Source organism: Nycticebus coucang, chromosome 23 (genome assembly GCF_027406575.1).
Source record: "Nycticebus coucang isolate mNycCou1 chromosome 23, mNycCou1.pri, whole genome shotgun sequence".
NCBI classification, from domain to species: Eukaryota; Metazoa; Chordata; class Mammalia; order Primates; family Lorisidae; genus Nycticebus; species Nycticebus coucang.
The window spans coordinates 38,331,244-38,400,335 of NC_069802.1; the positions used below are offsets into that span (position 1 = coordinate 38,331,244).

The 69,092-nt window shown below is 54.2% G+C and overlaps 2 protein-coding genes and 1 pseudogene across 8 annotated transcripts in view; 2 read left to right on the top strand and 1 right to left on the bottom strand.

Moving 5' to 3' along the window:
• The first annotated feature begins 10,435 nt into the window (after positions 1–10,435).
• On the top strand, positions 10,436–37,275 carry CTBP1 (C-terminal binding protein 1). Of its 6 annotated transcripts, none has more exons than XM_053577657.1 (12): positions 11,866–16,605; positions 16,739–16,933; positions 18,224–18,344; positions 18,794–19,032; positions 19,206–19,360; positions 23,033–23,177; positions 24,823–25,029; positions 33,598–33,812; positions 34,820–34,950; positions 35,413–35,540; positions 35,903–36,020; positions 36,333–37,275. In XM_053577657.1, the coding sequence occupies exons 2-12, from the start codon at positions 16,927–16,929 to the stop codon at positions 36,514–36,516; spliced, it is 1,650 nt and encodes a 549-aa protein (XP_053433632.1). In that variant the 5' UTR covers positions 11,866–16,605; positions 16,739–16,926; the 3' UTR covers positions 36,517–37,275. The 6 variants fall into 6 exon arrangements, with proteins under 6 accessions (XP_053433635.1, XP_053433634.1, XP_053433632.1 ...); XM_053577656.1 differs by having other exon boundaries at positions 11,870–16,605; positions 36,330–37,275; XM_053577658.1 differs by having other exon boundaries at positions 11,876–16,605; positions 18,909–19,032; positions 36,330–37,275.
• Positions 30,000–33,583, bottom strand: LOC128575892 (RNA-binding protein 7-like; annotated as a pseudogene).
• Positions 37,276–62,629: 25,354 nt separating the features above from the next.
• LOC128575903 (spondin-2) overlaps positions 62,630–69,092 on the top strand; it is a 6,845-nt gene continuing 382 nt past the window's right edge. The window contains exons 1-7 of one of the 2 annotated variants that reach the window (XM_053577699.1): positions 62,630–62,846; positions 63,182–63,313; positions 63,877–64,102; positions 64,541–64,764; positions 64,838–65,029; positions 65,412–65,586; positions 68,913–69,092. The exon at positions 68,913–69,092 is cut by the window's right edge and continues 382 nt beyond it. In XM_053577699.1, coding sequence (XP_053433674.1) covers positions 63,880–64,102; positions 64,541–64,764; positions 64,838–65,029; positions 65,412–65,586; positions 68,913–69,092 — 994 coding nt within the window. In that variant the 5' untranslated portion in view covers positions 62,630–62,846; positions 63,182–63,313; positions 63,877–63,879. Of the gene's footprint in view, positions 62,847–63,062; positions 63,314–63,876; positions 64,103–64,540; positions 64,765–64,837; positions 65,030–65,411; positions 65,587–68,912 lie in introns of those variants that run through there. The other variant, XM_053577698.1, reaches the window with a different exon arrangement.

A 69,092-nucleotide genomic window follows, 5' to 3' on the forward strand; every position in this document is an offset into this window, starting at 1 on the left:
TCATGGCACTCTACCAAGGGTGATAAAGTGAGACTCTGTCTCTAAAAAAAAAAAAAAAGAATCTTATCAAGAGTGTAATTTTATTTCATTCCCTCCTACCCTTGGGACTCCTGTTGCCTATATTTTTTGCCTTTACATGAACACAACAGGATGTCATTATTTTTGCTTTAAGCAGCTGATAGTCTCAGAAGAATATCTTTCCACACAGACAGGTACTAAGCTCTCTTTTCTCTCTCTGAAATAGAGGTGTCTCATCCCCTCTTACAAATCTTGCCTTTCCAACACTCAGTTCCCTTCGGCCTTTAGCCAGTGTTTCTCAACCTTCCTAATACTGTGACCCTTTAATATGACACGGGTGCCAGCAGCCTCATCACCCCCATAAGATGGATGCCAGTGGCCTCATGATGGCCTCACACCACCCCCTGGGTAGGAGGAAGGAGAAAAAGAGGTAAATGAAATGATGCCAAGTACCATTACTCTTAGATCAGTCTGGATTGGGAACAGGAAAAAACAAGAAGGAATGGGTCAAGTACTGTCATGGTAAGAGTTAACAAGCTAAGTGCTGCGACAAATCGTTTTACTTATCCATTAGTTGCTAGATCTGCATTATGCTACTTAATTGTTATCTAACTGCCTTTTATGTTACCTATTGGCTAAACCACTAAATTGCACAGTTCACTTCTGCAAAAGAGGTCATCCTGACCCCGTGCTCACTTTTTGCTTCTTTTGCCAACTTTCGGCCCACCTGTTTGGCCCTTTGCCAACTTTCAGACTAGAAAAACCCCAACTTCAGACCCCTCAATGCTTTCTCACTTAGTCTGCATCAGACTTTGCTGAGACAGCGCCACAGTTAATAAAAGGCTCCTTTTTGAACTTCTAATTTGAGTCGGACGTCCTTATCTTGCATCATAACAAATACAGTTCCTGTGGGTCACAACCACAGGTTGAGAATCCCTACTTAGACCTTTCAGTGTCCCCTGCAGTTTGCCTGCCATAAATGGATTCTTTTAGCTGAATTATCTTTATTTGCCTTTTTTTTTTTTCAAGACAGAGCCTCAAGCTGTCGCCCTGGGTAGAGTGCTGTGGCTTCACAGCTCACAGCAACCTCCAACTCCTGGGCTCAAGTGATTCTCTTGCCTCAGCCTCCCAAGTAGCTGGGACTACAGGTGCCCGCCACAACACCGGGCTATTTTTTGGTTGTAGTTTTCATTGTTGTTTGGTGGGCCCAGGCTGGATTCGAACCCGCCAGCTCAGGTGTATGTGGCTGGTGCTTTAGCCGCTTGAGCCACAGGCGCCGAGCCTCGCCTGTGTTTTGAAGGATGTTTTTGGTGGATTCTGAGGGTACATTCTTACTCAGCACTTTAACAGTGCTGTTCTTTTTCTTTCTTTCTTTCTTTTTTTTTTGTAGAGACAGAGTCTCACTTTATGGCCCTCCGTAGAGTGCCATGCCATCACACAGCTCACAGCAAACTCCAACTCCTGGGCTTATGTGATTCTCTTGCCTCAGCCTCCTGAGTAGCTGGGACCACAGGCACCCGCCACAACGCCCAGCTATTTTTTTGTTGCAGTTCGGCCGGGGCCGGGTTTGAACCTGCCACCATCGGTATATGGGGCTGGCGCCCTACTCACTGAGCCACAGGTGCCGCCCAACAGTGCTGGTTTTTTTTTTTTTTTTTTTTTTTGCCGGGGCTAGGTTTGAACCTGCCACCTCTGGCATATGGGACCGGCGCCCTACTCCTTGAGCCATAGGCGCCGCCCCCAACAGTGCTGTTTTATTGTCCTCTGGCCTCCGTTGTTTCTGTTTTTTAATTTGATGCCTATATAGATAAATATTAATGCACATTATCATACCAGTTGCAAAATATTTTGAATATCATTTTTCCTATATGAGTATCTAAAAGGAGATTTGGGAAGGTCTGAGACAAGTGTCATACCTTCACTGTGCTGAGGTGCCGTCACACTGAGCGTGACAGCCAGGGCCATGCCTCCTGATCTCCACTGCTTCTCATCAGAATTCTTTTTCTTGCTCTCCATTTTCACACAGCTTCTCTTATGCTTTCACTTTTATCTTTACTTTCCTGCAGTTTGACTCTTATGTGCTCAGGTGTGATTCCTTTGTGTTTCTCCTTCTTGGGGTTCAATGAGCTTCTCTGCTTTAAGTGTTGGAGTCTTTCATCAATTTTGGAAAATTTATTGACCACTCATCTTTCTAAATGCTATTTCATCCCTTTTATCCCTGTCCTACAGTTCTGGGAGTTGAGTTATACTTTTCTTAGATCATTTGACACAGTTCTCACATGTCTTTTTTAAAAAATGATTTTTCTCTTTGTGTTTCAGTTTGGATCATTACTATTTTCTTGTCTTTAAGTTTACTGATTCCGTCCTCTGATGTTAAGCTCATCCAATTACTTCTTCATTTCTGACATATTTTTTATCTCTAGAATTTCTATTTGGTTCTGCTCATCTGAAATTTCTCATCTGTTCACATGTGTCCCTTTTTCTGCTACATCCTTTCACGTATTAATCATGGTTAAAATTCCCTTCTGATAAGTACAAGTTCTGCACCAGTATCCTAAAGCTCTGTTTCTAGCAGCTGTTGTTTTCTGTTGGCTGTGGGTCACATATTCTTGCTTTTTCTTTCTTTCTTTTTTTCACTTTGTCTCCCTCTGTAGAGTGCTTTGCCATCACAGCTCACAGCAAAATCAAACTCTTGGGCTCAAGCAATTCTCTTGCCTCAGCCTCCCAACATATTCTTGCTTTTTCATTTGTCTTGTAATTTTTTATTTGATGCTGCTCATCCTGGATAGAGACTAGTAGAGACAGGAGTTTGAAGTTGCTATGAGCTAGGCTGTCCACAGCACTCCATCCTGGGTGACGGAGGATGACTCTGTCCCAGAAATGTTCCACCTGTTTCCTCCTGCCCCTGACTATGGTACACCCTTCTTCCTTTGTTCTGCAGAAGTACAAGCCAACATGGCCTCTCCTCTTCCAGGAAGCCTGCTCTTGTCTGAGACATAGTATCCAGGCCTCCTTACATTTGCTGGGGTTTGGATGTTTGCCTTCTTCAAACCTCACGTCAGCTGTGGGGCCGGCTGGGAGGTGTTTGGGTTATGATTGGGCAACCCTCACAAATAGATGAACAGTCTCTCTGGGCCGGTGAGTTCTTGCTCCATTAGCCTGCATGGGAGCTGGTTGTTCACACAGCCCGGCAACCCCCCTCCCCCACATGGTCTCTGCACACACTGGCTCCCCTTCCTTCACCTTCTGCCATAAGTGGAAAACCCCTGAGGTGCTCACCAGATGATGTCCTTGATCCTGAGCTTTCTAGAACCATTTCCCAAATAGATCCTTTTCCTATGTAAATCGTACAGCTGCAGGTATTCCTTTATAGCAACAAAAAAAACTGAAGTGACACCCTTATCTCCTGGATAAAGTTTAAAAATAAAAAACTATGAAGTGGCTAATCCAGCTAATGTTCAGTTAGAGTATGCATGAGGCCAATTGGTGAGCAGGCATGGGGTTCACTGGTGAGTAGGCCCGGGGTCCTCTCTTGAGCAGGCTTGGGGTCCACTGGTGAGTAGGCACGGGGTCCTCTCATGAGCAGGCCCAGTGTCCACTGGTGAGCAGACCCACTCATGAGCATTCACAGAGTGCACAAGTTTGGGGCCATGCAACCTCCACCCAGATCCCAAAAGATGTCACCAACAGCCCCAGAACTACAAAACCTCAGTGCCCCCCATTCCCCTGCCCCCTGCAATACCTCCCCTGAGCAGTGCCAGAGGTATGACTTGGGGTCAGGGAAGATGACCCTCCAGCCCTAGGATGCAGCCAGTTGCCCCTTCCTTCCTGCACTGTTCTCCCTTTCTGAATGGGAGTGTCAGCCTAGCCTGTACATCACTGCATCCCAAAAGTGCGTGGCTAGAAGGGGCCTCCCCTGGAGGCAGAGGCTGCCCTATCTTAGCCCATCTGATCCAGATGACACTGGACTTTAGACTTCAGAGGAGGTGCTGGGCTGAGGGGAGACCTTGGGGCTGCGGAGTGGACAGATGTATTTTGTGAATGAGACAGGCGTGGCCAGGTGCAGTGGCTCATGGCTGTAATCCCAGCACTCTGGAAGGTCCAGGTGGGTGGACTGCTTGAGCTCACAAGTTTGAGACCAGCTTGAGCAAGAGCAAGACCCCCCTCTCTACTAAAAATAGAAAAATTGAGGTAAAGGGGCGGCGCCTGTGGCTCATTTGGTAAGGCGCCGGCCCCATATACCGAGGGTGGCAGGTTCAAACCTGGCCCCGGCTGAACTGCAACCAAAAAATAGCTGGGCGTTGTGGCGGGCGCCTGTAGTTCCAGCTGCTTGGGAGGCTGAGGCAAGAGAATCGCTTAAGCCCAGGAGTTGGAGGTTGCTGTGAGCTATGTGATGCCACGACACTCTACCGAGGGTGATTAAAGTGAGACTCTGTCTCTACAAAAAAGAAAAAAAGAAAAATTGAGGTAAGAGGATTGCTTGAGATTGTTGTGAGCTATGATGCTATAGCACTCTACCCAGGGTGAAAGCTTGAGACTCTGCCCACCCACCCCCCGCAAAAAAGAGGGAGCGACTGCATTCAGGGGCTGGGTGCAATGCTGTGGTTTGAATGCTCCTGTCCCCACCTAGACTCACGCAGAAATGCAGTCTGCAAAGCATTTGGGAGGTGGGGCTGTGAGAGGCCAGGTGGTGGACAGACTAATGCCATCCTCATGAGAGTGCTCTCACTGTAATGGGGGTCTGCTCCCTTTCTCCCTCTCTCCCTTCCATCCTGTCTTCTTCCTCTTTCTCCTCAAACCCTCTCTTGCCCTTCTGCCACATGAGGACACAGCAAGAGGCTCTCAGCACATCTGGCCCTAGATCTCAGACTCCTAGCCTTCAGAACTGTGGGCCACGCATATTTCTGTTCACTATAAGTATCTGTCTGTGGTTCTCTGCTACAGCAGCAGCAAACCGACTATTACTCACACTGCATAACTTTGCAATCCTGCAAGAAGGTGTCTTTGTCTTCATTTTATCACCAAGGAAACTAGGCCTTGGAGGGTAGAGACAGCAGTAGGTCCTGCATGCACACCTGCCCAGCTGCTGCACATTCCAGTTTGCAGCCACCCTGCAAGGTGGCTGTTATTTCTTTCCTATCTTATGGCTGAAAACCTGAAGTTTTATACAAGTTATACAAGTTGTGTGGCAGTTTTCAGTGTTTGTATTAAAAAGATTTTAGGTAGAAAATGTGGTGTATATACACAAAATGGAATTCTACTCACTCTTAGAAAAAAAAAGAAAATCCTGCTGTTTGTGACAATAAAGATGATCCGGAAGGACATTATGTCATGTGAAAGGAGCCCGGCACAGAAAGTCAGCCCACGTGATCTCGCTTAAATTTAGAAAAGTTGAACTCACAAGAGGGGAGAGAACAAGAGTGGTTACTGGGACCCAGAGGTGTGTGGGGGGAGATTTTGGTCAAAGAATGCAAAATTTCAGTTAGATAAAATTATTCCCCTGGGCGGCACCTGTGGCTCAAAGGAATAGGGCGCCAGCCCCATATGCCAGAGGTGACGGGTTCAAGCCCAGCCCTGGGCCAAAAAAAACTGCAAAAAAAACCCTACCAATAACAAAAAAATTATTCCCCTAATTTCAGTTAGAAGGGTAAGTTCAAGATATTTGTTGTACAACCTGGTGACTATAGTTCATATAAAAACAATGTATTTTATCCTTGAAAATTGCTAAGAGAGGAGCGGCACCTATGGCTCAGTGGGTAGGGCGCCAGCCCCATATACCGAGGATGGCGGGTTCAAATCTGGCCCTTGCCAAATTGCAACAAAAAATAGCTGGGCATTGTGGTGGGTGCCTGCAGTCCCAGCTACTCAAGAGGCTGAGGCAAGAGTATCACCTGAGCTCAGCAGTTGAGGTTGCTATGAGCTGTGACGGCACAGCACTCTACTGAGGGTGATAAAGTGAGACTTTGTCTCTAAAAAAAAAAAGAAAATTGCTAAGAAAGATGTTAAATGTTCTTGCCAGACCAAAAAAAGATGAGAGGTAATGCATATGTTAATTAACTCAATTTAGCCATTTTACATGTATACATAGTTTTAAACATGTTTTGTATAATAAATATATACAATTAGTATTTGTCAATTAAATCCATTAATTAAGACTATTTTAGATGTTTGTCTATTTTTGTTTCCAGCTTACCTGGTGGCCATTTTGATATTCCTCTGTTTTTCCCTGTGTGTACATGGCTGACAACCCATGGTTTCCTCACTACCTTGCCCACACTTCCAGGCCTCTTCACAATGTATTTGAAGAATGTGAAGCAACAAGACTGCTTCATCTTGGGCATGACCTCAGACTGAGGTCCTTGCTTGCATCTCAGAACCCTAGGCAGGACAGGCAAGGGAGGGGCACAGCCTTCCTCCCAGTTTGTCCCAGTGTCACTCAGAGTGGCTCTGTCACCTGGGGCTAGAGTGCTGTGGCCTCAGTTTAGCTCACAGCAACCTCAGACTCTTGGGTTCAAGCAATCTTCCTGCCTCAGCCTCCTGAGAGCTGGAACCACTGGTGTGCACCACCACTATGCCTGGCTAATTTTTCTATTTTTAGTAGAGATGGGGTCTCACTCTTGCCCAGGCTGGTCTTGAACTACTGAGTTCAAACAATCTTCCCACTTCGGCCTACAGTGCTGGGATTACAGGCATGAGCAGCGTGCCCAGCTACATCCTTTCTTCATAGACGTTCATGCTGGAACAGAGGAGACTCTCATATGTGTTTTAAGTTAAGTCAAAGTCCACTGACAAGGACTCACGTGAAGCCACACTTATCCAAAATGCTAACGTTTCTCTGTGAACGTGGTCTCGCCTAGTACTAAGTTGTCCCGAGTGCCCTGCAGAAGACTTCATGGGGAGCTGAGGCTGTGGCTGGGGGCCTGGCAGTTAGCTCTAAGTCCTCCCCTGCTGGGGAGGTCATCTGCAGCAGCTCCCAGGAACAGTCCCCCTCAGCAGGACAAGTGGGCACTGAACACCTTCTGCATGCAGTTGCACGGCAGCCCAGGCACAGGGCACGGGGACGAACATTCTGACTCTGGAGGGGTGGGGGCTGTAGAGATGGTGTCATGGAGAGCTGGGAGAGCTGTATTGAGAGCTCTGTCTCCTTCGTGGGCATGTCTGGGTGTGGAAATCCCAGCTCCAGTCCCTACTCGTAGAGCTGGGGACAGGGGCTGGGGCTGAACAGGACCTGAGAAAGCACCGGCTGGGTGTGGATGCAGGTTGCAGGCTTCAAGGGTGGCCCCAGGCCACCTGCCTCTTCTTGCTTTGGCCAGCTGATTCTCTGGAGTTCTCTGCACAAGAACATTATGAAAGAAAAACCAAGGTGAAATGGATCCTCCAGAGAAACTGCATTTCTGGGCCATGAAACTGCATTTGTGGGCATTTCTGTGGGGCCCAGAGTCTTGCTGAGTTTGCTGCATACTTGGTTACCCAGTAGGTCCAGGCCCAGGTTGTGGATCTCTCTTGGGAAACCATCTGCTTTACACCCCTCCCCCATGGTAAGTCACAGCCAGGCTTCCACTGCAGATATTTCAGTGCTGGGACCCCTGTGTCCTGCTCCCCACAGACCCCCTTACCCTGTGCGGGCTGTGAGAGTTCCTAGCCATTTAAGCCCCTTCCAGCTTAAGCCCAGAGAGCTGGGCTTCCTGCTCCTGTCACCCCAAGAAAGTGACAGCTGTGCTGAGCCCCAGGGAAGTGAAGGTACCACTGGGCACTATCCACCCCGCCCACACAGCCCTCTGCACAGTGACCACATTGTCTCTCTTCAGCTGCTGGTGTATAGCCCAATGTCACATGGACAACCCTGGCTGTGGCTCTGTGTTCCCTTGCACTTCTGCCTGGTCTTTGAATTTGCTGTTCACTTTTCTGGAATGTTCTCCCAGATCCCGGCAGGGATGCCCTTTGCTCAATCAGGGTCCCACACATGTCCCCTCTTCCTTGACTTCCACTGGGCCTCACTGGCAAAGCCCCACCATCCCCAAAGAGGCCAAAGCTCCCTGCTGCAACCCACAGCAGCCTCGGCATTCAGCAAGCAGGTGCCACTGTCATGCTGTGGAGTGTGAGGGCTGACAGACCCACTCTTATTCCAACACTACCTGAGCCTTAAGTCCCAGTTCCTGCAGGGGAGAAAGCTTCTCAAGTCTGTCCATGAGGCTCCCTCAAGAACCATCCAGCAAATTGTAGAGTGAGTTTCTTACAGCTTTTTAAGCATTATTCAATTTCACACTATTGTTTTATATAGATTGTGCAATTATCTAGACATTCCAGAGATTTGAAGTAACTAAAAGCAAAGGTTCAGACACAGGGAATAAAGAACAATATCAACTGTTGACGCTAGAAATATTGTCAAGTTCCTGGGCGGCGCCTGTGGCTCAGTGAGTAGGGCGCCGGCCCCATATGCCGAGGGTGGCGGGTTCAAACCCAGCCCCGGCCAAACTGCAGCAACAACAACAACAAAAAATAGCCGGGCGTTGTGGCGGGCGCCTGTAGTCCCAGCTGCTCGGGAGGCTGAGGCAAGAGAATCGCGTAAGCCCAAGAGTTAGAGGTTGCTGTGAGCTGTGTGACGCCACGGCACTCTACCTGAGGGCGGTACAGTGAGACTCTGTCTCTACAAAAAAAAAAAAAAAGAAAGAAATATTGTCAAGTTCCTTAGAAGTTTAGGTCCAGTGGGAAAGGCTCCAGCAAACAGGCCAGGAGGGTCCGATTTCTTCTGAAAGGAGCTTTCTTGGCCCAGGGGCATCTCCCGGAGTCTGCAGCCTTTCAGTTTACTCAAACAGAGGCAGATTGCTGAAAAGGGAGCCAGAAGGCTCTCCAACCTCTTCCTCTCAGGCATTGTGTTTTCTGCAAGGGACTGGATAGGGATAACTTCACCGGGAGGGGATGGCTGTGCTGAACCTACAGGGGCCTGGGCTGAGGGTTGGCATGGGGACAGTGGGCAGAGATGAACTTCTCCCTGGACTGTCTCATCTACTGGCCAGTCCTCTGAGGGTAACTTCAGGATCTCTTGAGCAAAGGCTCAAGGGGAGGGGAGGGTGCTGGTGTGAGGGTGTCTGACGGACAGCAGACTCTCTCCCAGAGGCAGAAGCCTGTGACCTTGGTGCCTCTAGCCAGGCCTGGAGGATTAGGGAAGCACTCAAGAATCTTTACAGCCATACACCAACTCTCACATCTCTACCTTAACAGATGAGGGTGGGGAGCTGAGAGTATGACAAAGACAAAGCACAGACAGAAGGGTAAGGAGGCATTGTGGGAAGAGGAGGGGAGGCATGTGCAAAGGCCCCATGGCAGGTGGGGAGAAGGCCCCTGTGGCTGTAGCCTGGCAAGAAGGAAAGGAAGATGGAGGCAGCCCTGGGCTCTCTGCTGTGGTCAGAAGTGTTTCTGCTGCAGTGCTATGAGAAGACTAACAGGTTCTGAACAGCAAATGATAGGCCCTCACAGGGACAGAATGACATGGTCATCCCAGGTCCCAGGGCACTGGGCTGTGGGAAACAAGTGGTGCCCTAGGTCCCTGCACAGGACAAGCAGTGAAGGGACCAGAGAAGCCGGCACACAAGGCAACGTAGCACGGAGCAGCCCAGACCTGAGACAATGTCATGCTGGTAGACAGGCCAGGCCTGGAGAGGGACTCCGGGAGCCCCTCCCCTGCACGGCTTGCATCTAGAGCAGCCCTCCTCTCCCTGCGGAAGGTGTTTTCGAGGGGGAGGGGGCACTAAGAAGGGCTTGAAGGCGTTTTTTTGGAACAGATCCCAGATCCCGGTAATCTTTCACTTAATTTGCCCGCTTTTCTCAATGACTCATGATGTTTTAAAACGTCAAGGTGACTAAGATGGACTTGAGACTCCTACAGCCTTGGCTGTTTTTAAGCAAAGGAGGCCGCTATTTTGCCCGTATAGAAATCAGTTTCCTCGCTCCGGGGACCCTGGGCTGGGCGCCGGCCCTTCTCGGTCTCTCGGTCACCAGGGCCTTAGGGGAGCCCTCAGAGCGCCAGATTCCTCCCTGCCGGGACCCACCCGCCCAGGGACGCCCACGCTCTGATCTCCTGGCTCGGGACCTCCGAGGCCCCCCCAGTTGATGCCCGCGGCCACTCGAGCTGCAGCTGGTCCTGGGGGTCCCGGAGGCTGCACTGCACCTGCTGCGGGGAACATCGACCCACGCGCGCCCGGCAGCATCTCAGGAGCAGGGGGATACGCGAGGCGGCGGGGCACTGGGGCAAGCCTGGCGTGGTCGGGCACGGGGACAGAGGGAGGGGACCAGGGGCGTAGGGGCGCGGCAGCCCGGGCGGGGCGCCTTCCGCGGTCCTCAGCCGCCCGCGTGCGTCCGGCACGGCGCTCCCGCCTGGAAACAGGAGACTAATCGGCGCAAGCCCCGCCCGCCGCCGCGCGCCGCCGCGTGTCCCCGCCCGCGCTGTCGGTCGGAGCGCGGATCAGCGGCGCGGCGGCGGCTCGGCACGGCGGCGGCCGGTCGCAGGCGGCCGGGCGGAGTAGCGGACGGCGCCCAGGCCGCCCCACGCGCCGGGCTCGCGGCGGCGGAGCGCGCCGTAGTCGTCGGGGCTCGCGGCCGCCCGCGCCTTTCAATGGGCAGCTCGCACTTGCTCAACAAGGGCCTGCCTCTCGGTAAGGCCGCGCGCGCGCATTTCCGGCCCGGCGGGGGCGGGGCGGGCGGGAGCAGGGGCGGTCCGAGCGCGCGCCCGTGGGGCCACCGCCTTTGTGTGCGTGCGCGCGTGCGCGGTCGGGGTCGTGCGCATGCGCGAGCTGCTGCGGGCGAGTGCGCGTGCTCCGCGCCCCCTGCGGCCGGCGCAGGTGACACAAAGGGGCTCGCGGGCCTGGGGCGACCCCGGTGGGCCCCGGCCCCACCTAGTGGGACCCCCGGTCCCCTCGGACCCTCATCCCGACGGGCTTCCTGGCCCCACAGGATTCCTGGCCCTACCCCAAGCACCCCCCAACCCAACCGGACCCTCGGCGCCCGGGAAAGAAACCCCTGGCCTCAGGTCCTATTAAGTCTCGTCGCCACCCGGCCCCAATCTCTGGCCGCGGTCCCGATTCCAGCGCCGTCCACCTGCTGGAGCCAGAGCAGCCGGCGTGCTCGGTCAGCTTGACCTCTTGGCCTTATTTAAGGCTCCTCCCTGTTGCGGCACCAGCACTTGCCGCGTTTCACCTGCTTCCGCAGCTGGCCCCCAAAACTAGCCGCCAAGGACTAGCTTTAAGAGGCTGGGGGCGGAGGACCAGAGGGAAGGACTGGGGATTGTCCCTGAGGAGCCATCCGGCTGTTTTCAGTGGTGGTTAGCTTTGGTAGCCGGGCTCCCACCATTTGAATTGCTTTCCCGTTTTTAAAAATAAGTGGAATCCTAAGGGTTCTGCCAGCGTGGAGGGCTGCCATCCTCTTGAGGCTCTCCGCTGAAGTAGGCGTTGTGGGGGGTTGGACTCAGTTCTTTTTGGCACTTTCTCTTGTCACGTTTGCTGGCGGGACCTGCGGGCCTGAGCCCTAGGGCTGAGGGTAGGGCGGGAGGGAGCAGGCGAGGTCGGGCCGTCCTGGGCTGGTGCCGCGGCATCAATGGTGACGCTAGGCCTGGAAGCACCTTAGCAGGCCCCTCGGTCTGCCAGTGGCCATTTTGCAGAGCCTTCCTGCTGGGAGGGGCGGTTCCGGGTGCGGCCGGGGAGGGGCTGGGCGAGGCGCCTGGGGGGCCAGAGGCCTCTCAGGCTCCCTCCTCTTCTAGGGCCACCGCACCCGCCCCGAGGTTGCACCTGAGCGGCAGAGTTTCAGGACAGAACTTTGCCAGCCCAGTCCTCTGCCTTTGGGTATGCTACAGAGGGCCAGTAGGCCAGGGCCAGACCTTCTCTTGGCCATGGTTTTCTAGTGATCACTCAGGGCACAATGCCGTTCTAGCTGGGGAAGAGGGCAGGAGGTTGGTCTTTCTATCTGCACAGTCAGGAATGTGAGTCAGAGCCAGGACAGCGGGCCGGTGAGGGGCATGATGGTCTGGTCCATCTGGCTAAGTCTTTCCTTCTTTGGGCCCCATGTCTGTGCCCCTCCATGTCCCCTAGGTTACCCTTCACCTTGTGTACAGATACACCAGACCATGCATCCACGCATTTACTTTTGGTACACATGAGCAATCGTGCAGAGATGTGCTCCCTGCCCACCGTGTTGGCATCTGGGCCCAGTGAATTGTGTGCAGGCTGCTCCCATGCAAGTGATGTCCTCACCAAGTGCCTGGAAAAGTGACCACAGAGGCTGAGAGTGCAGATTCCAGATGGGCCCTGGCCAGTATGTGACCTCTCTGTGTCACCATCTGCAACCACGGGGTAACCGTGGTGATGTGCCAGTCTAAGCAGTGGGCACCTGCAGCATTCAGGGCCAGGCTGGGGGCAGTGTCACGCTCAGGGGCTGTGTGTTTACTGTTGTTGCTGAGGACAGTGGTCTGGCAGCTGCTAATTGTCTGTCCTGGAAGTTTGTCAGCATAGCTTTGCTGATCTGCAAAGCTATAGGTGAGATCCTTCTCTCCTCCTGCTGCTTGGCCTCCTTGTGCACATGGCTGCCACCTTGACTGGGTCTGAGCATGGCCTTGCCTGTTCCGCCAGTGCTGCAGACGCCTCTTCCTCTCTTTCTGTGGCCATGAGGACACAAATGTGGCTGCAGCTGGCCGCCTAGTGGTGCTCCCTCACCCCACCCTCTCAAGACCACTCAATATTCTTTCTGTTGCCCAGCCTTTTGTGGGGCCTCTGTCTTGTTTCCAACATTCAGTTTTATCCTGTTCAGCCTTAACTAGGCCAGCTCATGGGTTCCCTGGAAATCCACAAGATGGGTTCATGGCTGGGGACGTCTCTTCTGGACATGTCAACCTGAGGATACCTTAGGTGGGGGTCGTGACTGGGCTGCATGGTCTGGGGGGGCTGGTCCTGCCTGGTGAGGTCCTGGTGAGTATCCTAAGACAAGCCCCAGTCCTGTGTCCTGGCTCACTGTGTTCTGGGAGACTGGAAGGTGCCAGTAGCCCTGTGTGTCCTGCCTGGAGCTGGGGGCACCACCCTCTGGAGACTGATAATCTGGCAAACTGCCAGTTGGTATGTGCTCAGTAAATGTTTACAGGGGGAGCCCCTCTGGCAGAAGCGACCACATCTGTAGGAAGAGACCCCAGGCTCTGTAGCCAGGAGCTCTTTCAGGCCTGGGTGGGATCCTGCATGTTTCAGGATTTCCTGTGCTGGCCATCACCTGCGCTGTGAGCCTCGTGTGGCCAGTGCCCCAGGGCCACCTGGTCTGAGTTGTGGGCAGCGTGGTATCACTGTGCTGGGAAGTGTTCAACTGGCACTTCTCAGGATCACTAAGCTGTGTCTGCAGGTAGATCTGTGTGCCATCTGCCATCTGTAACCCCATGAGTGCCCGAGTCAAAGGAACATGTGTCTTGAGGCTTTGCAATCCTGTGGGCACTCCCTGCTAGAAAGACTTGCTGTTTTTATTCAACTCATCATGGGAGGGAGCATGTCTGGCTCGTGTCACCAGGGCTGAGGCCTGGCTCGGGATGTGAGGGACATAGCCACTTGAGTCACCCTGGCCCTGCCTTTTTAACTGTGTTCCTGATGGAAGGCTTGCTAGCAGCACATCTCTCAGAGTCCCCTTGTAGTCAGCAGTTTGTCTGCAGCTGTGGTCACGTACCAGCATTTGCCCAGCACCTGGAGCGCCACTGGCCTGGGGCAGGATGGTCCCTGAGGTACAGCCATGTCAGGGGCTACACACTCGCATGGCTCTGCCTTTAGGAAATGTGTTTTCCCCACAAAGCCAGAAATCATTTGGGCAGCCAGCCACCAGCTGAACGTTAGCCTTGTACCCCTCTGGGTGATCCCCCACATGCCCCTGGCCAGCTCCAGAGGGTGCCAGCGCGTAAAGCAGCATGTGGACTGCTGGTCTGGGGGTGGGGGCCTGTGCCAGCTGGGATGGCTGGACCTATAGCAGGGCCCTTTCCCAGCCTTCAGGGTAGCCCGGACCTCCCAGGCCTGTCTGGCACCGCAGTCTGAGGTGGGGAGTGTGGTCTCCGCGGAGAGACACCAGGATTGTGACTCTGCCTCCTGGGACAGTTTGGGACGCCCCATGTACAAGGGTAGGGAGAGGGTGGGAATCCAGTGACCTGTACTCTCTTTTAGTGAGGATGGAGTTCACGTTTCCACAGCAGCTCACCGTGTGTCTGTGTGGACGTGACCTCCACGTGTGAGATGTGTGCGCCCACTGCCATCCCTGAACATAGGTCTTGGAAGCACACCCTGCCTTTTATTTTGGGCTTCACTCTGCGTCTTCCCAGGCTGCAGGGAGTCCCTGGTTCTTGTGGATGCTGTCTCCAGAAGTACCGTGTCTTCTCTGGACTGTGCCCAGTGGGGCCACATATTGGCCTAGAGGGTTCTGGGGCAGCTCCTGCCCTGGGCAGCACAGCCAGGCCCTAGTCCTTAGGTTCCCAGGCCTGTGGGGCCAAAGCAGCCACCCCACGATTGCCAGGTGGCTGCCCTGTAGGGCCCAGTTGTGGGCACAGTGGCATCCTGGGGTTGGAGCTGCCAGGCCCTTGAGCTGTAGGGCACCCTGCTGGGCATTGGCTTTGAGGAGGTGTGGCAGGTGGCCAGAGGAGCTGGCCCAAGTTTATGGGATCGGGCAATGTTTGATTTTATTTTCAGGACTGGAGACACAGTTTGTCTTGAGAGGGGGTGTGGCATGCTCTGTCTTCAGTGGGGATGGGTAGAGGATGGTGGGCCCGTGGGGCTGGAGGGATGTGGAGGCAGTGTCAGTGGCTGCTGAGTCTAGGCTGGAGAAGGTGGGGAGGGTGGAAAGGGACTGCTGGGGGATGGTCTGGGATGCCTGATGGGTGTGAGGGAGCAGGTCTATGCTCTTCAGTCAACTGGGTTGTCGGGGAAGGGTCCTTGTGCTGTGCTATGCGTAGGCCTTAGTCTTTCCCAGGAGGGGCTGTCCATTGGGAGGACCCACGCCTGGCACACTGTGGCCCAGGCTACGTGGGCAGGTGCAGCCAACAGGAGGGAGGGCCTAGCAGGCAGCGGGTGATGTGGGCAGTCAGCACGGCACCAGGAGGCCCTGGATCATCTGGCTGTCCCCTTTTAGCAGCCCCCCCAACCTGTCTCCAGGGAGATTGGTGGGAGGCTGTCTGCTGTCTTTTACCTTATTTTGAAATAAATTTTTATTTTAAAAGTTTTAGATTTACATAAAAACCATGGAGAGGGCACAGAGTTTGCACATACTGCACCCCACTGCTCCTTGTGATGTGTTGGCAAGGGGGGACACCATGTCCCCCAATCTGTGTTTCTTCAGACCCTGCATTGTTGTGCTGGGAGGTGTGAGCAGCTATGCGTTTCTGAGAAGCACTGTGCATCCCGGGCCTTGTGCCCTCGTTCCAGAGTGTGGGGCAGATGCGGGGTCCATGCCCTATGGCATGAGGCGTGGATGACAATGGGGGACACGGGGGGCTGGGTCCCTGTGTGAGGCGAAGTACCCAAGGATCTTTGGGCCTCGTGCAGAGTTGGGGCCATAGGACTAGATGGCAGCTGTCGGTGAGGCTGTGCCCAGCATGGGGCAGCTTTGTGGGCTAGCTATGGCCAGAAGATGGTGTCCCCCCTAGGCCCTTGCGGTGCAAGTGCAGCCACTCAGCCCAGAGCACTACATGGAGCAGGGCAGCAGCCATGGGTCCTTCCCAGGTGTGTCTGGGTGCTAGGACCTGCTCCCTCAGAGCAGCTAGTCTGGCAAGTATCTGCTAGTTTCACAAGTGCTGACCAGTCCCGGGTAGAGTGAAGCAAGTTGGCAAGTGCTGACCAGTCAGCCATGTTGATGGGTCTAGACAGGTGGAGATTTGTGGTCTGTGTCCCAGCAGGACCGCCTGTGAGGTGCGTGCACTCACACAGTTCTCTTGTCCTTTAGTGTCTGTTTTGTGGAGGATACAAGTGTTGGGTCAGCCCTTGTCCCCTGGTGCTGGTATGTGGGCAGCAGGGGTGTGGGAGGCTCCAGAACACTCTGAGGGCTGGGTGGTCAGCACCCACACCCATTTGCAGCCTCCCAGGCTGCATTCTTGATGGGTCTATGCTGCCTTCACCCCATGGCAAGGCCCTATTGCTCCCTGTCCATGCATCTGGTTGTCCACACACTCTGCTCTCTGTGCTGAGCAGTGTTTTTGGCAGAATCGAGTGACCATTGCTGGGGCACTGCCTTTGGGGTGGCAGGGCCCATGCAGGGACCAGGTGGGCATTGTGGGTGAGACCCTGGGCAGCTGGTGCTCCATTCCTCCTCTCACAGCCGTCTGGAAATTCAATGTCCCTGCCTGGTCTCAGCCTAGGAAGCAGCAACTTGAGTTAGAAGTTTCCAGAACCAGCAGCAGACCTGGCTCTGCAGCTCCCTGGCCTGGCCACATGTCCTGCCTTTGGCTTCTGGTTCTTGGACTCTGGGGGTCTAGGTGGGGCAGGAGGCCACGGGGTGCTAAAGCCCCTGGAGGAGCTATGACTGCAGGGTGAGCATACCGCATGTCTGCGGCCGGAGCCAGGGCCCTTGCCAGCAGCAGCTCTGGCCTTCCAGGTAGGTCCCAGCCAGTAGCCTTGGGTGTGGCGGAAGCAGTGAGAGGTTTGCTTTTGTGGAGTTTCCTGGAGTTTGAGAGTTTTAGTCGGCCCCTCGATGGTGTTTTAATGTGTCTCTTGTGTTTAATTTTTAGTAAGACTTTGAACCCGACGCAGGCTTCAGTGGCTGCCGTGGATCGGAAGCCTGAGTGCTTTGGCTCGAGACAATTAAAGACGTGGGATGAGGCTCCAAGACAGGACGCGGTTCTGCCTGGGGATTCTGAAGATAAAAAGCTTTGAAAAGTCGAATTCATGGTCGTGGAAACCGAGCCCATATTAAGAAATGTCAGGTTGGTAGGGGTTTCAGAGTCTCAGCAGGCGAAGCCGGTCCCTGTGAGTGTGAAGGAGGAGCTCTGGCGACTGTGACAGCACAGTCTTCAGGGCCAGGGGCCTGAGCTAGGTGGGCATCAGGCCCAACTGTTGCCATGGCACATGTGCATTGGGGTGGGGACACCCAGTGTCCCTAGGGAGGTTTCCCTGTGGTCCTGGTGGCCACCAGCAGCAGGCTGCAAAGCACAGCCTTGTTTAGACCTGGGTCATGTCTGCACAGAAAGTGTCCCAGGACAAGTGCTCAGGCAGGTACTGAGGCCCCATCTTGCCTATAGCAGATAGGCCCTGGGGCCTCTGGAGCCCCAGCTGAGACACAGCTGAGACCAGTCAACCCCAGCAACCTACCCCCAGCTGGAGCTCAGAAAAGCTGGGACTGTAGGCTGCCTTGAGCTTGTCCCTTCGCCCTTTTGTGATCCTTGGCCTTGTTAGGTCCTGCTACGAGGCTTGATATAGCATGGGTTAGGTTAGTGTTACCTCGAGCTTGGCTACCTCCTGGGTATGTCCTCGGGCCGCTGAGGGTGGGTCCCCAGGAAAGCCAGCTCCATGGGTGTTGAGAGGTACTGCACAGTAGGGCCTGGTACTCTCATCACTGCCCCTTGTCTTCCATGAGGGACTAGGCCCCTGGACCCACCAGTAGTTGGTGTCCTCCCCGGGCAGTCCTGACATGGCTGAGTTGTTGGCAGGGTAAAGCCGAACACCAGTTTGCTAGGCCGAGCCTGCAGGTCATGGGAGTATCTGTGTGGGGGCCTGGGCGTGGTTCAGATGCTACACTGAGGACCCTGGGAGCTCTACTGTGTTACGTCCACGCTCGCTTCGTCAGAAGTCAGGTTGTGGGTGCTGGCAGCAGGTGGTATCAGCTCAGGGAGGGCAACAGGGCAGAGCTCACACAATGTTTCTTTGTGGGCGCGGCTTCTTTCCAGCCCGTTTGCACATGGATGAGTCCCTGCTGTCGGGCATGGGAGACGGCTGGAAAAGTCAGTGCTAGGCACCTTGCATTCACTATTGGTGGGCACTGTCCAGTCAGGGCCTCTTGGTCTGGCTGTGCAGACCCTGTAGCTGTGCGGCAGCTGGTGTGGGTGAAAGCGAGTCAGGGAGTTGGACAGTGTCCTCTCCTGCGACAAGCTGGAGCGCATGGACCTAGGGGAGGGGCATGTGTGTGGTGATCAGCACGGTCAGCCAGGGTATGTGGGTCCCACCAAGCCTGGAGCCTCAGCCAGGTTGCCTCAGACCCACACTTTGCACTGTTCCAGCTTTGGGTGGTCAATGCAGACCTGCTCCGTCGCCAGCAGCATCCACTTGGGAGACTGGTGCTGCAGGAGGAAGGCAGCTGCCACAGGGGTTCATGTTGTGCCTGGTTTGCAGATCCTGGAGGTGTGTCCCTGCCTCCCAGCTGCTGACAGCTTGAGTGGCTAAGCTATGCCCACCACAGGACAGGGCAGGAGATGGGGCTGAGTGTGCAGGCCCATGGCCTAGAGCTGGCCATGAGCCTCTTGCATCTGTGGTCAGTGGCAGAGCCTGCTTGGTCACTGTGCTTTTCATTCTTCATCCTGCGCCCTTCCCACTGGCTGGACATGCCTGGATTTGCATCTTTGTGAGGCTATGGGGGGTGGACAGCTGGACCCCGCTTCAACTTCGGCACTGCTTGGTCGTGGTGGGGGTGACAGTGGCCACCGGTGCTGTCTGCCTGAGGCCCTTGTTTCTCCTCCTGGGCCCCAGGCAAGCTTTACTTACGTCTTATTTTTAATAATTTTCAGCCTCTTGTGCTGGGAGGGGTTTAACCTTTTTCTCCTTTGTACTATTTTTTGCCTTTTCACATCTAGGAACAGAAACGGGCCAGGCAGTTTCTGGGGGAAGGCACCCTTGGGACTCATCTGGGTCTGGGTGGCCACTTGGGGGCGTTTCCCTGAGGCCTTCTTGTGTAATCTGCACATCCAGTGTCCATGGGAGTATCCTTGCAGCTGGGTGGAGCACAGGGCCAGGCCTCCCAGAGCTGCCCTGAAGCCTATGAGAGTCCCTGGCCCTCTCCCTGGAGGGCAGCTACCATGTCTGTCCTGCAGGTGTGAGTACCAGCTTTTAATCTACTTTTTACAGGGGTCCATGTGACTAGACATTCAGAGTAGGAATCCCTCAGGCTGGCCCTCTCAAGCCCCTGTGGGCAGGTGGCTACAGCATGGTGGGTGTGGCCATGGGTCGCAGCAAGGCAGGAACTGAGCCCTCTGCTCTGTCTTGCAGGCGTCCGACCTCCGATCATGAATGGGCCGCTGCACCCACGGCCCCTGGTGGCTCTACTTGACGGCCGAGACTGCACGGTGGAGATGCCCATCCTGAAGGACGTGGCCACTGTGGCCTTCTGTGATGCACAGTCCACGCAGGAGATCCACGAGAAGGTAACAGCCATACACCCGTGCCTGGTGTGAGGCAGGGCGCAGAGCATGAGCAGGTCCTGGAGCTTTGGCCTCTGGCCATGGTCAGCCTGGGTGCCACCTGGGACAGGTATGGCCTTGCCATGTCCGCCCAGCCTCATCAGGAGGTAGAGGTGGGACTTCGTTGGCTTCTTGCTTCATTTTTTTCATGACCATGGTTTTACCAGAATGGGGGGCCTCAGGATGTTGGCCTGAATTACTGGAGGTGGGTTATGCTGCTTCCTCCTGGTCCACGTGGTCTCAGCCTTGCTACAGCACCCACAGGCTCCTGTGTGTAGTAGTGTGAGGTGGCCTATACATCTGGCAGGGCAACTCAGGGCTCCTTGTGTGAGGACAAGGCCCGTTTGGCTTCTGCTTGTGGTCGTGGCTCACAGGTCACAGGTCAGGAGCAGCTGCCTTCAGACTACAGGTGAAACTGTCAAGATTCTCTAAAAATTTGACAACCACAAAGAACTAATAGAACAGGACCCGGCTCCAGTGGCCAGCAGGAGGGGACAGGCTATGCCAGCTCAGGCCCAGGATATTTGCTGTTATAGAAGAAGCATCTCAGAGGCCAGTTGTGTGTTGGCAGCAACAAGGGCCCATGGAGGATGGGACCTGCGAGCACATGCCAGAGTCAGGGCTGAGCTCAGATGTGCCTCACTCACGCTACAGCAGCCTGTTAGCACCCCGTCAGGCCTTGAACTTGGGTTATGGGTGACCCTGCACTGCTGCACCCTGGTGCACGGCAGGGTTGGCCTCTTCAGAGGAAGACGCCCACCTTGCGCAGTCACACGGAACCCAGCTGTCAAGGAGGAAAGATGCCGTAAGCCCCGCCCACAGGAACCAAGAGGCAGACAACCCTGGGAGCTCAGTCTTCCCCCACAGCCCAAGACACAAAAGGGGGTTAACTCTGCAAAGTGACGTGGTACACCAGGAGGAGGCACAGCTGTAGCTGCAGGGCTGGGTACACCAGAGCCGGGATAGAGACTCACAGGGCAGATTCCATAGCAGCGGAGGGCAGGGAAGGATCTCAGTCCAGGGTCTAGACACCACCGGGGACGGAGGGTGGGAAGAGGTCTCAGAGCAAAGAGGATGGCACATGGAGGAGCGGGCAATCCTCACGGCAACCCCAGGAAAGAGGGTGGGAGGAGGCCAGAAGCAAAGTGTGAGATCATGGCAGATGGTCTCCAAAAGTGACAGGAAAACACACAGTGAGCCTGCACTCCTCCATCGGGACAGCTCCATCTGGAAGGCTTTGGCGATTTCTTTGGGGCTAAATGCATGCTCACAGTCCGATAGCAGGTGCCCAGAGCCCTGCTCCATGGGCAGAGGAACACGCTGTAGATGCCTGCGGTGATGAGCTGGGTGAGGAAGGCTGACCCCAGGGGCTCATGGGGTCCTGCTCCCTTCTCTCTCCAGCAGTGAGGTGACTGTGATAGGAAACAGGTGTGGGGTGGTTGAGGGCAGCATGTGGTCTATAGATGTGACAGGAGGTGCTTCCTCTGCGTGGCCATCGGACTGCTCTGTGTCCTGATGTTGTGGCAGCTACTTAAATCCACATGCACTGAAGTTACACAGGCCTGCACATACACACATGTGTGCACACACGCGTGCTAGGAGGAAATGCACATCCAAGCTCCTCTCGTGATGCCAATGATAGATGTTGACCTTGACCTGGTTGTGGACGGTGTTCTCTCTGGGAGTGGGACACACAGGGATGGACCTTCTGGACTGCTTTGGGGAACTTTTCATGAATCTTAAACAACTTCAAACTAAAAAAACAAAATTTTTTTAATGGAACAAAAAGGGGATAGTCTGATAGAAAATTTTCAAAATCATAAGCAATAAAACAAGTTTTGCTAATAAATTTGAAAACTAAGACAAAACATGTTTTTGTCTAAAATTGTAATTTATTAAAATGGCTTTAGGCTAAGTGGGTGGCATGGTCCTGTAGTCCCAGCTGTTCGGGAGGCTGAGGCAGGAGGATCTCTTGAGCCCAGCTGTGGAGGCTGCTGTGAGCGAGGCAGAATGAGACTCTGTTTTTTACATTCCTATAAGAAGCAAACAAGCAAGTGGATTAGACCCTGGCTGGGGGATGAGGGCAGAGGTGGGGCGCAGCGAGACAGCGGACTCTCCTTACATGACAGGCAGCACCCATTATACTCCTGATTCATGTCCATGGTGAGATCTGCAGAGACACCTGTCTGTGCAAATGCAGGAGGAAGGAGGCATCAGAAAACAAGGAAGGGTTCTGGGAAGTTGAAGATATGAATGAACATCTAATTATAGTTAGAAGCCTAGAGGCAGTCAAAGAGATCTCACAAGAAAGAGATACAAAGGAAAAACAGGGGAAACAGATACAAAGGCCTCCCAGGAACTCTGTGCCCAAGTCTGATGCTGCCTTCTGGACCCTCAAGTGCCCTTGTTTCCACAGCATACAGTCTTGAAGAGAGACTTGGTTTCCTGAGCTTTCTCACCACTGATGAAGTTCTAACAAGGGACAGGAAGGCAGAGGTTCATGTACAGAACCCTCTTTCCTCTTTCTGCTGGCTGAAAACCTGCTGTGATGGGTGGAGCCTGGGCAGCCACCCTGGACCACGAGGGGGATAGGAGCAGCAGGACAGGAGCTGGGACCCTGGGTGTGCTGTGGTCTCCAGGGACTGGCGTGGGAGGAGGTGGAGACTCCATCTACCAGTTGGGTGTCTGGTGTTGTCTGGGTAGAAGGTGGTGGTGTTAATGCAGTCATCTGATGAGTGGAAACTTCAGAGCCAAGTGGTCACAGTCCGAGGAAGAGCTCCAGAGGGCACCGTGATGCCCACTGTCAGGGTCAGTAGATAGGGCCCTGCGGTGCCTCCCTGAGGCTTGGAACTTTCAAGATCAGGGGGCATCAGATCAGGCCCAGGGACACAGGAAGGCACTCTTGTCCTTGGGCAGGGGCAGTTGGGGCTACAGAGCCTTTCTGGGAGGGGCTTCTAAGGAGACGAACGGACTTGTGTGCAGCCGGCAGTGTCTCCAGGCTGAGGGAAGTGGGGGGCTGTCTCGTAGAGTTGATGCAGGCAGACGTGGCACCAATCCAGGGAAAAAACGGAACTTGGTACTGTAGGTGTGGTGGGTGGAGTAGGTCCCCGGAGGTGGCACCCACACAGGAAAGGCTCTGACCCCTGTCCCGAGGTGTGAACCAGAGGACAGAGACCCTGTCACCATGTGGTGGTCCAAGGAGGGACAGTCAGGGCAGGTCAGTGCCGTGATGAGTGGACAGAACAGGACCAGGCTGTGGGGATGGTGGGAACATGAGGACACGTGATCTGGAGGACACGGCAGGCCTGGAGCAGGCCCCTAGGCTGCCCCACCCTGGGACCATGTTTGCACTTTGTGGCCATGTCCCCTGGCTGGGGATTCTTATCTTCTGGGGATGGGGACCCATGTGTCCTTGTGGAGGCTGAGTAGGGCGCATGCTGTGGTGGAGGCTGCGTGGAAACTGCAGGAAGCTTGTGGCAGCCCTGGGGAGGTGTCTGCACGGCCCACCCCCAGGGTGGGCTGGTTCTCAGGGAGCCAGAGCCCGAGGGTAGCGGGCCCAGTGGGGCGCAGTCCATCCCAGGGCAGTGTGGGACTGGGTGGCTCTGGCACCACTCAACATGCATCTCCACACTCCAGGTGCTGAACGAGGCCGTGGGGGCCCTGATGTACCACACCATCACGCTGACCCGGGAGGACCTGGAGAAGTTCAAAGCCCTGCGAATCATCGTGCGCATCGGCAGTGGCTTCGACAACATTGACATCAAGTCTGCTGGGGACTTAGGTAGGTGGTCCAGCCACCTCTGCTCTGCGGCATCCATGTGGCGTCATGCTTTGCTTCCTTACAAGATCCCTGCTGCAGGCTACCCGACTGGCTGGAGGGGTAGACGCCGGACATGGCTTCCTCAGAAGCCTCCCATGGGTGCTTGTCCCTGTCTGTGGGCAGCACCAACCCATCTGGGCCCTTGCGAGGCCCCCGGGCCAGTGGCCGGACTACCAACACGTCCCCGTTGGGGCTTCCTGGGTCTCTGTCCTCCAGGCTCAGTGGGGAAGACACATGTGTTGTAAGCTGAGATGCCCCCACTGCACAGGCACACAGTACACACTGCCTGCCCGCATGCACAGATGTGCACGTGGACTCAGAGAACTTGGTGCTTAGCCATCCCATGCTGGGTTTGGCTGCTATTTTCTGGGATGCTGTAGTGCGCCGTCTCCTGTTTCTCCTCTGGTGACAGACTGCAAGGTGAGATCATGCTCTCCAGGCCCCTGGCTGGCTGGTGCCTTTCGTGTCTGGCAGGGCCCTTTTCCTAGGATTTGGTGGACAGTGTTGCAGAGTCTGTTGTCCCCTTTCTATGGGAAGCACGGGTGGTATTGGAGCCTTCATCCTAGGGTGGCCAGAGCCTTGTCCCCGCCAAGACCTACAGGCAGCAGCCCAGGGAGGGCTATGGGGCTGGGTGGCAGCCCTGGTGTCTTCTGAGTGGGCCCCCACTGCATGCCACCTCTGGGTCCTTGTGGTTTCACTGGACGGGGCTCTGTTCAGAGCCAGGACAGCCTGGGTCAGGACACACAGGCGGCCCTTCCAGGTCTGGCCAGGAAGGGACTGAAGCCAATGTCGCTGTCCACCCCAGGCGGCGCTTTTGTTCCTGGGGCCCATGAGCCGCACAGTCAGGGCCCCTCTTGGCTGCATTTCTGTTTTGCGGCAGAGTGGATTGCTCTGGAATGCTGCATGGGCCCCTCACAGTGGGCGTCACCCTGGTACATGGGACGGTTCACAGGACACCACAGCCAGTCCCGGCCTCCTGGCATCTCATCACTGGGGAAGAGCCCTGGGTGGGCAAGGCAGGGATCCACATGATACGCTGAGTTTGCATGGAGTAGGAGCATCAGCCTTGCCCTCCAGGCCTCCAGAACTTCTGTGTAGGGCATGGCAGCGGCCCTGCCTGGCCTGGGGCCGCTGGGGAGGCCACCTGCATACATGGGGGGCAGCATGTTCTGACTGGGCAGGAACCAGTCATGCTCAGGAAGCTGAAGCGTGGGTCTGGCAGGGATGTATGGGAAAGTGCATTAGCCTCTGCTTGGCCACCTGCATGTCCCCAGCTCCTAAAGCTGTGTTGTAGGGGTCAGGGCAGCCTCCCTGCCTGTCCTTCCGGCCCTGGTCTGCACACTGAGCAGTCCCGATTGTGCTGTGAAGCGTAGCAGGGGTGGACATGAGCCCAGCCCCACATGTGCAGGGCTGGGTCAGCCACTCTGCTTTGCCACGTGTGAATGGCATGTGTGTGTTTGGTGGCCTCCCAGGGTGGCTGTGGGGACATGTCTCCACAGCTACCCTGAGATAGCCCCTTCTTGCTCCTGTACTAGTGGCCCTGAGTGTTCTTCCCAGAGGCCAGGATCTCACGTGTGGTGACCCCGTGTGTGTCCGTGTCCCATAGGCATTGCTGTATGCAATGTGCCGGCGGCGTCTGTGGAGGAGACGGCTGATTCGACGCTCTGCCATATCCTGAACCTGTACCGGAGGACCACCTGGTTGCACCAGGCGCTGCGGGAGGGCACACGGGTGCAGAGTGTCGAGCAGATCCGTGAAGTGGCCTCTGGAGCTGCCAGGATCCGAGGAGAGACCTTGGGCATCATTGGACTAGGTGTGTTAGCCACGGTCAGCATACTGGCCTGGCCAGCGCCAGCTCTCTGCCCCGCGGCTCATGCTTGGGAGAAGATGGGGCCGGGTGGGCTGTGGCTGCAGGAGTCATCCCTGAGCCCCCGGGACAGGACTGAGGACAGGCAGCGGGGTGGGTATGTGGGAACTCCAGGTATGCACCATACACACACCATGTCACGGGCAGCTGGACACACTGATGTCACATGGGCATAATGTGCGAACAGCACACACAGATGTCCCTGCCCACATTGTCTTATGTGGACGGCATGTAGGGTCCCGCATATGCCCAACAGGTGGCTCCCAGGGCCTCTTCCTGCTGTTCCCTGCAGGGCTAACCCTGGTGGGGGCGGGGGGGGGGGGTTGCTCATGTTCTCTCCTATCACCCCTTGTTCATGGTTCACCCCATTGCTCGGCAGGACAGGAACTGCTCTGGGTTCCCCTTGAAGCAGTGAGCAGTGCCCACATGGGCCAGGCTTAGGCCAAGCTTAGACAAGCAAGCACGTGTGTGCTGTGGGGGATCCCGGGAACAGCTGTATTGAGGGAGAAGAGAGCTAGAAGGGGTGGCCAGGGGCCCCCAGCATGGGGCTTCGGAAGAGCATTGAGGGCTTCTGTATGTGGCGCACTCCTGGTGGGAGGTGCTTACAGGTTCATGCAGTGGAGATAGTCCCTTTCTTTTTCTTTTTCTTTTTTTTTTTTTTTTATTGTTGGGGATTCATTGAGGGTACAATAAGCCAGGTTATACTGATTGCAATTGTTAGGTAAAGTCCCTCTTGCAATCATGTCTTGCCCGCATAAAGTGTGATACACACCAAGGCCCCACCCCCCCTCCCTCCGTCCCAATAGCCCCTTTCTAAAGACCACTAGGTACCATTGAGACTACCGACTGCCGTTGCCCCCCAGAGCCCCCTGCCTCTCTGCCAGCAGTAGCTGGCTGTGCCCGGGTCTAGCCTCTGCTGCCCTCTAGCACCTGCGCAGGCTGCCACTGGCCGACTCCTGCCTGCCCTGCCTACCAGCACTGAGGAGTGGGAGGCTATCTGGGGTTGTCTGGGTGTCATGGATGCCTGCATCTGTGAGAGAGTGCTGGGGCCCAGGGACCCGCTCACTGGACGTGCCTTTCACTGTCCTGCTGAGGTCCCCACACAGACCCTGGGGCTGGCTGGTGCCCTCCAGAATCCTGAGCATACGTGTCCCCCTATACCCCACTTGTCTGGGCACTGGATGGCTCCTCCTGCCCTGGGGAGGGGGTCGCTTGCGTCCCTGAGGTTGCTGTGGGCTGTTGGCTGGAGGGGCCTGGGGCCGACAGCTTTACCAGTCTCTACACCAGGCTACTTCTCAGTTCCTGGCTCTTGGCACAGTCCCCTGTACTCTGTGCAGTTGTGGCCCCCCTGCAGCCAGGTCAGTGCCCCATCCTAAGTACTGGGGTGCTGAGGAGAGCAGGTTGTGCCCCCCCCAGGGTGTAGTGGTGGCCCCACTGCCACCACACGGCTGCATGGTGCTCCTGACTGCAGAGCACCTGTGGGGACACCTCAGCCCCCTAGGCCTATCTTTGAAACCCCATCTACACCTCCCTAGGAGAGCCCGGTGCTCTGGAGTGACACCCTCCTGGGCACCAGCCCCTCACAGCCCCTCCGAGGGCCCCTAGGTCATTCCTGTTTGCAAATCCTGTGTTCGGGTTGCTCTTAGTATGAAATATACATGATTAGTACTACGATTGTCACGTGACTACACGCGAGTAGAAACAGTGAGCAGTTTGTGTGGCTCCCTGTGCTCTTGGCGCCATGCACACAGTGGGGCAGCTGTGTTCTGTGTTAGTGGTGCCCATGGTTTACATCTTACTCTTGTTTTTTTTCTCCCTCCCTTCTTCCTATGTTAAGTGCACATTGGAAAACACCTTGCATGTCACACCCAAGGGACTCAACGCCCAGGTTGGCACAGCACTTTCCTGATACCCGGACAGCACCCTGGGGCCCTTCCCTGTCAAAGCACGGCTTCTGTCTTCAGGACTGGAGTCTGGAGTGTGTGGCCTTTGTGTCTGTGTGCAGTCTTACACCAATAAGGCAGGGTTCCGTTGTGTGGACATACCACAGTCCAGCCTCTTGTGGGTGGACTTTCTGCTTTAAATTTCTGGTTATTACAAATAAAGCTGCTGTGAACATGTTTGTACCAACCTATTGTGCACTTAACACTCCGGGAGTGGAATTGCTGAGTCACAGAGCAGGGCTTTGTTCAACTTGGAAGAAAGTGCTGAGCTGCTCCCAGACACTGCACACCATACTCCTGGGGCTGCGTCCCTGCCAGCACTTGGCACCGTCAGCCTTCATGATGTCAGCCTGTCAGGCAGGCATATAGTGATTTTTCATTTTTATTTTAGTTTGTTGTTTCTTGATAACTAGGAAGTAAAGTGCCTTTCACCCACTTCTTTGGCATCAGGAGCCCAAGTGCGTGTGTGCGTCTGGGCATCTGTGGAGCTGCCCGTGCGGCCGTCATGGGCAGGGGGTGCACGGCAGTCTTCCTCCCAGCCTGGTGCTTCACTTTCACTTTCTTAGCAACTTTCCATGATGACAAGTTTTCAGTTTTAGTGTGTCCTACCCCACAAAATATTCTGTTTCTTTCTAGACGCTTCATAGCTTTATAGTTTTTACCGTGAGGTCTAGTGCCTGTCAGGAATTAAAGTCGATGCCTGGTGTGGGTTAGGAGTCGGAGTTCACCTTTCCCGTGAGGTGGCAGGTGGCAGGCACTGTGCACCATGACTGTGAGGTCACCCCCGCCGAGCCGCCGTGGTGCTGGCACCTTTGCTGAACCTCAGTCGGCTACACAGGAGAAGGGTGTCTTGGGGCTTCTGTCCCACTGACCTGTCTGTCTCGGGGCTCGCCCGCTCTACTCGTCCTGTCGTAAGTCTTGACATCTGGTAGTTTATACCCTTCATCATCTTCTTCAAGGTCACCTTGGCTGTTTGGGTCCTACACATTTCCGTTTTACAATCAGGTGGTCATTTTACATTTTGCTGTCCATGGGCCAGTTTGGGGAATGATGGCCTCGTGACAATATTGAGTCTTCCAGCACACAAATGGAATATCTGTCCATTTATTTCCACTTTTCTTATCAATATTGGGTAATTATTGTAGAAATAGTAATTATTGGCTATTATAAGTGACATATTCTAAATTTGTTTTCCAGTGGTTTGTTAATTAGTATCCCTTAACTTTCGTAAACTGACTTCACAGCCCACAGCCCTGCCAAATCGTGGTCTGTTCCTTGCTTGGGTTTATGCCTGCACTGTTTTATCATCTGCAAACAAACACACATTGGCTTTTTCCTTTCTGATCTCCGTGCCTTTGTTTCTTTTATTTCTGCCCGTTTGCATTAGCTGTGACTGCTGGGACAATGTTGAATAGAAGCAGGGAGTGTGGCGGTACTGTCTTACCTCCCAGCCTGGGAGGAGAAGTTTCTGTTATTTCACCATTAAGGATTACATTTGCTGTTGGTCTTTTTGTGCCCTGAAGGTCTGTTGCTGGTATCTCCACCCTTGCTTTCTTCAGATTAACGTTTGTGTGGTGTTTCTTCCTTCATCCTTCCACTTTCAATTCTGGCTTTTATTAACAGCTTATAGCTGGGTTTTCTTTATTCAACCTGACAATCTTTGCCTTTTAATTAAGAATGTTTGTTTAACTTTAACCTGATTACTGACATGTTGGATTTAAGTCTGTCATCGTGTTTGTTTTTATTTGTCATCTGTCCTTTCTCCCTTGTTTCTCCTTTCTGGCCTTTTTTTTTTTTTTTTTACATAAATCAAGTTTTTAAGAAATGGTTCCATTTTATGTTCTTTATAATCTATTGTTTTAGTGACATTTCTGTTTTACTTTCAAGGCAATGACATGCATTCTCAGCTCACTGCAGTCTCCGTGGAGCTGTCAACATATGTCTGTGAGGACAGAGGAGCTTGGGCAGCGAGGCTCTTACGATAATAACCCTCTTGCCCTTTGTGCTGGCAGCGCCAACCCTGCTCCATGTGACTGTCACGCGCTCCATGTGTGTGACCGGCAGTCGTGGCCTCTAGGTGGTCTCAGTATTTACCTGCATGTTCCCTATCTTGACTTTACCTCTTCCTCCAAACCCTACTTCCCACCTGGTGCCATTGACCTGTGGCCTAAAAGATCTTTAGAAATGTGGCTTATTAGTGACAACTTCTCTTAGCCTTTCTTTGTCTGAAAATGTATTCTCCCTTTCTTTCTTTTTTTTTTTCTGTTATGTTTTTATGTTGTTGTTGCAGTTTGGCCAGGGCTGGGTTTGAACCCGCCACCCTCAGTATATGGGGCTGGCGCCCTATTCACTGAGCCACAGGTGCCACCGTACTTTCATGTTTTTAATATAAAGCAACATAGTACAAATGTTGTGGTATTAAAAAGGATCCCTATTTTTTAAAGAATGAATTTTTTTTTTTTTTTTTTTTTTTGTAGAGAGAGTCTCACTGTACTGCCCTCGGTAGAGTGCCGTGGTGTCACACAGCTCACAGCAACCTCCAGCTCTTGGGCTTATGTGATAAAGAATGAATTTCTGTAAACGCTTCAATGAAAAGGAAACTATCTTGATACATAAAAGTTCTGTTAAACAAAATTTTAAAATTTTTAAATCAGAAAATATTAAGAATAAATTTTTTTAAAGGCTCAAACAAAAACAACCTGTATAATCTCCATAAAACGTGTCCTTATACATGTGCTGGACACTTTGACAATGTTAAAATTTTTAAAGTCTAATAGAGGCAGCACTTAAAGGCTTTGTGAATTTTTCTTCAAAAAAAGTGTACTTTCAGTAAAACATTTTATCATTTTATCTGACCATACACTGACATTTTTGTACTTGTATTTTGTATAATACTAACATTGTATTTTAAATGTAAAAATATACATGTAGACCTATGTAATTTCCTGAGTGACTTCAGTCATATAAACATGATTTAGAGAAGAAATTCTAAAATTTTAGAATGAAGCAGTATGTGCATATTTACACTTTTATGTTTAACTAGGGTGAAACTCAAGAGCACATTACAGAATTTATACTTAAATTCTTCAAGAAGTTGAGCAATATGATTAATCCCCAATCTTTACCAATCAGCTTTCTCAAATAAAATGTTAGTAAAATGAATCACTGAAAAGTTATATTTTCTTATTAAAAATATACCAGCAGCCATTTCGGACTGCAGCGTGGATTGTTTTCTATCATATACACTTAAAATCCAACTCACTAACAAGAAATTTCTTGCAATACAAAAAGATAACTAAAGATAATTAAAATATTTGCTTTAGCATACAACCAAGCTATATAATTCACTTACTAAAGTGTCTAAAATGATTAGGAATTGTGGCACTTTCTTTTGTATAAAACCCTTGCTTCATAAAACCCTGAGATGAAAGGTTATTAATATAATAAAACTGGAACCACAATTTACATCTTCTCCTATCTGTATTAAATTGTAACTAGGTTTTTAAAAATTTATAAAGAAATGTGTCAACTTCTGGGTGGCGCCTGCGGCTCAGTGAGTAGGGCACCAGCCCCATATACCAAGGGTGGTGGGTTCAAACCCGGCCCTGGCCAAACTGTGACAAAAAAAAAAAAGTCAACTTCTAAAGCAGCTCTGTACAGTTTTCAACAAAATTATTTCCAGATCAACTGAGTCAAAGGGCCTAAAATAACCCTATTTAGAAAAGTGTATTTTGAACCCTTGTCAGTGTTGAGATGAGGGCCCTTTCCATCTCCACCTCTGGCTCTTTTGTCTTCATCCCTATTTCCTCTGTAGTTATGGTCAGACCCTTGATCACTGGAATGCTGTTTCCGGCCATAATGTCTTACCTGCTAGGTAGGGATGAGAATTCTGTTGGAGAGAGCTTGAAGACTGAGTAAAAGTATGATGTAGTTGAACTGATGGTGAAAATCCTGATTGATCCAGAGGTGGAGAACCAAATTTTCCACCGTAGGACATCTGTCTCAAAACACTATTCATCACTGCTTGTCTCTGAAAATTTTCTGGAGAGGAGAAAGACCTCTGAATTATCTGTGATGATGGAGTCATGCCCACAGCCCTTTCTTATCTGCTGCTAGGAGATGTGGAAATAGGACTTGAATCTCCAACATGGTGCTGAGATACGACAAACTGACATCCTGCGAGGCATGACTACTTCTTTAACCTTAACTGAATTTTGATGGGCCTTCCAAAAAGCTTGATTTCATTTAGCAGAGTCATCACATAAGGAACAGATACTTTATGTTTGAAATTTACAAATGCAAATTGCTTTGGTTTGCCATCTTCCCCCCCCCCCCCGAGACAGAGTCTCACTGTGTTGCCCTCAGTAGAGTGCTGTGGCATCACAGCTCACAGCAAACTCAAACTCTGGCTTAAGTGATTCTCTTGCCTCACCCTCCCAAGTAGCTGGGACTACAGGTGCCCGCCACAACACTCGGCTGTTTTCTTGTTGCAGTTGTCATTGTTATCTAGCAGGCCTGGGCTGATCTCAAACTTGTCAGCCTTGGTGCATGTGGCTGAAACCGTAACTACTGTGCTACGGGCACCGAGCTTGGTTTACTATCTTTATCTTTCGGAATTTTCACTTTTATTACTGGCCCAGCCTGGTGGAGAAGCTCAAAAAGGAGCTTCTCTGACACTTAAGTTTCATGGTTGACCACGAAGAGAGTGTGGTCCGCTTCCACCGCCGCTAGCACCCTCATCTCAGCATCTCTCTCTCCCTAGCCTGGCTGAAGGTCCTGGCCCTCTCCCTTTATTTCTGAAGGGCGTGTCCCCTTGGTGTGGAGTTCCAGGTGGGCTGTGTCTTTGGGCGTCTCTCGGTACCTCCCGATGCCTACTGTCCACTGGCTCCTGTTGTTTTTCAGCAGCAGTCAGCCGTCCTCTTTATTACTTTTGCCCTAAGTGGGCGTACCTGTTTTCTGTTTGACTATATGTTTGGCCTTTTTTTTAGCAGGTTGACAGTGACATTCCTGGGTGTGGTTTTCTTTGTATTTACTGGTTGGAATTTTCTGAGCCTCATCTTTCATCACTTTTGAAAAAATTCTTGGCTATTAATTTTTTGCGTATTTCTTCTTTACCATTTTCTTTGTTTCCTTTCCTTCTGGGACTTCACTTATACGTATTTTAGACCATTTATCATTAATACCTTGTAAGTCTCAATTATTTCCTGTCTTCTTTAGTGTGGGTAGTGTCCTCTGACTGTAGGCTCCTGTCATGAGCTCACTGGCCCATCCCCGTGCCTCCATGTCAGTACGATCTTCTCAGAATGGCTGTCTCCTTCCTGCCAGGCTGGGCGGGTGTGAGGGAGGCTCCATTGGCTGGCACTCACCATAGGTCCTGGTGCCGCCCAGGCTTCCCATCCAAGTCCCCGAGGCAGGGCTCCTTCTAGCTATCTGTGCTGCAGGGGGACTCTTTTTGTTTCTCTGTCTCTGTCTCCCTGTTCCCTCTTCTCGCCTGTCCTGCCCAGCCCTTAGCTCCACCAGCTTACTCAAGAGAAGCCCTGGGGGCAATTGGTGGCAGCCATGTCCCTGTGCCTGGGGGCTTCTCTGCAGGTTCCACCAGGTGCCCACACCAGTACCTGATCTGCTCCTTTGCCTGGTCTGCTCCTGTACCTGGCCTTGTCCCCACGGGTAGAGCAGGCTCATCTCTTTCTAGAATTTAGTTTGGACCAAGTCCTTGGCTCTCCTGACTGTCTACTAGCCCTGCCCCTGAGACTGTCCCCAGGGAGTGGCTGGAAGGGTCCAACCTGTGGCCTGGCAGCCTGGTCTCCTTAGCACTCAGATTGCTGCTGGGACCTCGGCACTGGCTGTTCCTGGTCCCTCCCTGTCACTCTTCCGTCTCCACATATTCCACTTGTTGAGGAGGACCTCCCCTGGCGGTAGCCACTTTTTGTTAGTTGCTTCTGCCTGCCCTACCGCCCCGCCCAGCCCAGCCACCCTGGACCCTGTCCTTCTGGAGCAGTCCCCTTCTCACATACCAAAGGAGAGATGTCGTTTGTATTCTGCGGTGCCCTGTGCCCTCCTCAGCTGTGTCCAGCCTCCTGAGGTGGGTGCAGTGATTGTGTGCCCCACAGGCCCTTTCCTGGGCAGGGGCTAGCCTTAGCCCCACACCAGGACCCTCAGCTCCATGGGGCTTTGGACAGCAGGGCAGGGAGTATACAGCAATGGGACATGGCAAGGCCCACATCCGCCTGTCGCCCCACCTGTGGGATGTGAACCCCACAGGGCACCCCCTCTCTGATGGGGACCTGTACATAGACCAAGGAGGGGCCCATGCAGGCCATGGGGATGCCACTGACTGCTCACGCAGCATGCTGGGCAGGCCACAGGAGGTGGTGCAGCAAGTGGCATGTGAGTTATGGCCAGGGCAGGTGGTCCCGACACCCATGATTAGATGCCCAACTGGCACGTGCCCCCAGTGCTTGGCCACAGCCATAGGGCCCTGGGGCACCCCTTAGGAGACGATACAGACGTGGGATCCCCAGATCTCCTTTCTGTGGGGACATAGGCTCATGTTGTGCCTGGACCTTTCCAGGTCGCGTGGGGCAGGCAGTGGCACTGCGGGCCAAGGCCTTCGGCTTCAACGTCCTCTTCTATGACCCATACCTGTCTGACGGCGTGGAGCGTGCGCTGGGGCTGCAGCGCGTGAGCACCCTGCAGGACCTGCTGTTCCATAGCGACTGTGTTACCCTGCATTGCGGCCTCAACGAGCACAACCACCACCTCATCAATGACTTCACCGTCAAGCAGGTGGGTGTGTTGTGGGTGACAAGGGACGTGGCCTTCCCCCAAACCCAGCTGCGCCTGGGGGTCCTGCCTTCCCTGGGCAGTACCTCGGGGCCATTGGCCCTGCTCTGGACACCGTGAGTGTCCTGTGGGTCTGTGTGTAGCAGAGGCAGAGCCACACACTCACTTCTAACTGCCAGGATCCTATGCAGCAGCCTGAGGGTGTCAAGGCAGCCGGTGTTGCCCTTCAGTGCCCGGTCACCAGGCTAAGGTGTTCAGTCTGCAGCCGGAAGCATCACCAAAAACTGAGCCTCTGCCTGGCCTCAGCCCTCACCTTCCTGGGGTCTGGGCACTGGTTGTGTGTGCATGTAAGTGGGTGCCCGCTCTTTCTGCCCAGACCCCACAGCCCCATGGAGGATGAGGCCGTGCGCCCACTGCCCCTTCTCTGGAGCCCCCGGGGCAACATGGTGCAGGTGTGCTTCAGAGCTCTGCCCTCCTGAGAGCCCCATTGTGAGATGGACACAGGAACTCTCAGGGAGAAGCCACTCGGGCCCAGGCGATTGTTCCCAGGCACATGACTGAGTCACAGGAAATGCCCGACCAAGAAGTGGGGGACATCAGCTCTAAGGGTCTTTTGCAAAAATAATTCATAAATGAGCCTCTGCTGGGACACAGTGGGTTCTGTTGCCACCCCTTAGCCGTTCCCTGGCAGGGGGGTGAGTGGACGATGACACCCTTGGGGCTCCATGGCCATTGGGACTTGGGGGTGCATTGTAAAGCCCTGAGCCCTACCCAGGCCAGAGTCCTGCTGGGCCATGGAGGGCACGGAGGGGTGGCTGAGCCAGGGTCGCCCACATCCAGACTTCAGTCGTAAGGCCGTCCTTCCCTCTTGTTCCCACACCCCCCCATGCAGTGCCCTGGGCTCCAGGTCCCCCCCCCCCAGGTGGGGTTGTCTCTGCTTGCAGATGTGCCCATGGAGTAGGCAGGGCAGCGTCTGAATTAACTAGTCCACACGTCCTTGTGTCTCCCAGATGAGACAAGGGGCCTTCCTGGTGAACACGGCCAGAGGCGGCCTGGTGGACGAGAAGGCCCTGGCCCAGGCCCTAAAGGAGGGCCGGATCCGTGGTGCAGCCCTGGACGTGCACGAGTCAGAGCCCTTCAGGTAACCCCATCTTGCCCCCCTCCCCCACCTGCTGTGGCCTGCTCGGGCCTCTCCCCAGCCTGGCAGCTGTCCAGGCTCAGGCCTCTCTCTGGGCATGGTGTCTGGGAGGACCAGAGCCCCCAGGGGCCAAGAGAGCATAAGGCCCAGCAGCCATGAGTGGTCACTGTGGCTCTGGCCTCAGGCAGCCAAGGGCTCAGGCATGGCCACTCTGGATTGACCTTCTGGGGCTCTGGTGGAGGTTCCGTGGGTGGGGATACTGGGGGCCACAGACTGGCCGGGTGGGTGTTCAGTCTCTGAGAAGTATCAGAGCAGCTCTGAGGCTGCAGACTTTTCTATTGGTGGAGACCCCCCCAGTTGCCCCTGCCCCAGCAATGCCCATGTATCCTGCTGCCATACCCAGCCTGCCTGAGCCCTCAGGCCACAGCCTTGGGCCTCTCTGACTGCATTGTGTGCTGTGCTTAGCTTCAGCCAGGGCCCCCTGAAGGACGCACCCAACCTCATCTGCACCCCCCATGCCGCATGGTACAGCGAGCAGGCGTCCATTGAGATGCGTGAGGAGGCAGCCCGGGAGATCCGGAGGGCCATCACAGGTGGGCGTGGGCGGCCGGGGCTGCGCATCCCTCATGGCACCACTGGGTGCTCTGGAAGACTCTTTGGGAGGCTCCGTCTGCCCAACAGTGGAGGAGGCGCTTGTGTCCTCCTCTTGTTACGCCATGCCCGTTTCATGTGGGCCCAGGGGACACTATGCTCCCTTGGAGTAAAGGTCATGTCCTGCCCATGAAGAGCTGCTGGCTGGGGCCTATGAGCTGCTGTCTGGAGCTCCCGACAGTGAGCGGACGGTGTTATGGGTGGGGTTCCCAGGCTACGAGGGTGACGGCCCCCGACAGGACCCTGCTGTGCGCCATGGGGGGCCCTTGAGGGGTAGCTGAGTCAACCTCCCTGCATCTCCCAGGACGGATCCCAGACAGCCTGAAAAACTGTGTCAACAAGGATCACCTGACGGCTGCCACCCACTGGGCCAGCATGGACCCAGCTGTCGTGCACCCTGAGCTCAATGGGGCTGCCTACAGGTAAGCAGGTGGCCAAGAGCTCCTGTGCTGCCCCCACTGGGCATGGAGGATCAGGGCAGACAGGGGCAGCCCCTTACTAGGGAAGCCTGTCAGGACCAGGGCCCCAGGAAGAAGCCTGGGCTGGGGTGTTGGTGAGGGCCACCAGGCAGAGGCCACCACTTGGCAGGGGCTTGGGCGAGGCCCTGAGGTTCCCCGTGCCAGGTGCCCACTGTAGGTTGTTTGTGGGAGCAGCCTCCTGCTGTCCTGCCTCCCTGGATGTCTCAGTGAGCAGCTGGCAGCCTCACATGTGGACCTCCCCCCCTCTCCCAGCAGGTACCCCCCGGGCGTGGTGGGCGTGGCCCCCACTGGCATCCCAGCCGCCGTGGAAGGCATTGTCCCCAGCGCCATGTCCCTGTCCCATGGCCTGCCCCCTGTGGCCCACCCGCCCCACGCTCCTTCTCCTGGCCAGACTGTCAAGCCCGAGGCGGACAGAGACCATGCGAGTGACCAGTTGTAGCCGTGAAGAGCTCCCCAGGCTCAGCACCTGGGCAGGGGCCTGCAACCCTTGGACTGGAGTGGGTGGAGGTGGCACCTTGTGGTGGCCACGGCGCTCCAGAGACTGTCCGGCTGTGCGGGGAGGTGGGGCAGCGCCGTCCCCTCGACCCCGAGTCACTGTAGTTGTCCCGTCCTGTGGGCTGGCTGGCTGTCCTGTGTCCTTTGCGTTCCTCGTTAAGCAAAAGAAGTTAGTAGTTAATTCTATCATGAATGTTCTTGTCTGTGTACAGTTTTTAGAACATTACAAAGGATTTGTTTGCTTAGCTGTCAACAAAGAGAAGCCTGAGGGAGCTCTCGGCAAAGGGGCTGAGCTGTGTCCCTTCCCGTCTAGGAGCGTCTGGGAGCGCGGCAGCTGGCAAACTTCTCAGGACAACAAATCCTTCCCGTGCTTCTTTTTATGCCACACAGTGCATTGTTTTTCTACCTGCTTGTCTTATTTTTAGAATAATTTAGAAAAACAAAAGCTGTTTTTCCTAATTTTGGCATGAACACCCTTGCTCCAAACGGAGACGGCATCACAAGGCAGCTCAGAGAGGGGCGAGTAGGTGACACGGGGCGCTGCCATCAGCGTCTGTCCTGGGGGACGCGGAGGGCGCAGTGTCCCCACCTGCACCGGTGCCGTCCTGCTGATGTGGTAGGCTAGCGATATTTTGGTTAAATCATGTTTGTGACTGTAACCATTTGTATGAATTATTTTAAAGAAATAAAAATCCCGAAAGAGCTGCGTGCCTCATGTCTGTTGTTGTGACTTTCCTGAGGACACTTGTGGGTCTGGGTTCTGCAGGGCCTGGCTCAGCCGCTGGGAAGCCACAGCCCTGCGGAGACCCAGGAGTGGGCAAAGGCCCCTGTACATGCTGGACCCCTCTTTCTGCCCACTGGCCTGCGGGGCCCAAGGGGTCCAGGCTTGGAGGTGGTGGCCTGAAGTGGCACTGTAGGAGGGACTCAGCCTGTGTGCTCTGCATGGGGCTTGGCCCAAGTGGCTGCCATCCTCCCCATGGAGTGTCCCGCCCTCCCTTCTTGGAACGTGTCCTCCAGCAGGCCTGCAACCTGGGAAGGCACTGGCTGGAGGAGGAGGATGGACCGATGTCAAGTCCTCCGCAGTTGGACACAGGAAGCTTCCAGGACAACTGATTAGACCGAAGGAAATGCACAGAAAAGACAGGAGGGGTCATTCCTCACCTGAGCTCGAGGTCAAATGCCTGTGTCCTGAATCGAACCTCGGCTTTTAGGAGCCTGGGCGGTGCCCATTGGCATAGGCCCTCGATCCTCCCTCGGGGCCACCTGATGAGATGCCCAGCTAAGGGCCCTCCCTGGTGCCCATGGCACTGAGCATGCAGTCTACCCTCCCGGCGTGGTCCTGCGACTCCCACCTGCAGGCTCTGCCTGGCCTCTCCCTCCGGGTTACAGCCCAGGCATCACCTTTGTGGCCTCCATATGTGGCTGCATTTGCTCATCTCAAGACGGTGGCTCCCCAGGGCAGGGTGGAGTCTAGGGACTTAACTGCTGTTTACTCTTCACCACCTCCCACTCTGCTGCACCCTGTGCCCTAAGGCCTGGGGACACAGCCTGCAAATACCTATTTGCACCTAACTTGTGGAGAATGCCTCCATTCTGCCCACACACCTGCATGAATGTTGACTGGGCACAGCTCTAAGTCATCTTCCAGCCTCCATCCCAGAGAGGCTAGTGGTTGGCCAGCCACTGCCCCTCTGCCTCTCTTTGCTGTGGCCTCCTCTCTCCCGCTGATTGTGTCCACGGTGGGGCCCTGTTTTTCTTTATTCCCCCCCCCCCCAGGACTCAGGACACTTAGGAAGTGGCCATTCCGCGTTGTGGACGTTGCAGATGGGCAGGGTGGGACAGCAAGCTGGTCGGACATGCAGGGCTCGCTGTGGGTGGGCAGAGCCCTGGCTGTTCTGGGCCACATGGGTCCTCACAACAGCCCCACAATGAACTTTTGACCTGAAACTTAGAGGAAAACTTAAAGTGTTAAACATAAATATTTAACAAAGAATGAAGGCTGAACAGATTTATATGTATCTTAACGTAACTAGAAAAACACTGATAAGATAGGATTTTATAAGATAACATGAACTTTGATACCAAATCCTAAATGGAAATGTTTCCATGTGGACACCCCTGGAGAGTTTCCAGATGGCACAGATAGGCACCGGGTGGCCCTTTGGGTGGCAAGGGGACCTGAGACCCCTCCTCAGGGTGACGGATGCAATGCCAGCCTCTCAGGTTGTCAGCCCCACCTTGGTCTGGAGCAGAGGCAGGATGGGCTGATGCCTCTGGCAGGATGCTCTCCTCAGAGCCCCAACCCACCTGGCTTGGGCCCCTACCCCAGCTCAAGGCAGGCTCAGAATGGCCAGTGCCTCTGCCCCCTACAGGTGGGTGCTGCCCCTCAGATCTCAACACTGGTCCTGACTCAGCTTTGGCCTTGCTGGCTCCTTGGTGTGAGAGGGGACTTGGGTCTCAGGCTAGAAGGGTGGCCCTGGAGGGGCCTGGGGAAGAGCTGACTTGCTGCCCTGACCTCTGGCCTAAGGCCCAGAGATGGGCTGGCCTCAGGTTGGGGATTGGGCAGCCTCTCTCCTTTTCTAGACACAGTTCCAGAGCCTCACATTTACTTTCCTGAGACAGGCAGCCTGGAAGCCCAACAGCCAAAGTGTGGCTATAATCCCAGATGTAAGGATAAAAAACAGGACTGTGGGGCTGCGCCTGTGGCTCAGTCGGTGGGGCGCCGGCCCCATATACCGAGGGTGGAGGGTTCAAACCCGGCCCCGGCTGAACTGCAACCAAAAAAAAAAAAAATAGCCGGGCGTTGTGGCGGGCGCCTGTGGTCCCAGCTACTCGGGAGGCTGAGGCAAGAGAATCGCTTAAGCCTGGGAGTTGGAGGTTGCTGTGAGCTGTGTGATGCCACGGCACTCTACCCAGGGCCATAAAGTGAGACTGTCTCTACAAAAAAAAAAAAAAAAACAGGACTGTGTGTTGATGGTCCTCTCCCCCACCGTCAAGGGCAGGGCTGTTCCAGGGGGAAGGTGTGCCCACGGGCAGGGCCTTGGAGAGTGCTTGGGTGGGGCAGAGGCTGGCCCTGCTCAACCTCAGTCCACTCCATGAAATGGGTGTCTGAAGTTGTCTCCCAGAGTCTGATGCTGCACCAGAGGATGTGGTCTAGGTGCACAGATGAGAAAGGACAAGAGATTTGAGTGTTGTCGAATGTATAGGAAACCCAGCAATGTCAGCACATCCCTGGTACAGGTCAGAGGCCTGGCAAGGTCGCCTCACCCAAGCCCTAGCTGGCAGCTACAAATTGCTGTGACCAGCCTCCTCCCAAACCCTGGGTACCCTGCCCTGTGCCCCTTCCGAGCCTGAGGCAAGATGGATCAGCACATGCTGCACAGCCCAACAGCTGGTTCAGGGGTCAGCTAGGGAGTAGCAGGCCTCTCTGAGCTCCCAATAGGGCCAGGGTTGCCAAGACAGACTCCTGGTGGGTGTCTACATTGTAACCCTCATTTCTCCCATTGTAGAAGTTCATTGCAATACCAGTGAGAATTCCAGCAGTTTATTCTTGACAAATCCAGCAATTTTATCCCCAAATTTATATAGAGTAACAAAGATCTATGCATTTGGGCTTATAAAACTAAGGCGTGTTAAAAAGCAAGCATAGTAAAAAGTCTGCTTCTGACGTGGGATGGGCAGGGAGTGCTGGCTGGTGCATGGAGGATGTGAGTACATGTTGGGGGCTGGACTTGAGGCCTGGCTGGGATGGAGAGGCCCACAAGTCCATCCCTGCATCCTTCAGTGGGAATAAGAGAGCTGGTGTGCACAAGAGTAGCTACTGAAAAAAACAGTAAAAACAAACCAAAAGGCAAATTCCTTGAGTTGTGCACATCCCACAGCCAGGGGCTCTTCAAGAGAGGTTGACAGTGATGATGGAAGCAACTGGACAGCAAGGCACACCCTCCAGCCACGCTTGGATGCTGTGGTCACCACAGAGCCCCTGGAACAGGAGTGAAGGGGGCAGGCCACCCTGGGGCCACTGTTTTGCCCCAGGTGTCCTCCCCTGGCCAGGGACTGACTGAGCTGTGGCCTCCCACAGGCCTCCCTCTGGCAGGGCTGGGGCCAGAGCCATATCCCCCACCCCCACCCCAGGCTGGCTGCTTCCCCAGTGGGGACCCAGCAGGCCCCGAGGAGGCCAGGATCACCCGCCACCCCCGCCCAGCTCCTCTTGGCCAGTCCCTCACTAAACTTGCAGGATAGATTTTCCAGCAAAAAACAACATAAGAGAAGACTCGAGAGGAGGCCAGCTGTAGATTCCCGCGGCAGAGAAAGCCATCTGGCTGCTGGGCTGTGAGCCCAGTGCCTGGAAGAAAACTTCTCCCTGGCACTGAGCCCCATGGCCCCATTGGCGGCCTGGGCAGGAGGGGTTGATCCCTCTAAGTGCCAATGCCTAGTAAATCCACCCCTGTTCCCTGCCCACTCACCTGGACGGCTACAGCCACTGCCAGCCCCCAGTTTTCCGGCAGCAGCCAGAGGGCGTCACACACAGAGTATAGAACACCTCAGTGGGCAGCACAGGCTGCAGAGAGTAGGGCTCTGCTACCTCTGGGCCCTGCCTCTATCATGGGTGGGTGCTGGGCAGTTTTCCTGCTACCACTCATGGCTCCTGCTTGGTGCCCGTGGGTCCAGGGATCACTGTCGGGGACACTGTCAGGGCACAGACTTGCTGTGTGTCCTGGGGCCAGTGTGCACCCCGCTACATGGGAGTTTGCATCTCCGCGGACTGGCCTTTTTCTGAAGGAAGTGAGAGGGCTCCTTGTACATAAGGAGCCCAGGCGTGCAGTGCAGGCTCCTCCCTGCTGCTCCCTGGTCAGTCACAGGCACACTCAGCATCGGGCTCTGGCCCTGGATGGCCAGGGTGAGGCGTGTCTGACCGCTGACTGTCAGCAAGTGCCCTGAGATTCTGGGGGACATGATAAGTGGGTTGCTGGTGAGGCCGGGGCGTGGCAGCCCAGGAGAGGCATGTTGGACACCACCTGGGTCTGCCCCTGGCCTGGGCTTAAGGCATGACGGTCCGTTCACAGGAGGAATGCCCCACGTGTGCTGGCCACGGAGCCCACACTCCCGGAATCTGAGGTCCTGGCTTAGGTGGGTCCATGGGCTGGAGCGAGGGCTGGCCCGAGGGAGAGGCCAGGCATTCACAGGTGGGCAGGAAGGGAGGGCAGCATTCACCTCACTGCTGATGGCCTTCCCGCCAAACCAGCTGAGATCCACACGGCCCTAAGTTGGATCCAGAAACTGAACTTTCCCATGGAGGGAAACACTCCAAAATCAACAGGGTCAGAGACCGTTGAGGGCCTGGTGTTGACACTCATACCACTGCTGGTCCCATAGCCATCTGGGGGACAGGGGGGACAGACTCAGTTCCAGGGCTGGGCTGAGCACAGGGTAAGGGCACATTGCTCCCACTGGGAAGACCTGTCTTCGCACTCCATGGCTGGGTCCCTATGGCCTTCACGCCCAGCCCTAGAGAGCAGTGAGCCAAGGCCCCAGGGGGTCATGCTGTCACCCCACTCCTGGCCAGTGAGGGGGAAGGTGCACTGCCCAAGGTAGCCCATTCCTCAGGGGTACAGGAGTCCTATAGACCCCACACCCATAATCCTCTGGCTTCTGTCCCTCTTCAGTGGTCGAGGGTGCTGTGGCCCCCTTGAAGTGTGAGCATGGGGGGTTTTAACATGTCACAGACCCATCATGGTGGTGCAGCAAATGGTGGAGCAAAAGAGCTAAGTGTTCTGAGTCCCAGGCTCAGGGACCTGCTCTGAATGGCCAGATGCTTTGTTTCTGGCACCTTGGCATAGAAAGCCCAGCTGTCTCAGGGATACCAGGCCCTGGTACCCGCCCCCCAACCGCCTGGGCCTCCCCTCACCCTGAGCTGCATGGCCTGGGGTCCATCTGTCTTCTATCCTGCCCCTGGCCCCCAGACCAGCCTAGGTCAGTGCAGAAGAACCCAGTCTTCGACTGACCCAAGCCCGACCAACCCCAGGCTTGGGACAGGCCTGTGTGGGACTTTGGCAGGTAGGGTCCACACAGAGAGGGTGAAGGCTCCACCCAACAGGTGCCCCTCAGCCACCTCTAGTCACAACTCTAGGACATGGGGGAGGGCAGTGTCCACTGCAGAAGGGTCCCCTCCCACAGCCACAGCCAGACACCAACATGTGCACACACACTCAGACACACACACTCACATACACACAAACACACACACTCAGATACACAAATGCATGCACATACACCCTCCCACAGACATGTACGTACATACACACAAGTCACATGCACACAGAAACACTGAGACACAAACCTACAATTGCACGTATCCTCAAACACATGAGCAGATGTGCACACACACAAACGCAGGCACACATGCCCCCCCATGTGTGCACACACAGACACATATGTACAAACAAAAACTCACACCCCAACAAACACCCCCCTCCCACACATACACAGATGCAAACACACACTCACACGAGCACACAAGCATACACCCACCTCTACACTCACAAACATACATACCCCGTTTCCCCAAAAATAAGACATCCCCTGAAAATAAGACCTACTTACAGGAAAGATAAGACGTCCCCTGAAAATAAGACCTAGCACATCTTTGGGAGCACACCTTAAAATAAGACACTGTCTTATTTTCGGGGAAACAGGGTAAAGGCACACACAATGCACTCACACGGGGAGAGACACAGACACACCCCCCGCACAGAGCCCTTCCTGCTCTGCCTGCGCTGGTGTGCCTGGCCTTTGTGCACCTGCTGCACAGGGCTGGGCTAGAGTGTGTCGGGGCCGCAGACTGGGTGAGGAAGTGGGGCAGGCCAGGGAGGGCCAGGCCGAGCCCACTTAGGGAGGATGCTGGGGCAGGTGGGACAGAGAGCTTCCATTCCACTTTGGTCACACCATCCCCAGAGCCTCCACGTGAGCGGTGGGAGGTCACACCATTCCACAGACCCTGGCCTGAGTGGTGGGAGGTCACACCACTCCCAGGGAAACCCAACTGGGCGGTGGGAAGTCACACAACCCATCTGCACAGGGGTCACACACCCACCCCTGGGTCTTGCTGTGGCCCACAGTGCAGAACTAAAACACAGCCCCAGGACTCTGGTCACCGCTTGGGCAGCTGAAGTCAGCTTCCCGTAGGAATGGTGAGTTCTCAGCATAGCAGGATCCAAAATCGCCCAGAGACAAACTTATCCTGGTCCCAGCCAGCTGCTTCCCACTGCACCCTGTGCCCTTCCTTCACGCTCCCCTGTGCGCTGGTGTTGCCAGTGTCAGCTCCTACCTGCCCATACCTGCCCATACTTGCCACCACACCTGTTCCACACCTGCCCTTAACTGCCCATATCTGCCCACACCCTCCCTCACACCTGCTCACCCCTCACCTGTCTGCTGGTGGCCAGCGCCTCCTGCTCTCATACCCACTTCACGCCCACGGTCCAGCTTGGGCTTGCTCTGTGCTCCTGGCTGGATGCTCAAAGCCTGGTCCTTCTGCAGGACGCCCCACTTCTCTACCCCCCCCCAGAAAAGGCCCCCCAGGCAAGGCCTATTCCCCCTTGAGGAGGCTTGGGGCCCTCTCCCCACCCCCAGCCAGCACCACACTCAGCTAAAAGAAGCCCCTTCTCTTCCAAGGGCTTCCCCCCACTGCCTTCCACTGGACACATCCAACCTTCCCACAGGGGACCCCCTGAATTCTTGAAGAGACCATCCAGGGATAAGTTTCGGGTGGTGCCCTGGGTCCCTGCCACAGCACCTGCCCACCCCAGCCGGCCTGATGACACGGCAGGGCCAGTGGACTGCCCATAACTAGGGAAATTCTGGAATAAAAGAGCAATAAGGCAAATTATTTCTACTAGATCGCGACATACCCTAACAGGCCACCGCTGGTCACCCTGTGTGGTGCCGGGGTGTGGACAGAGAGTAAATGTATCAGGCCACCTACCCTGAGGTCTGTGTCCTATAGATGCTGTGGCAGAGGCAGGCGACATCCATCAACACGCCAGGCACCCTCTCACGTGGTTAGGGTTAGGTCACGTGGATGTTCCGGCCAATGACAGTGAGCAGAAGTGATGTGTGTAACCTGTAGGCAAGGCAGTAAAAACCAAAAAACTCTCACAGCTCAACAATGAAAAGATGAGCAACCAAGTTTAAAAATGGGCAAAGGATTTAAACAGACATTGTTTCAAAGAATTTGCAGAACAGGCCAATGCTGTTGGGGTTCTAGATCTCATCAGCCATCAGAGAAATGGGAATTGGAGCCATAGTGAGATAGCACTTCACACCACCAGGACGGGTGGGGTGGAAAACAGGTGGGCACTGCTGGTGGGAACTGCCTGGGCTCGGGGCAGAGCAGCGGGTCTTCACCAGGGGGGACAGAGTCACCACAGCTGAAACCCAGGTAATGCCCAAGAGAATCAAAACCGTGTGTCCAGAAAGTATAGATAAACAAATAGACAAATAGTGGTCCACTGTACAATGGAACATTATTCATTCATAAAGAGGAATAAAGTTCTGACTCCCACCTCAAAGCACACAAGCCTTGAAAACATGTGAGTCACAGAAGTCAGATGCACCAGGTCAGGGGTGGGGGACGGGGAGAGTCTTGCTGTGGACTGGGGACTTCACATTAGTATAAGCAGCGGACACCCCCAGCTCACAGTGCTGTGGGCAGGCGTCCCACATCAAGGCACTGTCATCTTGCTGTGGCCTCCTCGCCTCGAAGAAGGAGGAGGGCAAAGTGCCCGGCAGTTCCCTCAGTTCAGGGGATGGCTCCTGGGGCCCCATTGGGACTTCAGGGCTCCCAGCACCATTTGGCCACCCTCCCACCCCTCGCCCAGAGGTCAGGCAGGCCCAGGTGCTGCTTGACCTGTGGCTCCAGAGGCCACGAGCATGAGCTATGATGGTATCCACGAGGTGCCAATTCTGCAAACTCAGAGCACACAAGTTCAGGGCCATGTGACCTCCACCCAGGTCCCAAAGGATGCCACCAACAGCCCCAGAACTGCAGAACCTCAGCGCCCCCCGTGCCCCCACCGCCTGAAGTCCCCAGTCTGCAGGCAAGACCAACTGCAAGAGCTGCTGGTGGGCTGCACCCAGCAGAGCCGGAGGTAGGTGCTTCCCCCACCCAGTGCCAGTGGTGTGACTTGGGGTCAGAGAAGATGACCCTCCACCCCTGGGACGCATCCAGTTGCTCCTTCCTTTCTGCCCTGTTCCCCCTTTCTGAACGGGATTGTCAGCCTAGCCTGTGCATCACTGCATCCCAGAAGTGCGTGGCTGGAGGGGGCTTCACCTTGAAGCGGAGGCTGCCCTGTCTCAGGCTGTCTGATTCAGATGACACTGGACTTTGGACTTCAGAGGAGGTTCCGGGCTGAGGGGACACCTTGGGGCTGCGGAGTGGACAGATGTGTTTTGTCAGTGAGACTGACTGCCTTTGGGAGGCCGGCCACAGTGCTGTGGTTTGAATGCTCCTGTCCCCCCAGACTCACACAGGAACTCAGTCCCCAAGGCAGCATGTGGGTGGGGGCTATAGAGAACCATGAAGGGATTGTCACTGTGAAAGGCTGTGGGGCTGGTCCGCTCCTGCCGTCTGCTGTGGGATGGGCATCTTCGAAGAGGGGAGTTTGGTCTCACAGACCGGAGCCTACCAGGACCACAGACGTCCAGCCCCTGGGCAGGGAGCCACACCCTTCTGTTTATAGATTATGGCGGTACCAATGGTCTGAGACCTGTTTACATAAACCACAGCAGGGACTAACTATGGAAGGACATGAATTTCTTTTTTTTTGGCCGGGGCCAGGTTTGAACCCTCCACCTCTGGCATATGGGGCCAGCACTCTACTTCTTTGAGCCACAGGCGCCGCCCAGGACATGAATTTCTTTTGGGGGTGATGAGAATGTTCTGGAATGAGACAGGGGTGATGATTGCACGACCTTGTGAATGTACTAAAAACCTGTGAGCTGTACACATGTGCATTACATCTCAGTAAAGCTGTTTCTTCAGTGAAGCTGGCAGGTCCCAGGAGGCAGACCCTGTGGGCACAGCCTCCCTGGGGACGGTGTCGCCCTTCCACCCTTCGTCCTGTCACCACCTTCTCTCTCAGGGCCTCTCCTGTATGTTCTGGGCTGTTTCTGACATGGTCCAGGCTGGGCCTCACCAGGAGGAAGTGGGCCCCTTGCACAGCTGGAGGAAGGGGTGCTCTGTCCAGCTGTGCACTGTGACAGGGGAAAGAGGTGGCTGTGGTGAGCAGAGTTCCAGCACCCACGTCTAGGCTGTCCCAGACAGTTGGCAGAGGAGATGGCTGAGCCTGCTGTCCCCACTTTAGTGGGTGCTGACTTTGCGGGGCAGGAGCCCCACACTTTGTCCACTGGCCGCACCCTGATGCGGTAGTGTGGGTGTTTGCATGTGGGTCCAGTGCAGCCTGGGTCCAGCCACTGTGGGAGGTAGGGGGTCCACGTAGCCTCCCAGGCAGACCTCAAGCAGGGGTAGGGGGGTGGCGGGTGGGACTGGGACGGGTCACGCAGGAGGGATCAGAACCATCCAATATCAGACTTAACAATTGTGACCAGCAGGACCAAGAAAGAGCTGGGACACCTCAGCCCAGGGCAGAAGCACCTGGGGCTGAGATCAGTGGTCAGGGAGGTGTCCATGCCTGTGTCTTGGGGGGAGCTGAGGGTATCTAACAAGGTCGCCACAAAGGCAGACACAAGAGGGAGCAAAGAGCCTGCCAGGGCACCCCTCCCCATCTGCCCCTGCCTGGAGGTGTCCCCTGGCAGTAGTGGCCCACCGGCCCTTGACCAAGGAGGCAGCAGCTCAGCCCTGGCAGGCGCAGCTGACACAAAACCAAGTTCCCAGCGCTCATGGTTTACATGTCCCTGGCAGGTCGGTTCCACTCACCAAAGGAGAGCTGGGAGCGGGATGGTGGGTCCTCGGGGTGCTGCACACACACACACCCCACCCCACCCCTGCTTTCAGCTTCTCTCAGGGCCCTTGGCCTTCTGGGCTCTGTGGCTGGGCCCTCCTGGACCACACAGCTCCCAGGCCCCTCCAGCTCTGCTCACTTCCGACCAGCTCCCCTCCGACTTTGAATTCCAGCCTTGACATTCATAAGCTCCTCGGGGCTCTGGATTCTGATCTGTGGCACAGGGCAATTTATAATCCCTATCAGCAGCACACAAGTTGGACCTCACTGGTGCCGAGTATGTTGTGATCCTGGAAAGAAGACGACAGTTGAAGCCAGCACAGAGTCCAGGTAACTCCCACCAAGAAGTGGACACTGAGGCACAGGGCAGCTGAGTCACTGGGATTGGAACCAGGGCTCAGGCTGACCTTTACTTTTCATATGCTATGCACTTAATTCTTCCAAGGTAACTTTAAGGTTATTTCATCACATCTGAAGTCTGGGATTCTACCTAAAGTGAACATTGTCAGGGTAACAAGCACCTGCAGGGCCCAGTACTCCCAAGAACTTGGAGTCTCTGCCCAGCTCTGATATGACCAGTTCACAGCTCCTCTCCAGTCGAACCCCATCTTTCTTGCTGTTGTGGGAAGATGGGTGCTTCCCAGGTTTAGGCCCTCTTCACATATGAGGCGAGATGGTGTCCCAGCCAGGGAAGTGACAACCACCAGAAGGCACGTGGAGCAAGTGGCCTGAGGAAACATGGCACCTGCTTCTCCAGCGTTGGCCCCTCTTGAGGGCTGGATTTGGCGTTTCTGTAGCTGGCTCACCTGTCGCCAGGAAGGATGCCCCTGAAAGCTGGAGGAGAAGTGAAGTGGAAGCAACCTGGCCCCAAAGCCCAGCCATCTGGCCTCCACCTGGGAGAGTAGCAAGCTTCCGAGTCCCTCCATGCGCTGATGGGAGCTGTGCATTACAGTACCACGTTCTGCACCCCCCACACAGTCTCTGTCAAGTCATCAAGTCTGCCCATCTACTTGCTCATAATATATAATTCTGCAGGTATTTTATTGGGTTCTATTTGCTACTGTCTAAATTATTTAGGGTTTGGTTTTTCATTTTCATGTAAAAGTGGTATTTGTTTATAGTTTTGTTGGCTCTACATCAGGTTTTTGTATTAAATTATATAGGCTTCATGAGATGAATTACAGAGTGTTCCATATTTTTATGTCTTAGAAAGGTTGAAATTACCCTGAAATGACTTTTTTTCCCCAGCTTAAAATTAGATCATACTCAGTGTGAACATCTGTCCATGGTGCTTTCCTTCATTTGTTCAATTTCAATTATCTTTTCTTTTTTTTCTTCTTTCTTTTTTTGCAGTTTTTGGCCGGGGCTGGGTTTGAACCCACCACCTCCAGCATATGGGGCTAGTGCCTTACTCCGTTGAGCCACAGGTGCTGCCCTATCTTTTCAATTTCTTTAACCACTTGCTCTTGTTTCCCCTCACATGAAGTTATTTTGGCATTTTTTTTTTTTTGTGGTTTTTGGCGAGGCTGGGTTTGAACCCACCACCTCCAGCATATGGGACTGGCACCCTATCCCTTTGAGCCACAGGCGCCGCCCTATTTTGGCATTTTATGTCCACTAGGAAATTGCTGGTTTGCTTCAGGATCCAAATGGCTGCCCAGACTATTGAGTTGTAGTGTGGTACCATCGTCTAGTTCCTTCCTTACTGGGGTCTCCTTTCTTATTTCTAATCATTTGTAGGTTTCTAAATTTCAATGTACACAAATTCTAAGGAGAGTTCCTCCTTTCTGTTTTATTTATTTTAGAAGAAACAACCAATTTTACTTATTTGTTTTCTCCTTCATTATTTTCTAGCTTTATCTTCATAATTCTCTATTTCTTAAACCATATTTTCTTGCTTTCATTCTATTTTCTTTTTTTTTGTAGAGACAGAGTCTCACTTTATGGCCCTCGGTAGAGTGCCATGGCATCACACAGCTCACAGCAACCTCCAACTCCTGGGCTTAAGCGATTCTCCTGCCGCAGCCTCCCAAGTAGCTGGGACTACAGGCGCCCGCCACAACATCCAGCCATTTTTTGGTTGCAGTTCAGCCGGGGCCGGGTTTGAACCCACCACCCTCGGTATATGGGGCCGGTGCCCTACCAACTGAGCCACAGGTGCTGTCCTCTATTTTCTTTTTTTTTTTTTATTTATTATTATTATTTTTTTTTTTCTGTAGAGACAGAGTCTAACTGTACCTCACAGCTCACAGCAACCTCCAACTCCTGGGCTTACGCAATTCTCTTGCCTTAGCCTCCTGAGCAGCTGGGACTACAGGCGCCTGCCACGTTGCCCAGCTATTTTTTGTTATAAGTTTGGCCGGGGCTAGGTTTGAACCCGCCACCCTTGGTATATGGGGTCGGTGCTCTACTCCCTGAGCCACAGACACTGCCCTCATTCTACTTTCTTAAGATGAGTACAAATCCTCATTTTATTCTTCCCCATGAAAATAACAGGGGCAGCTGAGCCCAGTGCTGGTTGGACATCTATGTTCTCGTGGCTTTCCAAGAGCCACGTGCAGACTGGATTTCCTGCTTATCTGAGGGTCCCCGGGAATGCATTCCTTGGTTTCGGAGTGCTTAAGTTTTGAGGGAAAAGGGTGGCACTTTTTGTTATTTATTTTACATTTTGTTGGTTTATAATAAAATCATTTTAATTAATCTACTTTTTAGTTCATAGAGATTTTCTTTGAAGCCAGTATAGGCATAGGTTTATTTATAAGAAGTATAGTATTTTCTCTGCGAGGAACATGAAGATAGACATCCAAATGATTGGTCTGCATTTCTCTGCTGCCACCACAACACCTGTGAAGAGGCACAGCCCCTGTGGCTGTGTGCTCCTCAGGTCCCTCGTGTTGGCCTTACACGTTTAGTCCCTGTGTTTGGTGTGGAGGGTTATGACTTACAGCCAGGCTGTCCCCTGCAACCATCTGCCCATCTATTGTGCTGGTTACGAGGCTCCACTCAGCTCATCTTGGTGTCTGCCTCATTGCTGCTGTTTTGGTTGTGGTCAGTTGATTGTTTTTGCTGGACAGAGTACATGGACAGCGTATGCCCTCGTGTCTGCTTTTGTGCTCAGTGGTGGCATTTCTGGGCTGGCCGGGGCTGCCGGGATGGAGTCTTCCCCCCACAATCCATGGATGACACTTCACTGTCCCCTGCCTTCTGGGGTGCAGCAGAGAACTCCAGGCCTCCTGAAAGTCACATGCTCTTCCTGCCAGCAAGCACATAGCCCTCTCCTTTGTCCTGGCCACACCCCAGCACAGGGTTCCACAGACCACAGGCCGTTCTGTTCAGCCCTTCTGGGCATTGCTCACTCAGCCCTCTGCGCATTCTCTGGCTCAGGGGCCTTGGATATATCAGCTGGGGGCCTCCAGTGACTTTCACAGCTGAACGGTGTGAGAGCTTGAGAGTCCCCACAGAGTGGCAGCCCCCTGTGCTGTTGGATGGAGGGCCCCTGAGTCACCCAGCCATGACTGAAGAAGCTAAGGAGCCGGCCTCGCTCCTGGTCCCTCTGACAGGAATGTGAGGCCCCTCTGAGTGAGCCCAGGAAGGAAAGTTAGAGAAGGCTACGCCTTCCCAACAACTCCAGCCCAGCCCTGAGTTGAAGGGTGATGAGGCGCTATGGCCAAGCGCTGTCCCAGGCCCACCCCTCCCCCACAGAGGGGGTGGCCCCTGAAGTGGGGGTGGGACTGGGTGTCTATCCCCCCATCTCCCAGGCCTGTTGAGAGCAGACACAGCCACATGGTGGCCTCTGATGTGATACCTGAGGACCAGTGTCCCTCCTCATTCCAACTGTGAGTAAACAGCAAACTCTAGCCTCAGTAAAGCCTTGCCACACCCAACCCTCAAGGTCACAACACGCTAGCAAAGCCCAAGGACTATCCTGGACAGGAGCGGGGTGATGAGCCCCAGAAAAGGTCATTATGGGAGAACTGCTGACACTGGAATGCGGCCTGAGCTTCCTTAGTAACGTGGCACCAGTGTTAAGAGCTGGTTTTGACCCTACCTTAGGGATAAGTGTTAACACTGGAGGAATCTAAGGGGGCATTGAGAGAGGCACACAGGACTCTGCTAGTAAGTTGTTAGAGGCGCTAAGTGATTCTCTATTATAAACAGCTGAGAGATGAGGAACGCAAAAGAATAAAATAAGCTTAATTTGAGACAACCGGGAACTGAGACTGGGGAAGTGAATCAGGGAATAGTGACTGTTAATATTCTGCAACTTTTCTTAAGTCTAAAATAATTTCTGAGATAATTGTTTTCTAAGTACCCTGGCAGTAGAGTTGGTCAAGATGCAGTGTTTGGGGTCCTATCTGGAGGTTCTGTCCCATTGAGGCCTCTGGCCAGCCTCCTCTGCTGCTTGGGTTCTGAGTCCCACTCAAGTTTGGAGGCTAGTGGGGTAGGGCGACTGCTACTCTCAATCTCTCCGTGGGCTGCATGTTGTGGGGTGCCCCCTCAGGGGCCATAATTCCAGGGCTGAGGCCCATATAGCCCTCTTGGGAGGGCAAGTTGGACTGCCACCATGGCAGGGAGGGGCAGTGTCAGGAGGCAAAGGAGCAGGCTGGGGGGTGGGGTGCCTACGGCTGAGGCATCAGGGTGGGTTGCGGGGGCAGGCTGGGGGTTCAGGGTGAGTTGGATGGGCTGGCCAGTGGCTGTGGGCTTCCCTGTCTGAGGGGCAGGGGCTGCCAGGGGCCAGCAGTGAAAGGATATGCTTTGTTTGCCCTGACCACACGCTGTCTGGTCTCAACCCAGGATCGCAGTGGGAACCGGGTCATAGGCGGAGGGCTGGGCTGTGTCCAGGGCGCCCACACCCCTGGGCTGGATGTTTCCCTCCGCGGCTCTGGCGGCCGGTGAGCGAGGGCTGACCTACATTCCCAGTCACCCGTGGAAAGGCCTGCCCATATTTTCCCAGATGGGAAGTAGGTCCCCAGAAGAGGGAGGAGGCCTCCCCACCACCACTTCCGGCGCCCTCCCTTCCCAGCTCCGCGATCTGGCCCTGCTTGGCTGGCTGTGGGGAAGGTAGGGGGGCAGGGAGCTGTGCAGAGGAGGGGAGCCCCAGGGACAGGGTGCAGTGCTACCCAGGAGGCTGCACCACCTCCCCAAGATAGGCCTGGGGCAGACTTGGGCACTTCTCCGAAGACCTGGGCGGCCCCTGTGCCTTCTTAGGGAAGGCCAGCAAGTCCAGCCTGGTGCTCATGGCCACAGGACACATGAGGTTACAGGACAGTGGCTCCAGCTGGGAGCTCTCTGGGCTCCACCCAAGGGGTGGGAGTGGGGGATGGGCAATGGCCATGACACTGTCCTTGTACTTGTCTCAAGGCCAGGGTGGGACAGGCCCCCATTAAGGGTCCACATTGCTGCTAGAAGGTTCTGGGGACACGGCTTGGCAGGAACATGCCAGCCCCTCCCCTATCTGCTTCTGCCCCTATCCCCACCCAAGATGGGGTCTCTTAGAAGGCCAGGCATGCCCTGGGATGGGAGAGGGATGGGTAACTAGGATGTGGGGGGAGGGGCAGGGGCTGCCATGCCCTCTAGTACCCACTGATCTGCTGGACAGAAAGGCAGGTCAGCACCTGCAGAACCCGGGTGCCATCACCCAACTCACCTTCAGGAGCAGATGCAGGTCCACCTGGGACACAGGTTGTGAGTGTGCAGCTCATGTGCACACCTGCAGACACTGTGCAGGGCATGTGCACACCTGTGTGGGACGTGTACATGACACCATGCACACGCATGTCAGGTGTGGGGCATGTCATACTTGTGTGTGCCCTGGAGCCTCCCTCCTGTGCCAGCCTGTGGGCTTCTGCACCTCTGTACAGTGCGGGCCCCGGCTGGGCTGGCCCTGCCTGGAGGCACCTGGCTGCTGGCAGTCAGTCTGGGGGCCAGAGTCTGGGCTGCAGCCAGGAGGACAATGCTGGGTTGGGGAGGCTGGCGGGGAGCAGAGGCTCCTCTACCTCCCCAGGATCCAGGCTGCAAGTCTGTTTGTTAAAGAGATTAGGGAAGAAGAGGATTGTCCCAAAGTAGATCCTCTCCACCCTGGGAACACCTCCAACTTTACCCATTTGCAGGCCCATGTGGCCACCCTGGGCAGAGGCTCCTCAGCCCCTCACCCTAATGGACACCTACCAGCCACTACCCAGGCCCTTCAGCTAAGGACTCCACCAGCATTTATTTATTTATTTTTTTTAGAGACAGAGTCTCACTTTATGGCCCTCGGTAGAGTGCCATGGCCTCACACAGCTCACAGCAACCTCCAACTCCTGGGCTTAAGCGATTCTCTTGCCTCAGCCTCCCAAGTAGCTGGGACTACAGGCACCGGCCACAACGCCCGGCTGTTTTTTGGTTGCAGTTCAGCCGGGGCCCGGTTTGAACCCGCCACCCTCAGTATATTGGGCCGGTGCCTTACCGACTGAGCCACAGGCGCCGCCCCCCACCAGCATTTTGTAGAACAAGAGCAGAAAACCTGAAAGGTAAAGCATGATCCCCAAATTGCAATTCCCCTTCCTAGGATTCACAACCAACCCAGCCAGCCAGCGAGGGGCTGCCAAAGCCAGGCCCTAAGGGCTGACTAATAGCTTGGACGGATCCTTTGCTTAGCAGAGCTGCCTGGCTGGCCTGTAGGGTCATGAGGAGAGGGATTATCTTTGCACTAAAGCATGTCTGGGCTGGAGGAGCCCAAGGCCATCTGGTGAGCCCCACCCCACACTCCACAGCCGGAGAAACTGAGGCCTAAGAGGGCGCGGCCTACACAGGGTCATGCACAAGGAAGCTACAGAGGGGTCTGGTCTGAATCCTCACCTCTGACTCTGGCTCAGGCCTCTCTAGGCCTCTCTCAGCCACCACCCCCACCCCCTGCCCCATGAGAGCCCTACAAATGGGCCCCAGTGGTCTGTGGCCACCAGCCTGGGGGGTTGCTTGGAGGTTGGGTGCACAAGGAGGGATGGGCTTTACACCAGGATGCAAAATGCAGGAATTGCTGCGAACCTTGGTGACTTGTGGGGACTTTCTCTATCCTCCACCCACCTGGGTCCAAACCTCTGCTCAGAATTGTTGGGAAGCCTGTGCATGGGGCTTCATCTTCTCTGGGCTGTGCAGTGCAAATACAGCCCAAGGGGACCTCTCTCCCTGCAGAGCCCTCTCCTGCCCCCAGGCCTTCCCTGTGGATTTCAGAATTGGGTTTCAATGCCTGATGGGGTCCCAGAGAGTGTGTGAGAGGGGTGCTCTCCCTCCGGGCCTGGGTGTCAGGTAGAAAACACCTCTGGGCCCAGCACTTTTGAAGACCAAGGCAGGAGGATCACTTGAGTTGAAGTTGCAGTGAGCTGTTGCATTCACCGCTATGGATGACAGAGCAAGACCCTGTCTCAGAAAAAGAACAGCCAGGAGGCCAGCCCCTCAGCCATGCCTGACTACCCTTTGGGCCAAAACCGATAGTTTTTACTTCTAAGTTCTGGATCAATTTTGAGTTAGTTTGTGTATATGGTGTGAGGTAGGAATTAGAATTATCCTTTTGCAAATGGAATCCCCAGTTGTTTAAGAAGCTGTTTTTTCCTCCAGCAAATGATCTTGGCACCTTTGTTGAAACGATTTGACCATAAATGTAAGAGTCTTTGGACCCTCAGTTCTATCTCAATGGTCTATGAACCTGCCCCTAAGTCACACAGTCTTCATCACTATTGCTTTTTTTAATTTTTTAATTTTTATTTTTTGAGACAGTTTTACTATGTTGCCCTCAGTAGAGTGCTGTGGCGTCACAGCTCATAAGAACTCAAACTCTTGTGCTCAAATGATTCTTGTGCCTCAGCCTCCCTAATAGCTGCGACTGTAGGCGCCCACCACAACACCCAGCTATTTGTTTTGTTTTGTTTTGTTTTGTTCTAGCAGGCCTGGGCCAGGTTTGAATCCACCAGTCCCAGGGCATGTGGGTGGCGCCCTAACCACTGAACTACGGGTGCCCAGCCAATTACTTATAGCTTTGTAGTAATTTTTTTTTTTTTTTTTGAGACAGAGTCTCACAGCAACCCCTAACTCTTGGGCTTAAGAGATTCTTTTGCCTCAGCCTCCCAAGAGATTCTTTTGCCTCAGCCTCCCAAGTAGCTGGGGCTATAAGCGACCACCACAAGGCCTGGCTTTTTTTTTGTTGCAGTTGCCATTGTTGCTTTAGCTGGCTTAGGCCGGGCTTGAACCCACCAGCTTCAGTGTACGTGGCTGGCGCCATAACCACTGAGCTACAGGCACTGCCCAGCTTTGTAGTAATTTTTGAAGTTGGGAAATGTGAGTCCTCCAGCTTAGTTCTTTCATAATGTGGTTTTTGCTGTCTGGGGCCTCTTACAATTTCATATAAATTTTAGGCTCAGCCTGTCCATTTCTGGGAAAAACGTTTGGAATTTTGATAAGAACTACATTGGGGGCGGCGCCTGTGGCTCAGTTGATAAGGCGCTGGCCCCATATACCGAGGGTGGCGGGTTCAAACCCGGCCCCAGCTGAACTGCAACCAAAAAATAGCTGGGCACTGTGGCGGGCGCCTGTAGTCCCAGCTACTCGGGAGGCTGAGGCAAGAGAATCGCTTAAGCCCAGGATTTGGAGGTTGCTGTGAGCTGTGTGATGCCATGGCACTCTACCGAGGGCCATAAAGTGAGACTCTGTCTCTACAAAAAAAAAAAAAAGAACTACATTGGATCTTAGAATTACATTAGACCAATTTGGGGGATACTGTCTTTTTTTTTTTTTTTTTTGAAACAGAGTCTTACTCTGTTGCTCTGGGTAGAGTGTTGTGGCTTCATAGCTCACAGCAACCTCAAACTCTTGGGTACAAGTGATCCTCCTGCCTCCCGAGTAGCTGAGATTACAGGTGTGTGCCATAATACCTGGCTAGTTTAGTTGTTGCTATTGTTTGTATTTTTAGTAGAGACAGAATCTTGCTCTGGATCTGGCTGGTCCCAAACTCTTGAGCTCAATCTACTCACCTCCCAGAATGCTGGGATTATAAGCACAAGCCACCACACCTGGCTGAGTTTTTTGTCTTTTTGTTGTTGAGTTTTAGGAGTTTTCTGCATATTCCAGACATTAATCCCTTATCAGATACATGAATTGCAAATAAAGGGTGGCCATAAAGTTCCTGTGCAATTTTCAAACTGCACAGGAATTTTATGGCCACCCTATATTTTCTTCCATTTTGTGAGTTGACATTTGTTCTATTGATATTGTCTTTTGATACACAATGGTTTAAATTTTCTTTTCTTTTCTTTTCTTTCTTTTTTTTTTTTGGCCAGGGTTGGGTTTGAACTCACCACCTCCGGCATATTGGGGCTGGTGCCCTACCCCTTTGAGCCACAGGCGCCACCCTGGTTTAAATTTTCATAAAGTCCACTTCATCTATTTTTTCTTTTGCTGCCTGTGCTTTGTCATATCCAAGAAATCATTGCAAAATTCAAAGTTGTAAAGCTTTGCCTTATGTTTTCTTTTAAGAAGTTTATGGCTGGGGTGGTGCCTGTGGCTCAAGGAGTAGGGCACCAGTCCCATATGCCGGAGGTGGCGGGTTCAAACCCAGCCCCGGCCAAAAACCACACACACACACACACACACACACACACACACAAAGAAGTTGTGGGCATGGTGGCTCACAACTATAGTTCCAGCACTCTGGGAGGCGTAGGTGGGAGGATCTCTTGAGCTCAGGAGTTCGAGACCAGCCTGAGCAAGAGCAAGACATCTCTACTAAAAATAGAAAAACTAGCTGGGTGTGGTGGTGCTTATAGATCCAGGTCCTGGCTGAGGCAGGAGGATCTCTTGAGACCAGGAGTCTGAGGTTACTGTGAGCTATAATACCATGGCTTTCGAGGCTGGAGGACAGAATGAGACTCTGTCTTCAAAAAAAAAAGTTTATACTTTTAAGTATTACACTTAGCTCTTTGACCCGCTGTTAGTTTTCACAGATGGTGTGAGGTAAGGATCAAACTTCATTCTTCTGCATGGAGAAGATGTCCAGTTCTCCCTAGACTGTTGAAAAGATTGTTCTTTGTGAGTTAATTCTGTAAAATTTGCATTCTTTGGCATGTGTGGCCACTAAGTCTCACCTCAGTTAGTTAGCTTAATTTTAATAATTGAACAGAGATTTCCTTAAATGTCCAGAACTAGCAAGTCTCCTACCTTTTGTCTTGGGGCTCTGTGTTTGTGTATTGGGGTGTCTGCACCAACAGCTCTGCATCAGCCCTCACAGAAACTCATGGTCAGTCAGAGGTGAGCCATGAGGGCCTTCTTGGGTCTCCCTTGAGCCTGTGCACAGCCCTGGGAATGTGTGTGGCTTTCTAGATTCCCAGGCCTATATTGGAGTTTTTTGTATCTCCCATGAACTTCCCATTTCCCAGCTTTGCCTTTTAAATGTTTTTTTGTTAACCTATTATTTACCCCAGCTATTAGCTACCATCTTGGGCAACTGCAAAGTTCATCAATTACCTGTCATTGTTTTCAACAATGGCCCGGAGGAAAGGCCTTTCACACTGGTGAGCTCTGAGTCAGTCAAGTACAGTTAAGTTTTGCAAGTGGGGTCTTCCAGGGAACCACCAGCTACGTCAAATGATGATGACTTTCTACAAACTAATCTTTGAAAGAGCTCATTCCCTATTCTGTTTGACCCACTGGCTGCCTAGCTATTGGATTTACCATTAAGGTTGTTAATTTTCAAGGCTACTTGGGGTAGGGGGATGGGCCTAGGGTAATTTAAAACACAACAAAGTTTGCTGTTGTTATCAAGATTCAGTCTGCCTGTTTTCTTGTCTGTCTTTTTTTTTTTTTTTAGAGACAGAGTTTTACTTTATCACCCTCAGTAGAGTGCAGTGGCATTACAGCTCACAGCAACCTCCAACTCCTGGGTTTAGGCAATTCTCTTGCCTCAGCCTCCCAAGTAGCTGGGACTACAGGCACCTGCCACAATGCTGGGCTATTTTTTTGTTGCAGTTTGGCCCGGGCTGGGTTTGAACCCGCCACCCGCGGTATATGGGGCCAGCGCCCTACTCACTGAGCTACAGGCGCCGCCCCTGCCTGTTTTCTTGATAAAACAACTCTCCATAGATTGCTGTAAGTCTTTGGTGAATGTCAAGAGTACTGAAAAAGTTTATTTTGACTTTTTTTTAGTACATGTCTTTTATTAACGCATTTTATAATCACCTGTCTTCTAGTTGACTGAAGCAATACTGTCTATCAAAGGGGCTGGCCATAAACATGCCAGCACCACATTCATCTGAAGGACACTCTCAGCAAAGACAACTAATTTTGCCATTCTCTTCCACCTGAAAGTACTCAGGACCGCCAGCTTCCCTTCTTTCTCTTATGGTTGTTCTTCTTGTCAGTGGTATAAGACTTCCTCTTCCTTTTCTTTACACAAGATGAAAAAATGGACTCCTTTTGAATGCTGTAGTCAAAATATGTCTATCTTCCAGATCTGTGCTGATCAGAAGGAATTCCTTATCCTGGATCTTGGCCTGTACATTCTCTGTTGTATCTGAGGGTTCAATCTCGAGAGTGATGGTCTTTCCGTCAGGGTTTTTATAAAAATCTGCGTCTTGGTGGTGGTTCCACGGCAGATGGCAGATCAGAAAGGCGGTTCTGACACTTTGCCAGTTGTCTCATTGCTTTGATGAAGAGTTCCCAGAGGTCCTTACTCTGTCATTTTTGTGGAGGTCCTGGAATCTTAATTTGGATGAATAAAGGCACTATGGCAAATGCTACTGAAAACAGGCCCACATTTAAGAGAGATGGACTGCAGCACAGAGGAGGAAAAATGGGATTTATACTGAAGCAGTGGGCTCTTTCCCCCGCTCCATGGCCCACCAGTTGAGGCCAGGCTGCCTCCCTGATATGGGGCTGGAGGATTTGCTGTAATACTGGTGGGAGTGCTGTGAGTCAGGCATGGGGTCCAGTCATGCTTCCAGGTGGTGAGCAGCCACGTGCGGTGTGTGCTCAGCATTAGCTCCGTAAATTGGGAGGAGTGAATGCAAGTGGGCACCGTGAAGACTGTGGCTCCTCATCTGTTCCCACCCCCCTTCCAGGTGCCTACCTGGACTGCAGAGGCTACAAAGCTGAGCCCACAACCCTGGAAAACCTGACCTGATTCAGGCTCTTCCCACCAGGAGCGCTAGCAAAAACTTGAACCTGGATTGGCACTAAGCAGGAGGGAGGGGCAGGAGGAGGCCACAGCCAGCCCCTGTGAGTGGTGGTCCTGCTCTGAAGCTTAACCTTCCTCACAATTCCATAAGCCACTTAACAGCCTGTGGTAAATCTCCGTCTGCTCACACAAGTTAGAGCAGATTTATTTCTCTGCAGGAGCCCTGACTGAAAACAAAGCCATAATTGGCAGGTGCTTCTTTGGCTGGAGGCCTGGGGGTGTCCCCCCCCAGAGAGCCTGGGACAAGGGGAAGCTAGGGGGAAGAGTTCCTTAGGATGAGGGAGCTGTGAGAGCAAGGCCCTGGGGTGTGACCAAACTAGGGCTGTCCCAGCACAGCCATCCAATAAAGTGAAGAGAAGCTGGGGCAGGAGCTGCCTGGCCCATTCTTGGGAATACCATGCCACAAGGATTGAAGCCTCCTGGGGAGAGCAGGTGTGTGCAGAGACCGCTGCACATGTCTGTGTATGAGCACGGAGCAGGGAATTGCCCCTACGTGCTGGCTGTGTGGGTGCCCGCACCTGAGTTTTGACATTTGTTGCAGGATCCCTCTGGGGAGCCAGTTACTGGGCCTAACATTTGGGTGCCCTGGAAGACATGGCCGGGAGCCCCATCTATACCCCTGTCAGGCTGAGGGACCCATGTCCTGCCCTTGGGAGGCACAGGTCAGCCTGGAGGGAGATGCCGTTTCTCAGACCCAAAGGCCCAACCATAACCCAGGCAGGAACCCCAGTGCCCTGAGGGTATCTTGGGTTCTTGGGTGGAATAAGATGTGCCGGGGGGGCAGGGAGCCTGCTGAGCCTGCCACACACTCCCCACCCAGTGCAGCTCACAGATAGGCCCGTGGAAACCTTTTCCACTTGCTGAGATCCAATTTAAGTTGCACAAACTCCAACCTCCCATCCCAGTTGGGAAGGAACTTTACAACACCTCATATTCATCCCAAAGTCCAACATTAGTAACTCATTTTGGTTAACAGACACGTTTTAAAAATTGCCAACACCCTGGGAGTGCTGGGCCTGTCAATTACTCACACTGTTTGAGCTACAGTGACCAAGGAAAGCCTGAGGCCAAGGGAGATGGGGCTGGATATGAACAGGACTGCTTGGCCGGCTGCAGCCACAGCCCTGTACCACACTCCCCTGGCAACCACCTTGGGGCTAGTGGCTAGGAGTGACCTCCAGGAAGGCCTTATCCTCAGAGGACACTGAGTGAACTTCATGAGGATAGTAGTGTCAACCTGCTAACTAAACATTTAACAAGTTAAAGACTCCAGTCTAGGGTGGCGCCTGTGGCTCAAAGGGGTAGGGCGCCAGTCCCATATGCCGAAGGTAGCAGGTTCAAGCCCAGCCCTGGCCGAAAACCACAAAAAAAAAAAAAAAAAAAGACTCCAGTCTACACAGCGTATCCTCTCCACCTCCAGACCACTACAGCCTCCAGTGTACTAGGGTCACTTCTGTGTCCCCATCTCGAGATGCAGGGGGTGTCCACATGTTGAGTGAATAGGTGCAGATGCTGTGGGCTCCTGCCCTTGTCCAGGGGAGCCCTTCTGTGTGGGGACACCTCGCAGAGTGGTACTCCATGTGCACCTCGGCATGGGTAGCACATGGCATCCAGGTTTACAGAGGGAGTCTGAGGGTCAGAGGGCTTCCTAGGGAGTTGTGGAAAGCTCACAGTCGTGCAGGCTGCCTGGCCCCTGACGTGGAGGCTGGTTCCCCCCTCAGTGCAGTGATGGCTCCACCTGAGACTCCAGTGCAACACAACCTCAGGGGCTGCAGGTTTCAGAAATTAAGCCCACCTCTCCCCAGGACACCCTCTCTGAGTACAGCAAAGAACACTTCCTATGTCCATGAACCTTCTCAGGCAGGCTTTTCAGAGGGACACTGCCACCATCGGAAGAAGTTCCTCCCTGGCCACTTTCTGGTCCAGCCCAGCACCCTCCTGCAGCTGCCATAGGCATATCAGCTGTGGCCCTGCTGGGGGTGCCCCAGGCCTGCTGATCCCCATCCAATGGACCGGGTGAACCATATGTGTCTGGCTCCTAACACATGATGGTGTCCCAAGTATGTCTCCCACTTCTTTCCTCTAACTCAGGATCAGCTGCATTTCCAAGGAGCCCAGGCTCCCTTCTGTGAGGAGTGGTGGAAAGGCTATAGAAGGAGCTGCATATCCCTGTAAAGCCAGGTCCTCTTCACACACTTCAACTGATGTAACAGGTCCCACATGTGAACGTAGACATGGATAGGGATGCAGGTGCGCCAGCCCAGCTTAGGTCTGCACAAAGGTATAGAACCATGCCACTTTTCTCAGTAAGGTTTTTTATTTTGAAAAATATAGTTTTCATAAAACATTATGCGTTTATGTTATCATATAATAGCCTTTGTTACTCTTAAGGGAATTAATAAGTGTTCTGGACATTTCTGTTATGATTTAGACATGGTAAGTATCAAAAGGTATAACCCATACAAATAAAAGTTCTCTGGGGTCCTAAATGACTTTTAAGGCTGTGGAGAGTCCTCAGTTGGGATTTGTCTTTGGCCTGAGGCCCTGGGGCCTGACACCATATTCAGAGCGACAACTACATTTAGTTCAAATATAGGTTAGGTCGTTTGTTTTTATTTGCATTTTATCCTTTTTCACTCCATCCATTTTTCCTCTCTCTGAACATGGGAACATTAACAGGGCTCCCTAAATGAGGAGTTTTGTGTAAGCTTAGAAGCTTGGGACCATTCCACTGAGCAGAGGCAGAGGCCAGGAAGATTGAGCAAGTTTTCTCTACTCTCTCCTCCTTCCTGGTTTCCAGATCCCGTGATCAGGGCTCTAGACAGGCTCTCCTGTCATTGAGCCACCAGCTTCAGAATCCGCTATCACTTTCCAGAGGAAGGCAGCCTGACCACCTGGGTTCCTGGGAGAGTGGCCTGCACCCTGAGCACTGACCCTGGGTCTGTGAGGGGGCCTGCGGTGCCCAGGGCTACTCCCAACCTGCATAGTTTTAGGCCATGACAAGGCAGAGGCTGAAATTCAGGGGCCCAAGGGCCAGGGATGCCTGAGGTGGAAGTTGGTAGCTCCCTGCCTACACCAACACAAGCCTGGTGGCTCCCTGCCTGGGAAGGGGTAGGTTGGCTTTAATTCAGGCAAACAAGAACCCTGTGCCACCCGCCCCCGCTCCAATTTCCCCATATAGGGGTACAGAGCTCCCTGTAGCAGAACCCAGGAGACTCCAGGAGGGGGCTTGAGGGAAAAGAAGAGGGAGAGAGAGGGAGAGGGAGGAAGAGAGCCGGGGGAGGAGTGCAGGGGAGGGACTGGCAGACAAAGAAAGGGGTGCGGCAGCGGCAGTGGCGGTGGCGAGGGGAGGGGTGATCCAGCCTGAGAGAAGCTTCGCGAGGCAGTCTGAGGAGCTAGAGGACAGAGTGTGCGGCTCCTGCAGCCCTGACCCTGCTCCTTCCTAGGATATCCTGTAGGCCCCTCTCTAGGCCAGGTGGGGCCACGGGGCTAGGAGGAACGGGAGCCTCTTGGGACGCTGGGACCAGCTGGTGCCCGCAGCCCCACTACCTGCCCTCCCACTGCTCTTGCCGGTGAGGGTGAGTACAGCAAGCGCCTTCCTCCCTGGGACGCAGACCCACAGAGGGTCTGGGCCTCCTGACACTTTCACCCTGGCCTAGAAACCTGCAACACCCCACAAGGGAGACCTATCCTAGGGACTGGCTGCTGCCCAGCTTTGCTAGTCGGCTAAGTTTACGTGAGGTCCAGGATTTCAGCGACGGCAGGGACACAGTGGAGCCTTCCCAGCCGCGCCCAGACTGGCCCAGCGAGCTGCAAGGCTGCTGGCTCGGTTGCTCTGCGGGGATCCTCCTTAATGTAACCCCACTAGGGACCCTTTGGTTCTTGTGGGCCTGTGGGCGAATATAGCCTTATTGAATCTAGCCTTGTGCACCCTCACTTCCCAGGATGGGGGTTGGAAACTCAGCTGGAGAGCTCACAGAGCAGGGCAGATGTGCAGGCAGGCACCACCAACCACCCTCAGGGCTCCTGGCACCCATGGGTGTCCCTGGGAGCCCTTTCTGGTCTCAACACCGGGGCTGGCATGCCCAGGAGCGTCTGGAGATGATGCCAGCGAGTGGCCATGCTCCCCCTCTGCTTCTAGGTGATGGAAAACCCCAGCCCAGCCACCGCCCTGGGCAGGGCCCTCTGGGCTCTCCTCCTGGCCACACTCGGCTCCACCTCTGGCCAGCCTTTTGGAGGAGATTCCGTCTGCACAGCTAGAGCCCTAGCCAAATACAGCATCACCTTTACGGGCAAGTGGAGCCAGACAGCCTTCCCCAAGCAGTACCCGCTATTCCGGCCCCCAGCACAGTGGTCTTCCCTTTTGGGTAAGTGCAGCCCCTCCCCTGTCCCTAGTTGAGGCGTATTCAGCAGTGACCCTATTCCACCCAGGAGGCTGTAGCATGGGGACACTCACCACAGCAGCTTCATAACACTCTACAGTTTGGAGGGCACTCTCACATCTAATAGACATTGGTGTACGAATACTAGCTAAGCTCCTACTGTGTACTGCTGGGGGATGTTCTGGGCTCCGGAGATGTGCTGGGCACAGGACGCTGGGTTGGGGGGGGGGCCTGGCTGGACACTGGTCACATCAGCAGATGTCTGGGCAGCCACAGGATCCATAGGCTGCTTCTGGCAGGGATGGAAGTGGTTCCCACCCTGCCTCCAAGGGAGCTGATACTCAGGGAAGGGGGGTATAGTGTCCACTCAGGCTGGCCAACCGGATGTGAGCCTGGGACCCTGTTGCCTCTCTCATTCCCCAGGGGCCGCACACAGCTCTGACTATAGTATGTGGAGGAAGAACCAGTATGTCAGCAACGGGCTGCGGGACTTTGCAGAACGTGGAGAAGCCTGGGCTCTGATGAGGGAGATTGAGGCTGCCGGGGAGAAGCTCCAGAGTGTGCACGGGGTGTTTGCAGCCCCGGCCGTTCCCAGTGGCACCGGGCAGACCTCCACGGAGTTGGAGGTCCACTCCAGGCACTCGCTGGTGAGTGCCAGCCGGCAGGGCGGGCAGGCCGGGCGCGAGGCTCAGGCAGGTGCTGAGTGGTGGCTGCACCCAGGTGTCCTTCGTGGTGCGCATCGTCCCCAGCCCCGACTGGTTTGTGGGCATCGACAGTCTGGACCTGTGCGAGGGAGACCACTGGAAGGAGCAGGTGGCCCTGGATTTGTACCCATATGACGCCGGGACAGACAGCGGCTTCACCTTCTCCTCCCCCAACTTTGCCACCATCCCGCAGGACACGGTGACTGAGGTGAGTGCGACCAGCCTCCTTTGTCATTCCTGGAGAATGAGAGTCAAGCAAGCGTCTCTGCCTGCCAGAGGTGGCTCTGCCTCTGGTGCTGGGCAGCAAGCAGGGCAGTCCTGCCCCCCCACAGGGAGAAGCCATCGTGGGGGTCTTGACTTTACGGCCAGCTCCCAGGCCCAGCTCTGGGCTGCAGCGAGGAGCATGTGAGACCCTGCATATTTCAGCTGACCCTGTGGCACCACACACCAGGCTCACACCCGGAGCCCAGGTTGGGGGCTGTGTTCCAGCACCACTCTGCTGGATGATGGGTACTGGCCCCAGGGGGACTCTTACACAGGAAGGTGCGCCTCTCAGACCCTAGTGCCAAGTGCTTCTTCCTCTACCCCAGATAACATCCTCCTCGCCCAGTCACCCTGCAAATTCCTTCTACTACCCACGGCTGAAGTCCTTGCCTCCCATCGCCAGGGTGACCCTGGTACAGCTCCGGCAGGGCCCGAGGGCCTTTGTGCCCCCCACCCTGGGCCTGGCCAGCAGGGACAACGAGATTGTCGACAGCCTCTCAGGTAACTGCCTAGCTTCCCACCCCAGCTGAGACACTGGGATGCAGTGATAGGGAGGGATAGGCCCAGGAGGCATGGAAGGGACCTTGAGCCTCCCATCTGTGTACCTCCTGGGCCCTCCCTGGTGCTCTGATTTGGAGGGAGATGTAATGTGCCTCTGGCCATGTCCTGTGGGGGGAGCCACAGTTCAGAGTTGCATCCTGCCCTGCAGGGTATGTGTTCCCCTGGTAGCTCAGGTGGCCAAACATACACAGTGACCCCTGTGCCAGGCACTGTGCAGTATGTGTCTTCAAGACAGTCCCTAAGGGACATGGCTTTGGGGTCACATGGACAGTCTCTGAGCTACTCCATTCACTGCCAGATGATGCTAACTTAAAAGGTTTAGCATGGGTGACTCAGACACTGAGCCGAAGATTCCAGTGCCACCTTCCGCTTTACAGTCCAGATATGATAAAAGCCCAGAATATCTGAAAGGCAGTGTCCCACCAGGAATGTGCCCACACGTGACCTGTATGTCACAGCAAACAGGGACAGAGGTGATGTTGACTAAATCAGGTCTTGTCTGTCTCCTCCCTACAGAGAGAGACATCCATGTCCACAGGGCGAGGGCTGTCCTGAGAGGTACCAGGCCCACTCCCACCCACCACATCCAGCTTAGGTTCTGCCCATGGGGACACCAGGAATACTCTTTAGCAACACCACCACGGCAGGCAATGGCCACTGGTCTCCCAGTCTCACCGGCTGTGGACACTGGAGGGCAGGATGAATTTCCCATGTGCAGAGGGAGGACTTAATTTAATGGGCCCCACAAATGTTTCCTTCCCATTGAAGAGCTGGAGTCAACCCAAACCTGGCAGGCTGAGGAGCTTTGCAGCAGTGAGCCCAGTTGTCTTCTGCCTCACTGGCCTTTCAGGCGGGCCTCACCGATGCCAGGGTCAGGTCAGGTGGGAGGCAGTGAGCTCTGTAAGGCAGACAGAAAGGGTACTGCAAGGCCAGAGGCCATGCCTGGCTCAGAGTCCCACCTCCTGTAGAGTCTGGGCTGGCCTCACTATGGCCCTGGATGGCAGTGCTCCCCTTGCTCAACTCGGGCAATGTATCCTTGCTCCTTTGTGAGTGGATGTGCAATTCCAGGTGGACACCCGTGAAGTCCTTCATTCAACAGGCAAACACTACTGAGTACCAGCCACGTACTACAGACAAGGCATAGTCTGGCAAGAGGACCCACCAGATGGTCCAGGGAGGTGTGGATCTGCCCCACCCAGGGCTCCTGGCTGCAGCTGGCAGAGAGCCCATGGCTAGCACCTTGGGCCAGAAGAGGGATAAAGTCAGCTGTGATCAAGCATGAAGGGTCTTGTAGTGCAGAGTGCAGGGGATCGTATGTGCCCTGAGCTCAGAGGGACTGGAACCGGACGTAGAGTGGGGGCAGGAGGCACACAGAGCTGGTTGTGCTGGCTGGGGCCTGCATGGTGAGAAGTCCACACAGAAGGCCTGGCACAGCTGGGTAGGTTCCAGCCAAGTCCTTTCTCTACCCAGCACTCCAGACGTCTGGGAGGTGCCACTCAGACACACATGCCCCTGTGCCCCGCCTCCCTGTGCCCTGGTGGCTTTCTCCCAGTACCACTATACCCTCAGTGTGGGGATGGAGCCTGTGCCACGGCTCATGGGGTCTCCAATGCTATACTCAGCCCAACATCTGATTGGGGGCTGCCCAGCAGGATCCTGCCAGATGGCACAAGGTCAGTTAGCTCCCCTTGGCTTCCTGAAGGATCCCCAGCCTCTTCTCCCCCTCAGGAACCTGTAGGGCAGTGGTTCTCAACCTTCCTAATGCTGCGACCCTTTAATACAATTCCTATGGGTCGCGACCCACAGGTTGAGAACTGCTGCTGTAGAGCCTAGAGGTCCCCGTGTGAAGCCTGTGCTGCAACCCTGGGGCCCTGTGGCTGGTCACTAACTCCTCACCATGGCCATAAAGATGGAGAGTGGCTGCCATGTGGCAGTGTGGGCTCAGGCATTCCCCCCAGGCTGGCCACCCTGACCCCTTCCCTGCAGTCTGCTTTCCTTCCCAGTCCACCAAACACCTGTCAGTTGTTTCTGGGGTTCTCATCCTTCAGCTGCCACAGAGCTGGTCACAGGAGCTGGCAGGGTGTACTAGGAGCACAGTGGACCCAATGCTCTGCTGCTGGCTGAGGACATCATCCTGTCCTCACATGCACAGCAGAGCAAGGCTGGGTTCCTGGCTACCTAGGGGCTGCCCACCCTGGCCCCGTAGCCATGGAGAAACACTGCCCATCTGCTGGTTTGGCATGTGGTGCACATACAAGGCATTTCCCCTTTGCTTTGGAAAAATGGAAATTACCCAGTGATTCAACCATAACCCCAAATTAATGATTTTTTTTTTTTTGAGACAGAGTCTCACTATGTTGCCCTTGGTAGAGTGCTGTGGTGACACAGCTCACAGCTCAAACTCTTGGGCTTAAGTGATTCTCTTGCTTCAGCCTCCTAAGTAGCTGGGACTAAAGGCACACCTGCCACAATGCCTCGCTATTTTTCTTTTCTTCTTTCTTTTTTTTTTTTTTTTTGGTTGCAAAAAAAAAAAGGTTTGGGTTCTAACCTGCCAGCTTCAGTGCATGTGGCCGGGGCCATAACCACTGAGCCTGATTTTTTTTTTTTTTTTTTTTTTGAGACAAAATCTCACTCTGTCACCCTGGGGTTGAGTGCTGTAGCATAATAGCTCACAACAACCTCAGACTCTTGGGCTCAAGGGATTCTCTTGCTTCACCCTCCCAAGTAGCCGGGACTACAGGTACCTGCCACAACACCCAGCTATTTTTTTTTTTTAAGAGACCAGGTCTCACTCTTGCTCAGGCTGTTCTCAAACTCCTGAGCTCAGGCAATCTACCTGCTTGGCCTCCTAGAGTAGAAATTAATTATTTTTATGTTGAGAAAAACAAATGTGACACATGACAACAAGAGCAGCAGCACCAAAAATGAGCTTCATGAAGGACAAGGCCCCATAAGCCCTACTTAGCCCAATGTCTGCGTTAGGGTAGACAGGTAGGTCTGGACTCTGGTCAGAGCAGCATCTGCAGCAGGAGAGTCCTCCCCTCCCCCAGGTCTGTTTCCAAAGCCCTAGATGCCAGCCCTGGGTGATGGCACTTGGCACCCAGCCAGTAGGCTCCAGATGGGCATTTGGTAGGAGTCTGTACTGTGCCTCCATCCTGTGGCTTCCTCTGCAGGTGTGTCTCTTCAAGCCTGCAGAGGGCAGTCCCAGGGGCATCCCCAAGCGCCTCTTCCACTGATGTTCATGGTTTCACTTGTGCTTGGTGCAGGTCCAGAGACGCCACTGGACTGTGAGGTCTCCCTGTGGTCATCCTGGGGGCTGTGCACAGGCCCCTGTGGGAAGCTAGGAGCCAAGACCAGAACGCGTTATGTCCGAGTGCAACCTGCCAACGATGGGACCCCCTGCCCCGAGCTCAAAGAAGAGGCCGAGTGTGTCCCTGATAACTGTG

Bases quoted from the DNA above. Each gene is read 5' to 3' on its own strand.
- CTBP1 (XM_053577656.1), top strand. The intron at 18,345-18,793 runs GTGTGTCCCTGC...TTTCACATCTAG, and splicing joins CTGGTTTGCAGATCCTGGAG to GAACAGAAACGGGCCAGGCA. The intron at 19,033-19,205 runs GTGAGTACCAGC...TCTGTCTTGCAG, and splicing joins ACCATGTCTGTCCTGCAGGT to GCGTCCGACCTCCGATCATG.